Source organism: Oncorhynchus mykiss, chromosome 28 (genome assembly GCF_013265735.2).
Source record: "Oncorhynchus mykiss isolate Arlee chromosome 28, USDA_OmykA_1.1, whole genome shotgun sequence".
NCBI lineage: Eukaryota > Metazoa > Chordata > Actinopteri > Salmoniformes > Salmonidae > Oncorhynchus > Oncorhynchus mykiss.
The window spans coordinates 15,505,539-15,577,627 of record NC_048592.1 but is presented as its reverse complement, the minus strand read 5'-3'; the positions used below and the strand labels follow the sequence as shown (position 1 = coordinate 15,577,627).

Here is a 72,089-nt window from a genome sequence, read left to right as displayed (position 1 = left end):
GGTTTTGTCGTGCAAGTGGCTCTTTTCAAGGGATGGTTCCCAACTTCTTAATAACCTTTTGTGACTAGGGGGCAGTATTTTCATTTTTGGAAAAATAACGTACCCAAAGTAAACAGGATATTTTGTTAGGACAAGATGCTAGAATATGCATATAATTGACAGCTTAGGATTGAAAACACTCTAAAGTTTCCAAAACTGTAAAAATATTGTCTGTGAGTATAACAGAATTGATATTGCAGGCCTGAGAAAAATCCAATCCGGAAGTGCCTCTTGTTTTGAAAGCTCTGCGTTCCAATGCGTCCCTATTGAGCAGTGAATGGGCTATCAACCAGATTACTTTTTCTACGTATTCCCCAAGGTGTCTACAGCATTGTGACGTAGTTTTACGCATTTATGTTGAAGAATACACGTAAGCGGCTACATTGTGTAAGTGGTCACCTGATGACTCTCAGAGTGACTTTCGCGTAAAATACAGAGGTAGCCATTATTCCAATCGGTCCTACTGAAAAACCAATTGTCCCGGTGGATCTATTATTGAATATATATTTGAAAAACACCTTGAAGATTGATTATAAACAACGTTTGCCATTTTTCTGTCGATATTATGGAGCTAATTTGGAATATTTTTCGGAGTGTTCGTGGTCGTAATTTCCGGTCGATTTCTCAGCCAAACGTGAAGAACAAATGGAGCTATTTTGCCTACAAAAATAATATTTTTGGAAAAAATGAACATTGGCTATCTAACTGGGAGTCTCGTGAGTGAAAACATCCGAAACTCATCAAAGGTAAACAATTTAATTTGCTGCTAGCTGGACAAAATGCTATGCTAGGCTATCGATAAACTTACACAAATGCTTGTCTAGCTTTGGCTGTAAAGCATATTTTGAAAATCTGAGATGACAGGATGATTAACAAAAGGCTAAGCTGTGTCTCAGTATATTTCACTTGTGATTTTCATGAATAGGAATATTTTCTAGTAATATTTATGTCCGTTGCGTTATGCTAATTAGTGTCAGTCGATGATTACGCTCCCGCACCCGGGATGGGGAGTCACTAGATCCATGTGTTCAGGGGTGGTCTGCCAGTCACAGGGACGACAACCCTACCTGGGATGGGGGGTGGTTTTTGAGGGAGGGAAATTGGAGGACAACTGGAGGTCTACTTAGAGTCAGTTGTAGCTACAGTATGTTTACCAGGGCATCTATCGTGGAACAGCTACGTAGATAACGGACAGGCATTTATTCTGGAGGTACTGGTAGGTATGGATAAGCATCTCAAAATAAGGGTAAGTATATCAAAATATAACCCATCCTGGTGAATTGAGTATAGGTAGCTATAATTAAAATGGTTTGGCTGACAATAGCAAAAGAAGAACAGTTGTTACATGGCGAAGGAAGAAGGATTACCATATGTATTGCTTACAGGAGACCCATTCAATATATTCTGGGAAAAAACATTACTATGGTAAAATATATGTCATGTGCTAACGCCTTCACAAGGTGTTATGATCCTATTAAAAAGAGTATCTAGATCTTGAGGTGCAATCTGTTAAAATAGATTCTCAAGTAAGATGGACTGCATTTAATATAATAGACTACATGACCAAGAGTATGTGGACACCTGCTCTTCACACATCTCATTCCAATATCATGGGCATTAATATGGAGTTGGTCCCCTCTTTGCTGCTAAAACAGCCTCCACTCTTCTGGGAAGGCTTTCTAGTAGATGTTGGAACATTGTTGCGGGGACTTGCTTCCATTCATCCACAAGAGCATTAGTGATGTTGGGCAATTAGGCCTGGCTCACAGTCAGTGTTCCAATTCATCCCAAAGGTGTTTGATGGGGTTGAGGTAAGGGCTCTGTGCAGGCCAGTCAAGTTCTTCCACATCGATCTCGACAAACAATTTCTGTATGGATCTCACTTTGTGCACAGGTGCATTGTCATGCTGAAACAGGTCAGGGGCTTCCCTGAACTGTTGCCATAAAGTTGGAAGCTCAGAATCTTTTAGAATGTTATTGTATGCTGTAGTGTTAAGATTTCCCTTCAGTGGAACTAAGGGGCCCAGCCCGAAACATGAAAAACAGCCCAGACCATTATTCCTCCTCCACCAAACTTGTAGTTGGCACTATGCAAGTACCAGTCTCCTGGCATCCGCCAAAATGAGATTCGTCCTTTGGACTGCCAGATGGTTAAGCGGGATTCATCATTCCAATAAACACATTTCCACTGCTTCAGAGTCCAATGGCGGCACGCTTTACACAACTAAAGACGACGCTTGGAAATCCATTTCATGACGCTCTCCACAAACAGTTCTTGTACTTACGTTGCTTCCAGAGGCAGTTTGGAACTCGGTAGTGAGTTTTGCAAACAAGGACAGTGCACTATCAAAAAGATTCCCGGCAGCTCCGGAATCAATCAGAGCTAATGGGAGTGAGAGGCTAGGGTATTCAGGGAATTTAATGGGAAAACACACTGCTTGAGTTGACAGAAAAGGACGGGAGATCTTGCATCCCACCTTGGTTGGAGCAGGAGAATTCCCTGGCTTGTCACCTCCTCACCTCTTAGTGGATAGAGAACAGGTCGGGGAGAAATGACCACTTTCTCCACAATAGGAGCAGAGGCCCAGATTCCTCCCTCTCCTACACTCTGCCTTGGGCAAACGTGCAGAGCCCATCTCCATCGGCTCTGGCCACTGGGCATGTGTAGCCATGGACTCCGGATTCTGCACAGGTCTTCGACGGGACCGCAGGAGGTTGTCCAAACAACTAGCCATGATGATGAGCTGGTTGAGTCACAGGTTGTCATCACAGCAGGCAAACTCCATCTGTACCTCCTCCAACAGTCCGCAGCGGAACACGGTGACCAGAGCCGACACGTTCCATCCGGTGGAGGCCACGATGGTCCGGAACTCCAGAGCGAACTCCGAGGCAGTCCTAGATCCCTGGCGTAGTCGGAGTAGGTGCTCACCCTCCTCTCGGCCCTCCACAGGATTATCAAACACCGAGCGGAAGAGGAGGGTGAAGCCCTCATAGGACTCAATCGCACATTTCCCAGACCTCGGCACCCCAGTCCAGGGCCCTTCCGTCGGTTGCCACCGAGATGACGGTGCTGCTTGAGACTCCCGCCTATCCGGCGCTGCCGGAGTCTCCCGTCTATTCGGGGCCCGCTGTTAGGGTCCCCAGTACGAGGTCGCGGCGAGGGTCACCCCTCCCAAGGCGCCACTTAAGTGGGCCAAGACTATGGTGGAGTGGGGTCCACGTCCCGCGCCAGAGCTGCCACCGCGAACAGACGCCCACCCAGGTTCCCCTATAGGTTCAGGTTTTGCTGCCGGAGTCCGCACCTTTGGGGGGGGGGGGGGGGGGGGGGGGGGGGGGGTACTGTCACTTTCTGACCTTAGTTCCTTTATTATGTATTTTATTATGTATTATGTCTCTGTGTTAGTTTGGTCAGGGCGTGAGTTGGGGTGGGTAGTCTATGTTCTTTTTTCTTTCTATGTTGTATTTCTGTGCTTGGCCTGGTATGGTTCTCAATCAGAGGCAGCTGTCAATCGTTGTCTCTGATTGAGAATCATACTTTTTAAAGAAAAACCCTTGAAAGAATAAGTATGTCGAAACTTTTGACTGGTACTGTACATATTATCTCAACTAACCTGCGCTGTACCCCCGCACATTGACTCGGTACCGGTACACCCTGTATATAGCCTCGTTATTGTTATGTTATTGTGTTATTTTTTTACTTTATTTTATTTCGTAAATATTTTCTTAACCCTTATTTTCTTAAAATGGCAAGTTGGTTAAGCGATTTAATTAAGCATTTCACAGTAAGGTCTGTTGTATTCTGCGCATGTGACAAATAACATTTAATTTGATTTTAGCTTATACTATACTAATTAAAACAAATGATTTGAATAACTGTGCCAAAAGTGCACAGAGGAAAAAAAGAGGAAAGCACGAGGAAATCCGTGGGCTCTCGCATTTTGCAACACACGGTTTGAAATTATACAAACAATTCATTCAATTTTCTATCAATCTGCAATGTTGAAGCTGATCTCATAATCAACATAAAAATGAATTCTAACCCTGTGAGTTAGTGTGTAGACAACGACTGCATGGCTACTACTATTACATCTCAGAGATAAGCGCTCTTAGGACCATTCGAGCACGATTTGCAGTCCTGCGTTCCAACACATCGCTGTATTGGAGGGGAGAGAAAGGCCTGTGGCTATCCAGGGAACAATGGACAGGTAACTCTTCCCTCTGCAGATGCAATTTGTTGGAGGATAATTAATATAAGCCTTGAGGGTATGACAAATGTGAATGTTTCCCCCTTTTTTCATTTTCTGTGACAAATTGAAAATGTATTTTCACAGAGGTAACCGACAGGGCCTTTGACTTAATCCAAGCAATGGAATCCATTTAAGGTTACGTGGGGGGGGGGGGGGGGGGGGGGGGATATGCAATGAGCATCTATTGTAATTAATGCTGGATCAGGGAGGCACATCAATCAAAACAATTTAAATTGAGGTGAATGGGGGTGGAGGATGACCGCATGAAATTACGTTGGTCCTAAAATTCATTATTAATGAAATCTGACATGCCAATGACATACAGTTCCACTTTAGGGGCTGTTCTGTCAGCCAATCATGTAGAGTCCCTAATAATAATAAAGTTTGTTTCAAAAGTTGTGTTGAGCTTGTATTGAACACTTTAGTTGTTGACCTATTTAACCCTCTAGAATGTTGTCCAATGCCCACAAATACAAATACATTTGGAATACAATTATGTACAGATACAGTATATCCAATTAAATGGTGATGGATCCGTACATACTGTACATTGGAAGGTTATGCGACCTCTAAAGACCCTTAGGGTTGGGTGAGTCACATGGCCAAGGAATAATTTGACATGTGTACCATAATATATCACAGGGAATGCTCACACAGAATACAGGCAACTATTTTACACAGAGACATTTTCCTCTTCAGCATATACTGATCCTACTCACACAAGCTACAAAAGTAGAGAGGATATTGATCCATGGAATGCCATCACACGAATCCACAAAATAAATGATGCATTTCATGTAGGTTACTCATCCCACTAAACTAAAGGGAACTATTATCATATTTAGACGAGTCTAGTCCAATGCAATTTATAAGTTAAGTTGAGGAAGTTTTAGATTTTGAATGGAAATAATCGACATAATCGACATAATCTAACATTTTAGATAAGTGTAATGTGCAGTCAGGTAATGTTGTCATGTATGAATAATTTTCTGAACACCATACATACAAAATAAATATGTGTATCGGTGTGCGTAAAAGCCCCGGGCTCCAATTGGCTCCAGAATTCTACAAATTTCCACCTGACGTCAGTCATTAACAGAAGCGTCATGCTGTTGAATTCATTCGGTAGTGTTTTGACAAAGCCAGTGTAGTAGGCTTCAGAACACGTGGTCAGATTTCTATCAGAAGCCCAATTGACACACAGACGATTCTCTCACAGATGCACCATGCCACCTTTCGCCAGGATCCTCAGCGTTCATTTTGGAGACCGGGGGAGCTGATTGTTTTGTGTGTATATTTCCGACACACATCTCATTGAATAACCATGACTGGACATGACCAATGTGGATTGGAGGGCATCGTCAGGTAACTTCCTGGGGCTTTCTAGAAATTGACAAGCAACATACCTGGAACCCAGCAGCACGCTCTGACAAGGTAAGAAACTGAATTAGCCTTGACTTTTTTTCATTTTGAATGCACTATTAGGCTTTTGGAATGGGATTCAATATGTAGCCTACTATCAACACTTAAAAAAAAGCTTTGCCTGCAAGAGTTGGTATCAAATATGTATCATAATTTGAATTTTTTACAGTTCTCATTTTACATAACAATAGAACACTGTTTATTGCTGTTATTTAGGCACCACTGGTGATGCTTTTTGGGAATTATTGTTGGACATAAAAGACTGTAAAGTCAGCAGCAAATCAGTTCCAGGTGATTTTAATTTTCCAAAAGTATTCCCACGTATAATAGAGAGATGCTGTATGTATAATATACAGTATCTCTCAATTATATGTATAATATACAGTATCTCTCAATTATATGTATAATATACAGTATCTCTCAATTATATGTGTAATATACAGTATCTCTCAATTATATGTATAATATACAGTATCTCTCAATTATATGTATAATATACATTATCTCTCAATTATATGTGTAATATACAGTATCTCTCAATTATATGTATAATATACAGTATCTCTCAATTATATGTATAATATACAGTATCTCTCAATTATATGTATAATATACAGTATCTCTCAATTATATGTATAATATACAGTATCTCTCAATTATATGTGTAATATACAGTATCTCTCAATTATGTGTATAATATACAGTATCTCTCAATTATGTGTGTAATATACAGTATCTCTCAAGTATATGTATTATATACAGTATCGCTCAATTATATGTATAATATACAGTATCTCTCAATTATATGTATAATATACATTATCTCTCAATTATATGTATAATATACAGTATCTCTCAATTATATGTATAATATACAGTATCTCTCAATTATATGTATAATATACAGTATCTCTCAATTATATGTATAATATACAGTATCGCTCAATTATATGTATAATATACAGTATCTCTCAATTATATGTATAATATACATTATCTCTCAATTATATGTATAATATACAGTATCTCTCAATTATATGTATAATATACAGTATCTCTCAATTATATGTGTAATATACAGTATCTCTCAATTATGCGTGGGAATACAGATTTCCAAAATGAAAATCACTTGGAGCTGATTTGCTGCTGTTTTTACAATACTTTATGTCCACCAATAATGTGATTGTATACTAATGTAAGCAAGGTTTGAAATGATTATGTTTTAGTCATATTTGATATATGTTTGGGCTTCTTGCGGTCATTTTGCAGTCTACAAATTATTTGTAATTATTTGACCATCCGCTCCAGAAAAAATCGTCCCGCGGCTGAATCTAGTTGATGATCCCTGGGTTAGGGGTTAAGGTTAAGGGAAAGGGTTAGCCAACATGCTAAGTAGTTGCAAAGTACCTAAAAAGTAGTAAGTAGGTCCCAAATTGCTAAAGTTATAAAGTTGTCTGTGAGGAGCAAAGAAAGCGCAACCATTCTCGTTATACACCCACCCATCCACCCTGACCAACCATCCTCAATTCAATTTTGCCTTCAGTTAGCTTCTGTCTTATGTAACCATGCCAAATGCAACATATACTAATATGAGTGTCCCTGATTTGTTACGTCTAAACCAGGCATGGAATCTACAAAACATGTACAACATTTTTCACAACCACAGAGCTTTGTTTTGTCAGGATATCCAATAATAAAAAATGCTGAGAACTCACACATGATACAAAATCACTCCATAATCCATCTCAATTCCACTGAACTGAAAAAAATCTAGACGGCATAGTCTAGGCTAGAATTCATGTTACTCACCAAAGGTGTTGAATTGGTGTGACAGAAAACTCAGCTGCAAAACATCAACTGAAGATACATAAAATCAGAGTTAGCGCATACCTGGTAATTAATTACCGTTCAGAGTTGATGACGTGTTCTGCTTTCGAACGGAGCTCACGGCAAATCCATTACCGAATTTGGCCAACCGTAAGAAAAGTTGTTTCAATTTAACATTCCTCCAGTCAGCATGGAGTTGAATTTAGTTTGCTAACCCCCAGGGTGACTTTTGATTAAAGCAGTGGTGTTCTACAGTGTAGGTCATTGTCTTGTCATCCACACAGGTAAGTGGTAACCCTGCACTTCACTAGCCTACTTCTGTCAAACGAGTCAATCGAACTCTCATTTAACAGCTGTGGTGGTTGTTTAAAGCAGAGCTCGCAACACAGTGTTCAAAGTCAATAGAAGTGGTTTTGGAAGATATTGATCCTCTTGTCTAATCATCGTCTTGTCTTGGACTAATGACAATACGAGTTCTAACAAGATGATACATTGACATTTTCATTGTGATTTCAGATCTGGTTGGAGATGTTAGTTATGCCATTGCTCAATATCCGGTCTTTCTAGGCAACCCAAAGCAATTGACCCCTGTGACCCCTGTGTCTGGTGACATCATTTGTCTGGTATCAGATGTCTAACAGATATTTACTTGATCCCCTGAATGAAAATGAATGATTAAGATGGATCACCTGTAAAGGATAGTTTAGATACAGCCTTTATTGTTTTAACAGCTTAGTTATTATGTAATTCGTTAAGGCTGCTAGTTTCATTGCAGATTTCATGTCCTATTTCTGCAATACTTTTCATGTGAAAATTGAAAAAAAAGCATCTCATATAATGATTGATGTTTCATCTTAGGGAGAATAACATTGAACCAACAACAGGCTGAGAGTTGATGGATAAGTCACAGGAGGCTGCTGAGGGGAGGATAGCTCATAATAATGACTGGAACAGAGTGAGTTAAATGGTATCCAACACATGGAAACTATGTGTTTGATGGTTTTAATGCCATTCCACTCATTGCTCTCGAGCCATTACCACGATCCCGTCCTCCCCAATTAAGGTGCCACCAACCTTCTGCGCTGTGAGTCCACATCCTTCCCCCCCATGTCTCCATCTGTTTCTTTCTCTCGCTCATACACACAGACACACACCATCTTCTTTAGAGTAACCTACAGTAAATGATGCATGCATAAAGATTGCAGTCTTGCAATGCCAATATCCATGCAGAAATCCATTTCATACTACCACCAATGGTCCCAGCGCCATGCATTGGTTTAAATGTGTGACCACATACACTCAAACAGACTCACACTGAGCTAACATTACCCTGCAGTGCTAAGCACCACATAAATCATTGCTGTGAGCAGCCGAAAGGATCCTATACTACCATAAGGTATAATCCCATTAATGTATCTCTGATATCCCACCACACACACACACAAACACACACATAAACACACACACACACACGCACGCACGCACTCACAGACATACACACAAAAAAATCAAGCGTACTGTCAGCTCCCATCCCTCTATGCCTTGGAGCAAAAAATAGTTCTTACTCATCTTTCTGTTAACAATGCAACTTAAAACCACCCTGGTGATGGGTTGTGTGGACTGAGGGGCTTGGATGTTATCTGATTTACTGACAAGCAACACAGGAAAAAAGGTAAACCTCCAAGTACACCAAGGTGAAAACAGAACAGACATGTGAGAGGTATTCAACCTTTCATGGAGGATGAATGGAAGTTGATAGACTTCTTTATTTGTTGAAACCAACATGTCGTCAACTGAATGCATTTGCAATGTTCACTTAAATGAGAGAGAGAGAGAGAGAGAGACAGAGAGACAGAGAGAGAGAAAGAGAAAGAGAAAAAGAGAGAGAGAGAGAGAGGCGATAAACATTGATCATGTTTAGTGTAACTGTATCTCTTTCTATTCTCTTCCATTTCAGATGAGGGCGATTGCCAACGTTGAGGACATTGCATTCCATTCAAACATACCTGTGGCGGCGGACATAACAGTAGCCATAGTGTATGCTGTGTTTGGTAAGTGAGCTCTCTCTTCAAAAAAGGGTTCACTTACACCCCCCCCCCCCCAATTTACAGAATAATATGTACACATGTTTTGTGCAGTATCGGTATCAAGCAGGAGTAGGCAGGGTTGCCATGTCCATCACTTTCTAACCACATAGAGCAACTTTTAAAACGATGTCACGGGTGAAAATGTATTGGTTTTTGTTGGCTACTTCTAAGTTGCACCCCACCAGCCATGTAATTTCTCTTTAAAAAAACAAAAATCGATTTCACTGTAACCTGCTGGTGACTATCAGGCACTGAGACAAGCTGTTGCTGAGTCAGGGGTGCCGTATGGGGTGGGAAAGTTAAATACAATTCTAAGGGCCTGTGACTGATAGGGGCCCTAAAAAATGATTAGAACATTAGGTTAAAAAATTCAACATTAAATTATTAACCTATCATCATTAATGTAATATTTTACTTGCAATGTACTAATAAAACCAACGGTTATCTTATCTTGTTTTTGGTAAAAGGTTAACCTCTCGTTTTCGAGAAGACCCTCTACATGGGAAGGGATGTGGCCACTATGCAGAGTCTCCCTCTCATGACTTTAGTAGGCCGTGGGTAGACAGAGGCCTTGTTCTTCCACCAGCTCAGAAGATCCTCCAAATAGGATCGCACCTCCATTATGGCATCTGCTGAGGGATTCCTTCATGCTGCATCCCCAGTTGCTCTCTCGTCAAACAGCATCCAAACAGAAGACGTTTGAGGCTGGTGCTTCTGCTCCATCTGATCCCTCATCTTCCTGTTGCCCTGGTGTATCATTTCTGAGGCTGTCACATAGCTGAAAAGAGAGAACAGTAACTTATTAGTTCAGGTTCATGTTTTGTCTACTGATACTGCATTCTCATCTACTGCTCATATACATATATAATACTGGATTAAATAATGATGTAGCAATAACTGCTTATGGTACCTCTCTCCACTGATCTCCACAGTGACCTGCTCAAAGGGTTCCAGGACTCTGCACACCTCCTCCAACACCTGCCATTCCTCTTGGGTCAGAGCATCAACAGGTGCATTGACAATGGTCAGGGTAGAGATGATGGCATCCTTTGACTCAAGAAACAGCTTCAACATATAAAATGTTGAATTTCACCTTGAAGTGCAGTCTTGTTTAAGCCTCAGCTCAGGCATCCCCATCTGGCGTTGTGTAGACGTTCGTTTTTCAGCACCTGCTGTGCTCCTGTTGAAGTATTCCACAGATGCTTTCACTTTGTCCACAGTGGGCTTCATCACCTTCAGAGCATCTCTTACAACCAGGTTGATTGTGTGGGCAAGACCTGGATGATGGAAATTCTGAAAATGTTCATGGCTTTGGTTATGTTAGTTGCATTGTCGCTAACACAACAGACCACTTTTCCATCTACTTGCCATTCTCTGGCCACTCTCAACAGTTCCTCTGCCAAGTTCTCTGAGGTGTGTCTGTCACTGAACTCAAAGCAGTCCAGAAGACAGCTAGACATCGAAAAATCTTCAATGAAGTGACATGTAACCGACATGTAAGAAGTGGTTACCCTTGATAACCGACCATTTCGAATCCCTCCGTACCTTCTCCACTATGCAATCTGGTTTCCGAGCTGGTCATGGGTGCACCTCAGCCATGCTCAAGGTCCTAAACGATATCACAACCGCCATCGATAAAATACAGCACTGTGCAGCCGTCTTCATCGACCTGGCCAAGGCTTTCGAATCTGTCAATCACTGCATTCTTATCGGCAGACTCAATAGCCTGGGCTTCTCAAATGACTGCCTCGCCTGGTTCACCAACGACTTCTCAGATAGAGTTCAGTGTGTCAAATCGGAGAGCCTGTTGTCTGGACCTCTGGCATTCTCTATGGCGGAGCCACAGGGTTCAATTCTCGGGCGACTCTTTTCTCTGTATATATCAATGATGTCTCTCTTGCTGCTGGTGATTCTCTGATCCACCTCTACGCAGACGACACAATTCTGTATACATCTGGCGCTTCTTTGGACACTGTGCTAACAAATCTCCAAACGAGCTTCAATACCATACAACACTCCTTCTGCTGCCTCCAACTGCTTTTAAATGCTAGTAAAACTAAGTGCATGCTCTTCGACCGATTGCTGCCCACACCCTCCCGCCCGACTAGCATCACTACTCTGGACGGTTCTGACCTAGAATATGTGGATAACTACAAATACCTAGGTGTCTGGTTAGACTGTAAACTCTCCTTCCAGACTCACAATAAGCATCTCCAATCCAAATTTAAATCTAGAATCGGCTTCCTTTTTCGCAACAAAGCCTTCTTTACTCATGCCACCAAACATACTCTAGTAAAACTGACTATCCTACCGATCCTTGACTTTGCCGATGTCATTTACAAAATATCCCCCAACACTCTACTCAGCAAACTGGATGTAGTCTATCACAGTGCCATCCGTTTTAACACCAAAGCCCCATATACCACCCACCACTGTGACCTCTACGCTGTCGTTGGCTGGCGCTCACTACATATCCGTCGCCAAACCCACTGGCTCCAGGTCATCTATAAGTCTTTGCTAGGTAAAGCCCCGCCTTATCTCAGCTCACTGGTCACCATAGCAACACTCACCCGTAGCACAAACTCCAGCAGATATATTGCACCGGTCATCCCCAAAGCCATTACTTCCTTTGGCCATCTTTCCTTCCAGTTCTCTGCTGCCAATGACTGGAACGAATTGCAAAAATCTCTGAAGCTGGAGTCTTATATCTCCCTCTCTAACTTCAAGCATCAGCTGTCAGAGCAGTTTACCAATCACTGTACCTGTACACAGCCAATCTGTAAATAGCACACCCATACTACCCCATATTATTACTTACCTTCTTGCTCTTTTGCACCCCAGTATCTCTACTTGCACATCATCATCTGCACATTTATCACTCCAGTATTAATGCTAAATTGCAATTATTTTAGACTCTATGGCCTATTTATTGCCTACCTCCCTACTCTTATACATTTGCACACACTGTACATAGATTTGTCTATTTTTCTTTTCTTTTGTGTTATTGACTGTATGGTTGTTTATTTGTAACTCTGTTGTTGTTTTTGTCGCACTGCTATGCTTTATCTTGGCCAGGTCGCAGTTGTAAATGAGAACTTGTTCTCAACTAGCTTACCTGGTTAAATAAAGGTGAAATAAAATAAATAAATTAAAAATGTCCAGCAGTCATTGGTAAGGCAAACTGGTGGAGCATCATGCCTCAGCTTCCTAAAGAAAAATATGGCTTCCAAAAATGAAAAGAGAGAAAAGAAAGGGCGACAGAATGTCACCCAATTTATCACAAAGGAAAGTGGGTCTCGTCCATGAGTGGTGGAAATTAACCTGTTAGCTTAGTCCATATTGAAATAGGCCTAATTTTGCTCTCCTAACATTAGCTATCTTCACAGAAAATTCTGAGTTTTCATTTCGCTCCTCTTTTGGCCATCATTTAATCAATGCGGGCAAACTTTTAGCAAGCTATTCATACTAAATCAGTTGTCCCTGCCCTTGCCTGGTGCCAGGCCCAACAGATGCAGCTTCAGGCTCAGCAGCCCTGTCTCCTCATCCCCATACCCCTGAACCAGCCCCGTCTCCCCATCCCCATACCCCTGAACCAGCCCTGTCTCCCCATCCCCATACCCCTGAACCAGCCCTGTCTCCCCATCCCCATCCCCATCCCCCTGAACCAGCCCTGTCTCCCCATACCCCTGAACCAGCCCTGTCTCCTCATCCCCATACCCAGGAACCAGCCCTGTCTCCCCATCCCCATACCCCTGAACCAGCCCTACTCCCAACTGAAGAAGGAGGTGAGCAGCATTGTATTGAATGACATGTCATTTAGCCTAATTGCAGGTACTGCAATGCAGACAGGAATGTGATTCCTCAGTCAGGAAAAATCTCACTTGACACAGAGGCAGCCAATATCAGAGCCTTAAAGGAAGAGATGCAGGCTCTTAGAGATGGATGGGAGTCCGTCCTGTCTGAGGTAACACTGATTGCTACGCATATTTAGCAAGGAACACGGCCCCCACAGGAAAAGGAAGAGATTCCATGATGAGACCTCTCAACAGACAGCTCAGGACAGTGCAGCAACGGTGTTTCGGAACACAGTGTTTTTTTTTTTTACTGCTAACAAGTGACTTGGACACTAGGTTTGAATCCACTGCAAAAATGTTAGAAGAATTTTCTGCTGTTCTGAAAGTTGGGCAGATTAGTGAGGATTAAGTCCCTTCTGTTTGCCAGCCACTGATCATGAAGTATTCCAGAGATCTTACACCTGAGATTCAAAATGAAGTGAGACACCTGCACACTGTATATGCTGCCACTTTCCCCCCTAACTTGTCCACTCTTGGTCTCCTGAATGCAATTTGTAAGATGCAGCTGCAAAGCATTTTTGGAGAAGTGTGCATTGCTTTATGTATATTTTGCACACTGCCTGTGACTGTTGCTGGTGGCGAGAGCTTTCAGTGAGCTAAAATGGATAAAAAACTATTTGAGGTCCAATATGTCCCAGGACAGGCTTTGCAGTCTTGCCATGCTGTCCATTGAATGTCGGTTAGCTAGAAATCTGGACTTTGCTAGCAAGAAGGCTTGGTGCTGGGCTCTTGGTGAGTAAGGCTGAGCAAGGGCCAGTGATAACTGTGGCTGTGGATATTGGATCACAACACACATGATGCCCACAGGCTGAGAACAGACTGAGAACATACTGAGAACAAGATATATCTCAAGTAATGGCTGGATTGCCATAAAATGTGTTGTGCACAATCAAGACCCCAAGTGGAAGAAACCTATTGATTTGGTGACCTCTTGACCTTTCCTCTAGCGCCACCATCAGGCCTTTTCATTTTGTTGTCCACTTTCCATTTCCACTTTTACAGCTGCTTATTGTCTAGTCGTTATGTATACAGTGCCTTGCGAAAGTGTTCGGCCCCCTTGAACTTTGCGACCTTTTGCCACATTTCAGGCTTCAAACATAAAGATATAAAACTGTATTTTTTTGTGCCGAATACTTTCGCAAGGCACTGTATATAGTGAAAACAATAGTGGTCCCAAAACGGAACCTTGAGGACCACCGAAATTTACAGTTGATTTGTCAGAGGACAAACCATTCACAGAGACAAACTGATATCTTTCCGACAGATAAGATCTAAACCAGGCCAGAACTTGTCCGTGTAGACCAATTTGGGTTTCCAATCTCTCCAAAACAATGTGGTGATCGATGGTATCAAAAGCAGCACTAAGGTCTAGGAGCACGAGGACAGATGCAGAGCCTCGGTCCGATGCCATTAAAATGTCATTTACCACCTTCACAAGTGCCGTCTCAGTGCTATGATGGGGTCTAAAACCAGACTGAAGCATTTCATATACATTGTTTGTCTTCAGGAAGGCAGTGAGTTGCTGCGCAACAGCCTTTTCTAAAATTTTTGAGAGGAATGGAAGATTCGATATAGGCCGATAGTTTTTTATATTTTCTGGGTCAAGGTTTGGCTTTTTCAAGAGAGGCTTTATTACTGCCACTTTTAGTGAGTTTGGTACACATCCGGTGGATAGAGAGCCGTTTATTATGTTCAACATAGGAGGGCCAAGCACAGGAAGCAGCTCTTTCAGTAGTTTAGTTGGAATAGGGTCCAGTATGCAGCTTGAAGGTTTAGAGGCCACGATTATTTTCATCATTGTGTCAAGAGATATAGTACTAAAACACTCTCTCTTGATCCTAGGTCCTGGCAGAGTTGTGCAGACTCAGGACAACTGAGCTTTGAAGGAATACGCAGATTTAAAGAGGAGTCCGTAATTTGCTTTCTAATAATCATAATCTTTTCCTCAAAGAAGTTCATGAATTTATCACTGCTAAATTGAAAGTCATCCTCTCTTGGGGAATGCTGCTTTTTAGTTAGCTTTGCGACAGTATCAAAAAGGAATTTCGGATTGTTCTTATTTTCCTCAATTAAGTTAGAAAAATAGGATGATCGAGCAGCAGTAAGGGCTCTTCGGTACTGCACGGTACTGTCTTTTGTCCTCTGGCGTCCTTGGGTAGACAGAGGGAATCTGGAAGGACATCAAGGAATATTTATGTTGTCTGTGAATTTATAGCATGACTTTTGATGTTCCTTGGTTGGGGTCTGAGCAGATTATTTGTTGCAATTGCAAACGTAATAAAATGGTGGTCCGATAGTCCAGGATTATGAGGAAAAACATTAAGATCCACAACATTTATTCCATGGGACAAAACTAGGTCCAGCGTATGACTGTGACAGTGAGTGGGTCCAGAGACATGTTGGACAAAACCCACTGAGTCGATGATGGCTCCGAAAGCCTTTTGGAGTGGGTCTGTGGACTTTTCCATGTGAATATTAAAGTCACCAAAGATTAGAATATTATCTGCTATGACTACAAGGTCCGATAGGAATTCAGGGAACTCAGTGAGGAACGCTGTATATGGCCCAGGAGGCCTGTAAACAGTAGCTATAAAAAGCGATTGAGGAGGCTGCATAGATTTCATGACTAGAAGCTCAAAAGACGAAAACGTAATTTTTTTTTTTGTAAATTGAAATTTGCTATCGTAAATGTTAGCAACACCTCCGCCTTTGCGGGATGCACGGGGGATATGGTCACTAGTGTAGCCAGGAGGTGAGGCCTCATTTAAACACAGTAAATTCATCAGGCTTAAGCCATGTTTCAGTCAGGCCAATCACATCAAGATTATGATCAGTGATTAGTTCATTGACTATAATTGCCTTTGAAGTAAGGGATCTAACATTAAGTAGCCCTATTTTGAGATGTGAGGTATCATGATCTCTTTCAATAATGACAGGAATGGAGGTGGTCTTTATCCTAGTGAGATTGCTAAGGCGAACACCGCCATGTTTAGTTTTGCCCAACCTAGTTCGAGGCACAGACACGGTCTCAATGGTGATAGCTGAGCTGACTACACTGACTGTGCTAGTGGCAGACTCCACTATGCTGGCAGGCTGGCTAACAGCCTGCTGCCTGGCCTGCACCCTATTTCATTGTGGAGCTAGAGGAGTTAGAGCCCTGTCTATGTTGGTAGATAAGATGAGAGCACCCCTCCAGCTAGGATGGAGTCCGTCACTCCTCAGCAGGTCAGGCTTGGTCCTGTTTGTGGGTGAGTCCCAGAAAGAGGGCCAATTATCTACAAATTCTATCTTTTGGGAGGGGCAGAAAACAGTTTTCAACCAGCGATTGAGTTGTGAGACTCTGCTGTAGAGCTCATCACTCCCCCTAACTGGGAGGGGGCCAGAGACAATTACTCGATGCCGACACATCTTTCTAGCTGATTTACACGCAGAAGCTATGTTGCGCTTGGTGATCTCTGACTGTTTCATCCTAACATCGTTGGTGCCGACGTGGATAACAATATCTCTATATTCTCTACACTCGCCAGTTTTAGCTTTAGCCAGCACCATCTTCAGATTAGCCTTAACGTCGGTAGCCCTGCCCCCTGGTAAACAGTGTATGATCGCTGGATGATTCGTTTTAAGTCTAATACTGCGGGTAATGGAGTCGCCAATGACTAGAGTTTTCAATTTGTCAGAGCTAATGGTGGGAAGCTTCGGTGTCTCAGACCCCGTAACGGGAGGAGTAGAGACCCGAGAAGACTCGGCCTCTGACTCCGACCCGCGGTTGAAAGTTTCTGTCGGCTGAATGAGCGACACCGGTTGAGCGTTCCTACAGCATTTCCTTCCAGAAACCGTGAGAAAGTTGTCCGGCTGCGGGGACTGTGCCAGGGGATTTATACTACTATCTGTACTTACTGGTGGCACAGACGCTGTTTCAACCTTTCCTACACTGAAATTACCCTTGCCTAACAATTGCGTCTGAAGCTGGGCTTGTAGCACAGCTATCCTCGCCGTAAGGCGAGTACAGCGACTGCAATTAGAAGGCATCATGTTAATGTTACTACTTAGCTTCGGCTGTTGGAGGTCCTGACGAATCGTGTCCAGATAAAGCGTCCGGAGTGAAAAAGTTGAGGGAAAAAAAAAAAAAAAAAAATATATATATATATATATATATATATATATATATATATGTATATATATATATATATATATATATAAATATAAACGGTAATTAAAAAGTAAAAACCGTAAAGTTGTCAGGTAGCAAAATAGGTTGGCAACAAAACGCACAGCAACTCGAAAACAAGTCTGCAAGTTGTAAGCACTCTGCTTTGGGTCATGCTTAAGAACAGCCCTCTGCGGTAGTATATTAGCCATATACCACACCCCCTGGTGCCTTATTGCTTAACCATAGCAGTCAAATTAGTTAAATCGACATCCATTGATGGAAATTGATCTGACAAGTTTACGGGCGAATTATCTTTTGTCTTGAGACATATTCAAATTCCTTTATTATGTCATAACTTACAAGAATAGTTATTTTGATGAAAACTGAATTTTGCTTCTAACGTCGTAACAAGTTACAAGGATATTCCTTCTTAATTTTAGGGCTCAAACCCTTTTTTCTCCACTTCCTGCTTGAATGACATGAATGACATTGAATGACAAAGTAAACTGCCTGTAACTCAGGCCATGAAGTCAGGATATGCAAATAATTGGTACCATTGGAAAGAAAACACTTTGAAGTTTGTAGAAATTTAAAAATAATGATGGAGAATATAACACAATAGATATGTTAGGAGAAAATCCAAAGAAAAACCAACCTGAATTTTTTTTTTTTGAGAGAGACCATTCTATTAGAAATGACTCGATAACGTTATGGAAAAAGCGTGGCAATTCCTCTCTTGCTACAGAAAAAAGTGGACTAGTTTTCAGGCATTTTGGGCTTGTTTTGGGTGGTCATTGTCTTTGAAATTTTAGTTAGTCCTGGCAACCCTGGGTGGAGGAGGCGTCTTGCGGTGGGTGTACTGTGAGCAAGTGACACGGGGAACAAAGATTTTTATAACTAAACCAAGATAGACCACAGCTTGTCGTTTCCAGTGGGAGAAAATTAATCCTAGTGGGCAGGACAATAAAGGAGGTGAGCAAAGCCAAGCACGGGCTAGCAAGAGCCTATTTGAGTGTTCTAGCATGTATTCGCATATTTCTGTTTGGGACACACACGCTCTGTGAAGTGATAACTCAAATCACCCTTGCACTCCTTCTAAACAACGCAATGTTTTAAAACCTTCTTTGTACTTCTATACTGAACAAAAATATAAAGGTAACATGTAAGGTGTTGATCCCAGAGATGTTCCATACGCATAGAATTCTCTCAAATTCTGTGCACAAATTTGTTTACATCCCTGTTAGTGAGCATTTCTCCTCTGCCAACATAATCCATCTACCTGACAGATGTGGCATATCAAGAAGCTGATTAACAGCATAAAAGGCCACTCTAAAATTGAGTTTTGTCACACACCACAATACCACAGATGTCTCAAGTTTTGAGGGAGCGTGCAATTAGAATGCTGACTGCAGGAGTGTCCACCAGAACTGTTGCAAGAGAATGTAATGTTAATATCTCTACCATAAGCTGCCTCCTACGTTGTTTTAGAGAATTTGACAGTACGTCCAACCGGCCTCATAACCGTAGATCATGTAAAACCACGCCAGCCCAGGACCTCAACATCTGTTTTCTTCCCCTGCGTGATCGTCTGAGACATGCCACCCTGCCAGCTGATGGGTGGGTTTGCACAACTGAATAATTTCTGCACAAACTGTCAGACACCGTCTCAGGGAAGCTCATCTGCGTTTTCGTCATCCACACCAGGGTCTTGACCTGACTGCAGTTCAGCATCGTAACCAATTTCATTGGGAAAATGCTCACCTTCGATGGCCACTGTCATGTTGGAGAAGTGTGCTCTTTATGGCTGAATCCCGGTTTCAACTGTACTGGGCAGATGGCAGACAACGTGTTTGGCGTCGCGTGGGGAGCGGTTTGCTGTTGTCAACATTGGGAACAGAGTGCCCCATGGGGTTATGGTATGGGCATGCATGAGCTATGGACAACAAACGCAATTTCCAGCAACTTGGCACAGCCTTTGAAGAGCAGTGGGACAACATTCCACAGGCCACAATCAACAGCCTGATCAATGAATTAAATATATTATTTGCAAAGGAGATGTCGCGCTGCATGAGGCAAATGGTGGTCACACCAGTTTTCTGATCCACACCACTACATTTAAAAAAAAGAAGAAAGAAGGTATCTGTGACCAACAGATGCACATCAGTATTCCCAGTCATGTGAAATCCATAGATTAGGGCCTAATGAATTTTCCTTATACGAACAGCAACATCTTTGAAATTGTTGCATGTTGAATTTATATTTTTGTTCCGTTTAGATTTATGGAGTGTCCTTGTTCATTAGTTACATCAATGTGTAATTACACTCCCTTGATAGGAAAAGTCTGGGGAAATAATATACCATATTCATTGACTCTGAACACTGCCCTTAATATTCCTTTGGGACACAGCCCCATTGGGACGTCATTTATTTCAAACGTGTTCTTTAACTATACTGATTACAGGCATAGACATAGAATTACTAGAACGGACATACCCAACAGAACACGGCCATTCGACAGTACAGCCGTGCCCGTTCTAGTGTTCATATTTCTGCATATTTATATACCCCTCCAGTTGTTGTCCTGAGGCGTGTCTGTCTCTGTGGTAATTATCACAGCAGAGTACTGAGTGGTGTCTCTGTCTCTCTCTCTTTGGTCTGCAGGTGTGTGCTCTCTGTTTGGCAACAGCACACTGCTCTACGTCTCCTACAGGAAGAAGCGCCTGCTCAAACCAGCTGAGATTTTCATTATCAACCTGGCCATCAGCGACATGGGTCTGACCCTGTCCCTCTACCCCATGGCCATCACCTCCAGCATCTACCACAAGTACTGTACACCCATGTTTACACCACAGAGCCAAGCCTAGCAAATATCTACCACAGGAACTGTACAAACCATCAAACAATAGTGAAATAAGGGAGTACCCAGGTCTGGCACTGTATACTATTTTACAGTGCCAAGCCAAGCTGTACTGTGCTGTCTGACCTGGTTACTCATCCACTGGATCCTCCTGGAAAGGATAATGTGAAAAGGACATTTCCAGGCCAGCACAGTGCAGTTCCCAAGCCACAGTAGCAGCCCATTGGAGAGGAGAGGAAATGCTTCACCTCACATGTGACTGGCTCCTATACTTCACAGACACACTGTAAAGGAATCCTGTAGTTTTGTTACGGTAACTTACTGGCAGACAATTGCCTGTACATTACTGTAAATAAAGGTACATTAAGTTAATGTAAAAACCAAAAGGATTTTACTTTTTTTTTTACAGTGCAGGAAACTGTAGTGTTTTGACTAAAGGTTTTGATGTCTAACGCTGGCCTTATGCCACGACACTGTGTAAATGCAGATTAGTAAAGGTGTTGGGTTTGGATTAAAAACTATCCTCTCCAATTGTCATGGTACAATTACCTTTCTAGTTTGGTTGTGTGGTGACAGGTCCTGCTTTACTGTACATTGAATGGTCAGTGTGTTCTCACTCTCTCTCTCTTTCGGTATTTCTCCCCCCCTTCTCTATTTATCCCTCTAATTCCCTCTCTCCCTCTACGGCCTTTCTGACCCCTCCCGCTCTCGCTTGTTCCCTCTTTCTGTTCCTCCCCCTCTCCCTCAGGTGGCTGTTTGGGAAAACGGTGTGTTTGATCTACGCGTTCTGCAGCGTGTTGTTTGGGATCTGCAGTCTGACCACTCTCACCCTGTTGAGCATGGTGTGTTTTGTGAAAGTATGTTATCCTCTCTACGGTAAGTCATCAAAAAGCCTGGCCCTAGTCTTGCCCATGGAATTGACAGAGGATTAGTAAAAGTCGACACTAAGTAGTTGACTGTTGATTTATTGATGGGGCGAAAATCTAAAGTTCAAAGGAACTAGATAATCAAAAGAAGTAGATAATTCCTCAGTGACCGAACAAACATCAGCCACTGCTTTGATGGCTGAGAAGTCCACTTGCAACTGACTAACCAACACTCAATTAGTATGGCTTGTGATGTTGGCAAAAATTGTGCCATCCAGCTGAGGCACGCTCTAACAAATTAGTTATTAATGTATTCTCTCATTGCTGTTCTTTCTAAATATGGTCTAGTACATAATGGATTAGTTATCCATGTATTTAGTATGTGCGCCAAAACATACCCAGGTCTGGAAATTGAGAAAATTACTCTGGGAGCATTCAAAACAGTTCTGAAAAATGTGTACCTGTCAAAATATTCCCCTATGACATTTTCAGTTTTAGAAATCCCCACCTGTGCTTATCAGAATCTCTAATGATGACCATGCTATCCTATTAAGCTGACTATCTCCCCCATCCATCCATCCATCCATCCATCTCCCTATCCATCCATCTATCCATCATCTCTCCATCAATCCATCCATCTATCCATCCTTCTCCCATCCATCATCCATCTCTCATCTCCCCATCCATCCATCCTTCTCCCCACCATTGATCGATCGATCCATCCATCCATCGTTCTATCCATCCATCCTTCGGTCCATCCATCTATCTCCTTATCCATCTCCCCATGAATCCATCTCCCCATGCATCCCCCATCCATCTCTCTACCCATCCATTCGTCCATTCAGGTAACCGATTCAACCCGGGGCATGGCCGTCTGCTGATAGTCTGTGCATGGGTCTGGGCCCTGGTGTTCGCCTTCTCCCCTCTGGCCCACTGGGGTGAGTATGGTCCAGAGCCATATGGCACAGCCTGCTGCATCGACTGGCGCCTGTCCAACCTGCACCCCGTGGCCCGCTCCTACACAATGGCGCTCTTTATCTTGTGCTACATCGTGCCCTGCTGCATCATCACGGTATCCTACACGGGCATCCTGATGACGGTTCGAGCCTCTCGTAAGGCCATGGAACATCACGAGGCCCGGCCGGCCAAGATGAGCAACATCCAGGCTGTTATTGTGAAGGTGAGCACTAACAGAGTCTAACAGGGGTACTGTACCGTAAAGCATGTACTGACAACTGATTTTAAAAAGGGATAAATATACAGTAGTAGTCAAAAGTTTGGACACACCTACTCATTCAAGAGTTTTTCTTTATATTTACTATATTGTAGAATAACAGTGAAGACATCGAAACAATGAAATAACACATATGGAATCATGTAGTAACCAAAAAAGTGTTAAACAAATCAAATCAAAATATATTTTAGATTTTAGATTCTTCAAAGTAGCCACCCTTTGCCTTGATGACAGCTTTGCACACTTTGCACACTCAACCAGCTTCATGAGGAATGCTTTTCCAACTTGTTGGCTGCTTTTCCTTCATTCTGCGGTCCGACTCATCCCAAACCATCTCAATTGAGTGACTTTCCGATTGTTCCTCAAATACAGTGTATAAAATACAATTTTGTAGTTCTGAGTCTCTACTTTTATTCAATGTCACAAACACATTTCACATTTTGCTACATAAGACCGAATCCAGGTGGTGAGTCAAAAGTGTACTTTTAACAAGGCACTTCTGTATTACAGGTGACTACCTCATAAGGCCGGTTGAGAGAATGCCTAAAGCTGTCATCAAGGCAAAAAGAGTGGTTCCTATGAAGAATCTCAAATATAAAATATATTTAGATTTGTTTAATACTTTTTTTGGTTACTACATGATTCCATGTATTTATTTCATATTTTGATGTCTTCACTATTATTCAACAATGTACTGTAGAAATGAGTCATTTCTGTGTACTGTAGAAATGAGTCATTTCTGTGTACTGTAGAAATGAGTCATTTCTGTGTACTGTAGAAATGAGTCATTTCTGTGTACTGTAGAAATGAGTAAAAAGCCAGAACACACATAGGTAAAACGGCGTTTTGAAAATTCGTCATTGGCTTTGATACGCTGATTGGTTAGAGATGATCCAATCACTGATGACTTTGTTTTGTACAACACCTGTCATTTTGACATCACCACAAATGGCTTCAACGATGGCAGTCTCAGCCTGAAGTGTATAGCGAACATAGATCAGCGGGAAGAATTCAGTTTTAGTCGTCAGGCAAGATCAGTGCAGGATATAGATTAGGATTAGTAAATACCTGTCTCCATTTCTTTGCTTTATGTAGTCCTCCCCTTTTGCTCTCTCTTCCGGTCTCTTTCCTCCTTTCTTGTTCCCTCTCTCTTTCACTCTCTCTCCTTTATTTCTGTACCTGTATATTCACAACCATAGGGGCTTTATTAAAGTACTCATCCTCTCCCAGTCATGTACAGTACAGTATGTGCGTGAACGCAACGCAACGCACACACACACCTCTCCCTCCTACCAGCCCCGCTCCAGGGGTGATGGTCCCACCCTCACACCGGAGATTGATGCAAATCTTATTATCAGGAAACCCACTCTGGTTGGGGACTCTTCTCTGAGGCGTGATTCCAACGTCATCCTCCATATTGAAAAGGGAGGGCCTAGGAGTCAGAAGTAAACAAATTTAGAGGAACGAAGCGACGGGTGAAATATATATATATATATATATATATATATCTTTTATATCAAAAGCCTCGCTTCAGAGACAGGTGACTTTCTAAAGCTCAGCTGCATCTCTCTCTCGCTCTTCATCCGTCTCTCTCCCTGAGATTGGAAGTGACCTCAGTAAATCCCCTAGTGATGGGAGGTTCTCATCAGAGGGATTTGGCTAGTTATACAGGAATACATTATGATGGATGTGGAGTCGGGTGCCTGCTGCACCCCCAGCTTAGTGGGCATCATCAGCCACAGCCTTCCTTGCTATACGTTTGGCTCAGGATCCATACGAGAACGCTTCACCAATACCTTCTTACGCTCTTCATCCAATCAGTGGCAGTCAGATAGGTCCTAATATCCCTCGCTCTAACCGTGTTGTTAAAATAATCTCAATTCCTATTTCAATCATTCAATCCTCGGGAGTCAGTCAGTTGTGAATGGAGTGCCTAGTGCACTAAAACGCCATCTGCCAATAGATCTTGTTAAACTGTTAAATAACATTTGCTCTCTCTCTCTCTCTCACTCTTTCCTTCCCCCCTTTTCTGTCCTATTGTTTATCTTTCTCCTCCAGCTGAGTGTTGCTGTCTGTATCGGTTTCTTCACAGCGTGGAGCCCTTATGCTGTGGTGTCGATGTGGGCAGCGTTTGGACACATGGAGAACATCCCACCATTGGCGTTCGCCATACTCGCAATGTTTTCCAAGTCCTCCACCATATACAACCCCATCATCTACCTGCTGCTCAGGCCCAACTTCCGCAGGGTGATGTACCGGGCCCTGCTGAGCTTTCGCAGGGCCTGTCTGAAGGGCTGCCTGTGCTCCTGCTCCCAAGGCGCTGTGGGGAAGTGCCGCTCCGGCTCTGTGGTCCAGGTTAGCCTCCGGTCGCTCCGCAGACCACCAGGACACGACCAGTCCTGTTCCACCACCTCATCTGCCAACCAAGCCCTCGCCGGGTACAGAGGTTGTAGCAGCACCTGCGAAAAGTGCAGCGATGCCTTCGAGTGCTTCAGACACTACCCCAGAGATTGCCATGGTGGCACCAACCCCCCCAGCTCCTCAGTCAACACTAACGCACCTCAGGATCAGCTCTCAACAGAGCCCCAGCTGCAGCCACTGACACAGAAACCAACACGGAAGCAGGGGCAGAAGCATAAAAAACAGGAGGCCTGTCACAAGAAGTCCCTGCGAGCCACCATGAGCAGCAAAAGGACCTCGGAGATCGACAACCTTCAGATCAACTTGGAGATGGTGCCGGGACACGCAAAATGTGCCTGGCCCTAGAATGTGATATATGCGTCCTCTGGTTTTATACTTTTTACATCTCTGATATATATATTTCAGTTGATATTTAAAATGACTTTATTTATTTATCTGTCAAGATAGACAGTAACTTTGTTGAAATGCGCTTAGTAAAAACCTAGGTTGTCCTTCAGGGATTCATGTGGGCTGGAGGAGAACACAGTGGAACAAAAAGGAACCCCATCATCCTCGGAAGGATCGGGACAGATACCAAGGTACAATACTGTTTGCGGCAATAAACAGTTTGACACATGGACGATGGAAAGCGAAACCCACTTTGACATCAGTTCCGCTTCCTCTACAATCCCATTTCCATCCAGTGTTTACAGTTGTCTACATATACAGTAGGTGCTGGATTGTTTTATGCTGGTTCAGTACAGCATGGTTTAACTCAACATGAAACTGTTGACTTTATGTACAAAGGAGATCGATGAGAGAGACAGCGATAGAATCAACCAAAGTCATAATCAAAACAGCTGAAGATACTGATATTCACTCAACAATAAGCACTCCAGTATACTGTGTACACAGTGGGGCAAAAAAGTATTTAGTCAGCCACCAATTGTGCAAGTTCTCCCACTTAAAAAGATGAGAGAGGCCTTTAATGTTCATCATAGGTACACTTCAACTATGACAGACAAAATGAGAAAGAAAATCCAGAAAATCACATTTTAGGATTTTTTATGAATTTATTTGCAAATTATGGTGGAAAATAAGTATTTGGTCACCTACAAACAAGCAAGATTTCTGGCTCTCACAGACCTGTAACTTCTTCTTTAAGAGGCTCATCTGTCCTCCACTCGTTACCTGTATTAATGGCACCTGTTTGAACTTGTTATCAGTATTAAAGATACCTGTCCACAACCTCAAACAGTCACACTCCAAACTACACTATGGCCAAGACCAAAGAGCTGTCAAAGGACACCAGAAACAAAATTGTAGACCTGCACCAGGCTGGGAAGACTGAATCTGCAATAGGTAAGCAGCTTGGTTTGAAGAAATCAACTGTGGGAGCAATTATTAGGAAATGGAAGACATACAAGACCACTGATAATCTCCCTCGATCTGGGGCTCCACGCAAGATCTCACCCCGTGGGGTCAAAATGATCACAAGAACGGTGAGCAAAAATCCCAGAACCACACGGGGGGACCTGCGGGACCTTTTCTGGATTTTTCTAATTTTGTCTGTCATAGTTGAAGTGTACCTATGATGAAAATTACAGGCCTCTCTCATCTTTTTAAGTGGGAGAACTTGCACAATTGGTGGCTGACTAAATACTTTTTTGCCCCACTGTATAAGCGCAACAGGGAGAGGAGAAAGGGCGAGCAAGGCAAATAACCAAGTATAAATTGAGCGACTGTAGAATTCAGAGAGTGAGAGAGAAGAAAGGGTTAAAAAAACAAACAAGACAAAACAGATGTGTTGTGTGGTATTGACACATTGTGAACCGTGTTGTGTGTGAAAACTGTGTAAAACATGCAGTCATCGGCATGGAATGTCCTCCGTTGCAAGGTTCAAAAAATGATTTGACCAAATTTACAAACGGTTGATTCCTTCCAATCATGTTACTAGCCATTAAATCTCCCCCCTGTTTTCCACAGCTGAACTAACAGTACTGTAGCCCTTTGCCATGCACCTTCTCTCTCTGGGTCGCTGTATTGAAATCTGTTGATTTAATCGTTAATTTAAATGCCAACTGCCTATATGAGAAACGAATGAGCAAAGATTTTTTTGTAGTCTTGGTTAAAGTATATATTGGTACTTAATTAGATTGAATTATGGGGAGTCAATTGGAACAAAGTTCATTTAAACATCCACAAATCTGATATAATGTAATTATTGCGTGGAAAACAGACGCTAATCAGCATTCGCTGATTTATTCATTAATCATACATGCAGAGATACATTTTCTCCTGTTTGCGAAGCGGATTAACAGGCTCCAGCCTTGATAAGAATGTTAGTATCACGATGTGGGAAGGTTTACAAAAAACATGAATCAATGCCTTTCAAAAATGTCGAGCTTATCTCTTCTTCGTCCCTGATCTTTTTTAAAACATGCAATTAAAAAACTGTTTTTCGCAGCAGCCCATCGGCCGTGTGGTAGTCAGATAGAGATGGACCTCTGGGATCGGATCTAGGGGTCGGATCTGGGGTCGGATGGGTCCACACTCCGAGGAGAAGCTTCCTAAATACAGTAGCTGATATTCTAATCAAATGCATATAGGTTCTAACCAGGTTCCTGTTGTTGCCTGCTGCCTGGCCAAATGAAATCTGGGCACTAGTCAAATGAAATTGAATTGGTCATGTACACATATCCTGCAGATGTTATCGTGGGTGTAGAGAAATGCTTATGTTCCTAGCTCCAACAGTGCAGTAATACCTAACAATACACACAAATCCCAAAAATAAAAAGGAATTAAGAAATATTAGAACGACCAATGTCAGAGTATGGAATATATGGCTCATATATATACAGTTGAAGTCAGAGGTTTACATACACCTTAGCATTTAGCATTTAGCAATACATTTAAACACAGTTTTTCACAATTCCTGACATTTAATCCTAGTAAAAATTCCCTGTCTTAGGTCAGTTAGGATCAACACTTTATTTTAAGAATGTGAAATGTCAGAATAATAGTAGAGAGAATGATTTATTTCAGCTTTTATTTCTTTCATCACATTCCCAGTGGGTTAGAAGTTTACATACACTCAATTAGTATTTGGATGCAGTGCCTTAAACAATTTAAACTTGGGTGAAACGTTTCGGGTAGCCTTCCACAAGCTTCCCACAATAAGTTGGGTGAATTTTGATCCATTCCTGCTGACAGAGCTGGTGTAACTGAGTCAGGTTTGTAGGATCCTTGCTCGCACACGCTTTTTCAGTTCTGCCCACAAATGTTCTATAGGATTGAGGTCAGGGATTTGTGATGGCTACTCCAATACCTTGACTTTGTTGTCCTTAAGCCATTTTTCCACAACTTTGGAAGTATGCTTAGGGTCATTGTCCATTTGGAAGACCCATTTGCGACCAAGCTTTAACTTCCTGACTGATGTCTTGATGTTGCTTCAATATATCCACATAATTTTACCTCCTCATGATGCCATCCCAAGTCTGGTTCATCCTTGGGAGCAATTTCCAAACGCCTGAAGGTACCACATTCACAAACAAACAAAACAAACAAAACATACAAACAATAGTACGCAAGTATAAACACCATGGGACCAAGGAGCCGTCATACCGCTCGGGAAGGAGATGTGTTCTGTCTCCTAGAGATGAACGTACCTTGGTGAGAAAAGTGCAAATCAATCCCAGAACAACAACAACATGTGCAGTTGCAAACTGCACATGGGGACAAAGATCGTACTTTTTGGAGAAATGTCCTCTGGTCTGATGAAACAAAAATAGACCTGTCTGGCCATAATGTCCATCGTTATGTTTGGGGGAGGCTTGCAAGCCGAAGAACACCATCCTAACCATGAAGCACGGGGGTGGCAGCATCGTGTTGTGGGGATGCTTTGTTGCAGGAGGGACTGGTGCACTTCATAAAATAGATGGCATCATGAGGAAGTAAAATTATGTGGATATATTGAAGCAACATCTCAAGAAATCAGTCAGGAAGTTAAAGCTTGGTCGCAAATGGGTCTTCCAAATGGACAATGACCCCAATGGCTTAAGGACAACAAAGTCAAGGTATTGGAGTGGCCATCACAAAGCCCTGACCTCAATCCCATAGAAAATGTGTGGGCAGAACTGAAGAAGCGTGTGCAAGCAAGGAGGCCTACAAACCTTACTCAGTTACACAAACTCTGTCAGGAGGAAGGGGCAAAAATCCACCCTACTTATTGTGGGAAGCTTGTGGAAGGCTACCCGAAACATTTGACCCAAGTTAAACAATTTAAAGGCAATGCTACCAAATACTAATTGAGTGTATGTAAACTTCTGACCCACTGTGATGAAATAAATAAAAGCTGAAATAAATCACTCTCTACTATTATTCTGACATTTCACAGTCTTAAAGTAAAGTGGTGATCCTAACTGACCTAAATCAGGGAATATTTACTAGGAATAAATGTCAGGAATTGTGAAAAACTGTGTTTAAATGTATTTGGCTAAGGTGTATGTAAACTTCTGACTTCAACTGTAGACCAGTGTTCAATGAATATGTACATAGGGCAGCAGTCTCTAAGGTGCAGCGTTGAGTACCGGGTGGTAGCCGGCTAGTAACAGTAACCAAAGTTCAGGGCAGGGTACTGGGCAGAGGCCAACTAGTGGTGACTTTCTAACAGTGATGGCCTAGAGATCAACACTATTTTTTTTGTCTCTTTGATGCACCTGTACTGTATCTGCCTTTTTAGATAGTAGTGGGGTGAACAGGCTGTGGCTCGGGTGGCTGAGGTCCTTGACCGGGGCGGCAGGGTAGCCTAGTGGTTAGAGCGTTGGACTAGTAACCGGAAGGTTGTGATTTCAAACCCCCGAGCTGACAATCTGTCGTTCTGCCCCTGAACAGGCAGTTAACCCACTGTTCCCAGGCCGTCATTGAAAATAAGAATTTGTTCTTAACTGACTTGCCTGGTTAAATAAAGGTAAAATAAAATACCGGCCTTCCGGTAACACCGGGTGCAGTTGCCGTACCAGGCAGTGATACAGCCCGATTGGATGCTCACAAAGGTGCAGGTTTGTGAGAGTCTTAGGGGCCAAGCCACATTTCTTCAGCCTCCTGACGTTGAAGAGGCACTGTGGTCCAGTCGATGGGAGTTTGCTCCCTCTCTCTCCTGAAGTCATCCTTTGTTTTGTTGACGTTGAGGGAGACGTTATATTCCTGGCACCACTCCGCCAGGGCTTTTTGCTGTCTCGTTGTTCTTGGTTGTTATTGGTTATCAGTTGTCATTTGCAAACTTGTATTTATTTTACACCCTTTTCTCCCCAATTTCGTTGTATCCAATTGGTAGTTACAGTCTTGTCTCATCGCTGCAACTTCTGTACGGACTCGGGAGAGGCGAAGTTGGAGAGCCATACAAAACACGACCCAACCAAGCCGCACTGCTTCTTGACACCATGCCCACTTAACCTGGAAGCCAGCCACACCAATGTGTCGGAGGAAACACCATACAGTGCCTTGCGAAAGTATTCGGCCCCCTTGAACTTTGCGACCTTTTGCCACATTTCAGGCTTCAAACATAAAGATATAAAACTGTATTTTTTTTGTGAAGAATCAACAACAAGTGGGACACAATCATGAAGTGGAACGACATTTATTGGATATTTCAAACTTTTTTAACAAATCAAAAACTGAAAAATTGAGCGTGCAAAATTATTCAGCCCCTTTACTTTCAGTGCAGCAAACTCTCTCCAGAAGTTCTGAATGATCCAATGTTGACCTAAATGACTAATGATGATAAATACAATCCACCTGTGTGTAATCAAATCTCTGTATAAATGCATATGCACTGTGATAGTCTCAGAGGTCCGTTAAAAGCGCAGAGAGCATCATGAAGAACAAGGAACACACCAGGCAGGTCCGAGATACTGTTGTGAAGAAGTTTAAAGCCGGATTTGGATACAAAAATATTTCCCAAGCTTTAAACATCCCAAGGAGCACTGTGCAAGCGATAATATTGAAATGGAAAGAGTATCAGACCACTGCAAATCTACCAAGACCTGGCCGTCCCTCTAAACTTTCAGCTCATACAAGGAGAAGACTGATCAGAGATGCAGCCCAGAGGCCCATGATCACTCTGGATGAACTGCAGAGATCTACAGCTGAGGTGGGAGACTCTGTCCATAGGACAACAATCAGTCGTATATTGCACAAATCTGGCCTTAATGGAAGAGTGGCAAGAAGAAAGCCATTTCTTAAAGATATCCATAAAAAGTGTTGTTTAAAGTTTGCCACAAGCCACCTGGGAGACACACCAAACATGTGGAAGAAGGTGCTCTGGTCAGATGAAACCAAAATTGAACTTTTGGCAACAATGCAAAACGTTATGTTTGGCGTAAAAGCAACACAGCTGAACACACCATCCCCACTGTCAAACATGGTGGTGGCAGCATCATGGTTTGGGCCTGCTTTTCTTCAGCAGGGACAAGGAAGATGGTTAAAAATTGATGGGAAGATGGATGGAGCCAAATACAGGACCATTCTGGAAGAAAACCTGATGGAGTCTGCAAAAGACCTGAGACTGGGACGGAGATTTGTCTTCCAACAAGACAATGATCCAAAACATAAAGCAAAATCTACAATGGAATGGTTCAAAAATAAACATATCCAGGTGTTAGAATGGCCAAGTCAAAGTCCAGACCTGAATCCAATCGAGAATCTGTGGAAAGAACTGAAAACTGCTGTTCACAAATGCTCTCCATCCAACCTCACTGAGCTCAAGCTGTTTTGCAAGGAGGAATGGGAAAAAATGTCAGTCTCTCGATGTGCAAAACTGATAAAGACATACCCCAAGCGACTTACAGCTGTAATCGCAGCAAAAGGTGGCGCTACAAAGTATTAACTTAAGGGGGCTGAATAATTTTGCACGCCCAATTTTTCAGTTTTTGATTTGTTAAAAAGGTTTGAAATATCCAATAAATGTCGTTCCACTTCATGATTGTGTCCCACTTGTTGATTCTTCACAAAAAAAATACAGTTTTATTTCTTTATGTTTGAAGCCTGAAATGTGGCAAAAGGTCGCAAAGTTCAAGGGGGCCGAATATTTTCGCAAGGCACTGTACACCTGGCGACCGTGTCAGGAATTGTTGCCTACCTTCCCCACCTGGGGTCGGCCTGTCAGGAAGTCCAGGACCCAGTTGCATCGGCGGGGTTCAGACCCAGGGCCCCGGGTTTAGTGATGAGCAAGGAGGGCACTATGGTGTTGAAGGCTGAGCTGTAGTCAACGAACAGCATTCTTACATAGGTATTCCTCTTGTCCAGTTGGGATAAGGCAGTGTGCAGTGTGATGGTGATTACGTCATCTGTGGATGTTGGGGCGGTATGCAAATTGCTGTAGGTCCAGGGTGTCAGGTAAGGTGGAGGTGATATGATCCTTAGCCTCTCAAAGCACTTCATGATGACAAGTGAGTACCCAAGTCCTGCTGTTTCTGTCTGGGTACACTAGTATATCATCTGGGGCCGGGCCAGGAGTTTGTCCTGGTCAGGAAAAACCATAGAATTGGAATTAAGAAGACTAATAATTAATTTAATAGGATCTCCTCTATGGGAACAACACTATTGGCCCCATGTAATGTTTCTTGGTGCTTCAACGGAGAATGGTATATCCACATTCAGAAGATTTGTATGGACTAGAGTCAATCCGATTGCCCCTTTTCGGCTATGCACCTAGCATGACTTAGTGAGTCATTGACTACAAACAATTAGATCACTTCTCAACAATTATGACAAAAATTCACTTCTCTTGAAACAGACTTTATTTAAAAACACAGTGAAGTGACAACACCAGCTCTTTTTGAGATGCCTCTCTCACCCACATATGAGCACACACACACACACACACACACACATTTAAGCGTGCAGAAACACACATGCACGCACACACACACTACTAACTGCTACTGCCAAGCGTCAAAATAACATACAAGCACACACCAAAGCACATTCATTGACGTACAATCAGGGTCATGTCCAAGAGCAGACATTTGGGCGGAAAATAGACCTGCAGTGCATGACTGCTGTTTTGTATCACAAAACACTACAATAGTTCATTTAAACTAGCCTAGAGACAAGAGGTTTCAATATCAGCGGACCTTTAATCTGTCAAATAGGTAATTGCCTCAAACAAATTCATATGCATTCGTGTTTCATTTTCCGTACACTGGGGTAACTAATTGTCATGCATGGAGGAGGAAATTCCTGCCTGGCAGCTGTATGGGATAAATAGTGTAAGGTTGGAGCCCTTCGATGAGGCTGGTTCCCCATGATTATGAGACAAACCTGACAAGGAATACATACATTCTGCTGCCCTCTAGTGGAGAGCAGGTGAGCAACGACATCTATGCTGGTCAAGTCACATGTTTGTTGTCCACAGGAAACATGCATCTCTGTTCTGTTCTTGGAAAGCTACTGTACATGGTGTGCTTTTGAACTACTGCTGACCTAAATAATCAAGGTCTCGAATGTTGATGATCGAATGATTGGTTGAATCAGGGTGTGTCGGTGCAGCACAGCCATAGAATTAGAATGAGTTCATTATATTTCTAAATGCGCTGACTGCACACCACGTAGCTGGCCTAGACCAAGGTTCACTATACTAGAAGGATTATCATTTCTTTTTAAATGTTCACCTCCGTTTTTCTTTGGTGCTGATAAAAAATATTAAAATCAACTAAAATAAAATATAGAATAAAAACAAATTTCTGATTGTGAGTGTACTGGATTTTTAGAACGTACTGTGACACATAAAATGAGTCTGAGTTCACAGCAGATGTTTCCAGTCCAAAGGCTTGTTTTACCCAAGTGATTCACTTTTTGAAAGACTGACAGGTGGTGGAAGTAAAGAAGATGACACCGTCAATTCAATTGGAAGTTTACGAGGGTGTCGAGACAGGTTTGGAATGTGTTCTTATGGATGTAAGGACTGACCATCCACAATATCAAAACTATAGTTTTGACCATGTCTGGAGGCTATATAGTGTTTGCTTACATTTACTTTGTTTACAAACATTGGAGTAAAACAAGCCAATGTTCGGAGTGGTAAATTACGACGCAAGCTAGACTTTTATAAAGCTAGCCAGCTTCAGTTAGCTCCACATTCCATCTCAGCCTTCTTCTGTACTACGATGGTGGATATTGCTTGTCTGCCTGCTGCTTAACTCTAGCAGGCTTTAACTGCGTGTGCATGTCACACATGTCTAGTCAAAGGCCGAACTCTTCACTGAGACAATGCTGAAACATTCATCCAATGCGAATCAGCGCCACATTTTTTTGTTGTTGTGTGGAAATCTAAATGAAATAAAAGTTCTTTAGCAGATGCAGCAGGCTATGGTGTGAAATAGGCTTTTAGAAGTGCAGTCTTTATTTGATTTATTATCGTTAATGCCGTCTTTCGTGTGCTTATCCAGGGGTAACAAAAAAAAAAGAGTATAAATTCCATGACTGAAACTTACGTCGAACTCGGATCGATTGTCTAACCTCTCCTTTCATGTAAGAAAGGCATGACCTTCATGCTTTTATGGAAAGGGGATAATTTGATACATTTAGTAAACTGCGAGTTTAACCAATTCCAGTCTCCTTGCTTAGGGGGTCCGGAGTCCTCCCTGGGATCATTTTTATGTAGAAGGAATGAAAAGCTCAGTTCTGGTAACTTTTTAAAAGGACATTTTACTCCAAAATGTACAAAAATAAAATTATGCTGCAACATCTAAAATATAATTTTCACCTTTAGAAACGGGCCAAATAACATATTGGTAAAAATTATTTTAACATAATGGACCATGCACATAGCCTATACATGGTCTATTTTATTAGATGTGCTATTAGCCAATAAGCATAATCACCTGTAGCCTACTGTAACTGACACAGCATAGGGGCTATAAAATTATGTACATATGATGAAGCATGTGGTTTCTCCATCTGCATACCACATTGGACACAAAATCCTGATTGTTATTATAAATCATTATTTATTATTAATATGAATATATACAGTGTATTCGGAAAGTATTCAGACCCCTTCCCCTTTTCCACATTTTGTTACGTTACAGCCTTGTTCTAAACTGTATCGAATACATTTTCTCCTCATTATACCCCATAACGACAAAGCAAAAATAGTTCAAAAAAATATATTTTTGAAAATGTAATCAAAATAAAAAACAGGAAATACCTTAATACCTTAAGTATTCAGACCCTTTGCTATGATACTCGAAATTGAGCTCGGGTGCATCCTGTTTCCAATTATCATCCTTGAGATGTTTCTGCAACTTGATTGGAGTCCACCTGTGGTAAAATCAATTGGAAAGGCACATACCTGTCTATATAAGGTCCCACCGTTGACGGTTCATGTCAGAGCAAAAACCAAGCCATGAGGTCAAAGGAATTGTCCGTACAGCGAGACAAGATTGTGTCGAGGCACAGATCTGGGGAAGGCTACCAAAATATGTCTGCAGCATTGAAGGTCCCCAAGAACACAGTGGCCTCTATCATTCTTAAATTAAAGAAGTTTGGAACCACCAAGACTCTTCCTAGAGCTGGCCGCCCGGCCAAATTGAGAAATCGTGGAAGAAGGGTCTTGGTCAGGGAGGTGAACAAGAACCCAATTGTGGAGATGGGAGAACCTACCAGAAGGACAACCATCCAGCATTCCACCAATCAGGCATTTATGGTAAGGTGGCCAGACGGAAGCCACTCCTCAATTAAAAAGCACACGACAGCCCGCTTGGAATTTGCCAAAAGGCACCTAAAGGTCTTAGACCATGAGAAACAAGATTCTCTAGTCTGATGTAACCAATATTGAACTATTTGGCCTGAATGCCAAGTGTCACGTCTGGAGGAAACTTGGCACCATCCTTACTGTGAAGTATGGTGGTGGCAGCATCATGCTGTGGGGATGTTTTTCAGTGGCAGGGACTGGGAGACTAGTAAGCGTCGTGTGAAAGATGAACGGAGCAAAAGAGATCCTTGATGAAAACCTGCTCCAGAGCGCTCAGGACCTCAGACTGGGGCGAAGGTTCACCTTCCAACAGGACAACGACCCTAAGCACAAAGCCAAGACAATGGCTTCGGGACAAGTCTCTGAATGTCCTTGAGTGGCCGAGCCAGAGCCCGGACTTGAACCCGATCAAACATCTCTGGAGAGACCTGAAAATAGCTGTGCAGGGACGCTACCCATCCAACCTGACAGAGCTTGAGAGGATCTGCAGAGAAGAATGGGAGAAATTCCCCAAATAGAGGTGTGCCAAGCTTGTAGTGTCATACCCGACAAGACTCAAGGCTATAATCGCTGGTGAAGGTGATTCAACAAAATACTCAGTAAAGGGTCTGAATACTAATGTAAATGTTTTTCTTTTTTTGAATTTTTACCCCTTTTTCTCCCCAATTTCATGGTATCCAATTTTTGTAGTAGCTACTATCTTGTCTCATCGCTACAACTCCCGTACGGGCTCGAGGTTGAAAGTCATGCGTCCTCCGATACACAATCCAACCAGCCGCATTGCTTCTTACATATTTGTACCTTGTCAGCTCGGGGGTTTGAACTTGCAACCTTCCGGTTACTAGTCCAACGCTCTAACCACTAGGCTACGTAACAAAATGTTGACAAAGTCAAGGGGTCTGAATACTTTCCGAATGCACTGTATGTCTATGGTTGCGGCTGTTGCAAATGTGAAAATACAATCAAAAGTTTGCAAAGCGAATGGTTTGCTATCCGAGGTTGCTATCATTTTTTATTTTACCTTTATTTATCTGGGCAAGTCAGTTAAGAACAAATTCTTATTTCAAATGACGGCCTAGGAACAGTGACGGCCTAGGAACCTTGTCAGCTCAGGGGTTTGAACTTGCAACCTTCCGGTTACTAGTCCAACGCTCTAACCACTAGGCTACCCTGCCGCCCCATTACAACTAGGCTACCCTGCCGCCCTATTACAACTGTATGTGTAATATGAAGATTTTTTTTTTTTTTTTACACACAAAAACACATAATACAAACATTTAAATCAGTCGGCTTCCTCAAATGGAGGGGATGATGACAAGCTTTGCATGGAGGGTATCTGATTGAATTATTCCTCAACTTTTGGCTCAGAAACTTCATTCAGGATAAAAATGTGTTGCCGATTATCCCGAGGATTTGACCAAGGTTGCCTCGCCAACTCCTCAAACCTGATTTGTAGTATAGGGCTCTGATGTGGCACAACAGTTGAACTAAACTCATGAGGCATTTATAAGTTCATTCTTCAATAATCAAATGGGTATATATTGTTAACTTAAGCCCCAAAATGGATAAAGCAACTGCAGATTTCCCAAAGATTGGAATGGTGTATTTGGGCTGCTACACTCATATCCATATCATATGGCAAGAAATTACAGCCAGACTACCGTACAGTAAGTAAGTAGTTCAAAGTCAATACTAACAACTCAACTGACAATCATTACACGTTAGACTGGTTGGTAGGAATGTAAGGGTGAGGGTGGGGGGCTGGAGTCAATAGTAACCCCTCTGGTATAGGGGTAGGCGCAATTGAATACAGTTGATACAGGCTACCGTACCTACAGAGAACTGTTGGTCCCGCTGGAGTGCAGAAGCCTCTTCAACAGGTCGACTTTAACACAGTTCTCCAGGGCTCTGCAGAGCCGGCCCACGGTGCAGCCCACACAGCCCTCCTTCATCCTCCAGCGCTCCAGCATCTGGTGCACCTTTTCAGGCAGCCCGTCACGTTGGTAGTCATGGTCGATGGTCTCCACCTCCACCTCGCTCAGGCCCAGACGACGGGCGCAGCGCTTCCAGTCCTTCCCGATATTATCTCTCAGGAGATCCAGGTGCTCCTCCGTCACTGCCTGGTCCTCTGAACAGGGAAAGGACCCAACATAACATATTGTATAACGTGAAAGTTAAAGCCCTTTTCTGTGATATTAACAAGGGTTTTTGATAATTTACTGTCAATTAATGATACATACCCATTGACTGTTGAATAATATTATTTATGAATATTATTTATGAATTCCCCATGGTCTTAGTTTAACTATCCAACCAAATTATAACCCCAAATATATACTGAACAAAAATATAAACGGAACATGAAACAATTTCAAAGATTTTACTGAGTTACAGTTCATATGAGGAAATCAATCAATTTAAATAAATTCATTCGGCACTAATCTATGGATTTCACAACTGGGAATACAGGTATGCATCTGTTAGTCACAGATACCTTATAAAAAATGGGCCTCTAATGGGCAACAGGATCTCATCACTGTATTTTTTGCGCATTCAAATTGCCATCGATAAAATGTAATCGTGTTCGTTGTCCGTAGCTTAAGCCTGCCCATACTATAACCCCACCGCCACCATGGGGCACTCTATTCACAATGTTGACATTAGCAAACCACTCGACCACACGACACCATGCACCTGGTCTGCGGTTGTGAGGCCGGTTGGACATACGGTCAAATTCTCTAAAACAACGTTGGAGGCGGCTTATGGTTGAGAAATAAACATTACATTCTCTGGGAATAGTTCTGCTGGACATTCCTGCAGTCAACATGCCAATTGCACACTTCCTCAAAACTTGAGACATCTGTGGCATTGTGTTGTGTGACAAAACTGCACATTTTATTGTGGCCAGCACAAGATGCACCTGTGTAATGATCATGCTGTTTAATCAGCTTCTTGATATGCCACACCTGTCAGGTGGATGGATTATTTTGGCAAAGGAGAAATGCTCACTAACAGGGATGTAAGCAAATTTGTGCACAACATTTGATAGAAATAAGCTTTTTGTGCATATGGAACATTTCTGGGATCTTTTATTTCAGCTCATGAAACATGGGACTCAGACTTTACATGTTGCGTTAATAATGTTGTTCAGTGTAAATTTGTAAACAAACAATGCATAGATTAATGGTTTCATGGTACATTTTGTGGTTCCCTTCCTGAAGCAGATAGCATAGAACCCCTCTATTGTGGCCAAATGCAAAATCTGTGACTAGTAGAAAACATGACATAGACAAATAGGAAGCTGATGTCTATTTTCAGGAAGTAGGCTCTTCTTTGCAGGATGTCGTCTACTCTTACCGTACATCTGCAGGTTTTCTTTGAGCAGAGAGAGTGAGTTGGGCCCGTTGGAGAGAGAGCTGGCTGAGCTGCTGTATGACTCATGACCCCTGATGCTGAGTGTGTTGTTGCTGCCTATCTGGATCCCACTGGCGTTCTGGATAAATAGGCCTGCTGCAACACACACGCACATGTACACACAAATGCAACGTTTGTCATAAATGCCTTCCTGATTGAATTGCTAGATAGCTGTCATGTTGACTGTGGAATCTACATCAGCTGTAGACTAGCTGTAGTAATGGTGATACTGGTATCAAGCACTGTAATCTTTGTGCATCATCCTTACCTGGGTCTTGTGAAAGTCCAACCTTGGCACCTGAGTTCAGGCGCAGCCCTGCAGTGAGGTCTGGGGCAGCTGACTCTGGCACTGGGTAGGCTGGCCAGGACTGGAGGCGGTCATACTGGGCGTAGGGATATTGCTGCTGGGGGGAGTACTTGCCCTGGCTCAGAGATGGGCTGCTGGTGGACTCAGGGATGTGGCTTGACTGCTGGTGTCTTGGTGTGGTGGTACCGGAGGGGGCCGCAGCCTCGTACAGGTCAGAGAGATGGAGGAGAGGGTCCACCTCCACGCTGCTGGGCTGGACGGCCTGGGTTTTGGTCCAAGACTGGACAGAGGACACTGGGGGCTGAGGGGGCCTGAGGTCTGGGAGGCCTCTGGTGGAAGTGAGGTCCTGTGAGGAGAGGCGCTGTGGGGTGGCAGGGAGAGGGTAGGGGCTGAATTCCGGCTGATCCATCCGGCAGTAGCTGCCGAATTTGTGGTACTCGTACTCCTGGGCTAATTTGACCTCCAGGTTTGACCTCGAACTGCTGACCAGTTTGAGCTCCATACCAGAGGGGGTGCTGATGGGACCATGGGCTCGGGCATCTGGCTGGATTAGGGAGGGCTCACAGGGAAGGAAGAGGTTCAGGTCCTCAATGCTGGCCTCCACTGGACCAGCTTCTATACGGACAGCCCCAGCACTGTCTGAGCTCAGCAAGGGAGCTGGCCGGTCTATAGTGAGAAGAGGTAGAGGGTTCATTTTTAAAAGATGAATTCGAAATTGAGCTCCATGTGCATTACCTCTTAACGTCATATAAATGGTTTATTGGTGAGAAAACTAAATACGGGCAAAGATCTCAAGTTCGGGTCTTAGTTAGGGCTGTTCCGGTGACCGCATTACCGCCACAGTGGCGGTCAAGAGTCATGAGTGCAGTCGAATTCCATCCATCTTTTTTTTCTTCACATTTTCAAACAGTTCATTTAAATTTTCCAATGGGGCAATACATTTGGGTGAGGTTTTTTTCTCGCCTGAGTAGCCTTGTTTCACTGCCAAAAATAAAATTAAACCATCTTGTGAAATAACAACACAATGTCAAATACAGATAGCCTAGTCAAATAATTAACATCAATCACATTAACCGTTACTCTCTCACCGGAATTTCACTAACGGTCCGTATGTAGCCAAACGTAGCTGCTGCTCATTCTGTTTGCTCAAAAATTGATAAATTGTTTAAAAAAGTAAGGCCCGCGTCCATAGAGACACATACCAGCTCTACTGGTAGTACTACTACTACCAGCAGTACTACACCTGCACCTGATGATGACACAAGTTGTTCTGCTTCCATGAGCACATCCAATGCTAGCATCAGCAATTCTACATTTGTTGTTAGCCCAGCAAGCATGGACACTGACAGTTGTGAATCTGATGCAGCCGAAGAGCTACTGCCCCCTTACCCAGGAAAGCACCGAACAACAGACAGGGACGTTTAGAAACATTACATGCCAATTTGAAGAATAAGCCACAGGAGTTTTTTGGAGCGAGAATTAAGATGACTTTTGGGTAGTTAGACATGTTTAAAAGCAACAGATACCATTAATAAGAAGGGGCTAGAAAAGTATTATATGGTGAGCTACGGAGTGGCTAGGACAGGCAAGCCCCATACTATTGTGGAGGACTTAATTATTCCTTCTGCCGCGGATATGTCTGGGCCAATGCTGGGGGGAAAGGCCAAAAAAACTATATAGACAATACCTTCAACAAACAAAACTGTTTCACGATGCATCAGTGACATGGAAGGAGATGTTTTGAAACAATTACTGCTTCGCACACAAGCTAGTGAATTCTATGCGTTACAGCTGGGTGAGTCAACAGACGTGGCGGGCCTGGCACAGCTCCTGGTATATGTCCGTTACGTTTATGGGGGGTCAATTAAAAAAGTCCTCTTCTGCAAACCACTGGAAACACAGGACAACAGGAGAGGATATTTTTAAAGTACTGGACAGCTTTGTGACATCAAATGGACTTTGGTGGTCAAGGTGTGTTGGTATCTGTACTGATTCCGCAAAAGCCATAACAGGGAGACATAGTGGAGTGGTATCGCGTGTGCAAGCAGTTCCCCCCCCCCCCCCCCCGACGCCACTTGGGTACACTGCAGCATCCACCGAGAGGCTCTTGCTGCCAAGGGAATGCCTGACAGCTTGAAAGACGTTTTGGACACTACAGTGAAAATGGTTAACTTTGTTAAAGCAAGGTCCCTGAACTCTTGTGTATTTTCTGCACTATGCAACAATATGGGCAGCGACCATGTAACGCTTTTACAACATACAGAAGTGCATTGGTTATCAAGGGGCAAAGTATTGACACGTTTTTAAAAAATTGAGAAACGAGCTTAAAGTTCTCTTTACTGACCATAATTTTAACTTGTCTGACCGCTTGCATGATGACGAGTTTCTCACACGACTGGCCTTTCTGGGTAATGTTTTTTCTCACCTGAATGATCTGAATCTAGGATTACAGGGACTCTCCTCAACTATATTCAATGTGCTGGACAAAATTGAGGCTATGATTAAGAAGTTGGAGCGCTTCTCTGTCTGCATTAACAAGGACAACACACAGGTCTTTCCATCATTGTATGATTTTTTGTGTGCAAATGAACTCAAGTTTACGGACAATGTCAAATGTGATATAGCGAAGCACCTGAGTGAGTTGGGTGCGGAATAACACAGGTACTTTCCCAAAACGGATGACACAAACAACTGGATTCATTATCCTTTTCATGCCCTGCCTCCAGTCCATTTACCGATATTTGTACAAGAGAGACTCATCAAAATTGCAACAAGCGGTTCTGTGAAAATTACATTTTATCAGAAGCCACTGCCAGATATCTGGATTGGCCTGCGCTAAGAGTATCCTGCCTTGGCAAATCGCTAAGACACCGATGCCCTTTGCAACCACGTACCTATGTGAGGGTGGATTCTCACCCCTCACTAGCATGAAAACTAAATACAGTCACAGACTGTGTGTGTCTTAAATCATTTTCCAGACTCTCTCCAATACAACCCACCATAACAGAGTTATGTGCAAGCACACCCTTCTCATTAACCTGTGGTGAGTTATTCACAATTTTCGATGACCAAATGAAGTTTTATATGTAAGGTAGCTAAATCAAAAGCAAAATGATTGATTATTATTATTTGTGCCCTGGTCCTGGTCCTATAAGAGCACTTTGTCACTTCCCACGAGCCGGGTTGTGACAAAAACTCCCTCATTCTTATGTTTAATAAATGTATTGTATAGTGTGTGTGTGGCAGGCTTACAATGATGGCAAAAAACAACATTTGAGAGTGCGCTGACCCTGGTGCTAGAGGGGATACGCAGCTGGAGATTGAATGTTTTAAGGGGTACGGGACCACTGCTCTAAACAATCTGACATCAATGCAAATGTAATCCAAACACTTCATGAGAGCCCATGAGCTCATGTTGAGCAACATTTCTACAGGCTCTGCAATATGCTTGAGAAAAAGGAGTGATGGCCTCTATTAAAAAGAGGAGGATCCCATCAGCTTTCTATAGGCTAGACCTACTATTTATTTCTCTCAACATTGCTAATATTAAGCACATTGCATCTCTTCACAACTGGAGTATAGCCTACCTGGCTGGCTTGAAAATGAACCATGGGAAAAGCGTCTTCCAATCGCTATTTAAGTGCATAGATTACATGCATTTTTTCTGCTGCATGTTTCGAGACAGGTGCATGATAATGGTCCATTCTAAATCAAAACATATTCCATTCTAAATCAAAACAAATTTCACATATATTATTTAGAATATGTAAAGACAAGATTAAAATCAAGAATAGTGTGACAATATAAGTGTGACATCATTCATCACACTTGTGAATGATGCCCAGCTTAAGGCAAGAAATCATAGTCGCACACCTCATGTAGCCTAGCCCATATGCCTATATGTTTTGATGATACTTGCATCAAAACTAAAAAGTGGCCAAATAACTTCTTAAAATTAAGCACATTAATCCACTTTACAACTGGTGTAAAGCCTAACTGGCATACATGCGCACCGTGAGAGTTTCAAGTTTGGGGAAGATAATTTCACCATAAAAATTCACCTTTTATAATTAAAGCATAATCGCATTTGTGCTAATGGAACATTTGCGCTTATAGCCTACTGCCGTGTGCGCATTGCTACACTTATAATATGATGAAATAGCATAATAGTTTATTAATATTTTAAGCTAAACATACAGTTTTTTTGACGCTATTGGTTGTATTAATTTGGGATCTATCGCATCCCACAACTGTCCCAGACTATGTTTGGAATATTTATTACTCACACAGAATAGAATAGGTAAACTTTTGTACTATGGGGGATAGTAAATAGACATAAACTAATGCTTTTGCTGTTCGTTAAGACTTCTCATCTTGGTGGCTGATGAAATGTACTGTAAATGTGGACAGTTCTTCCAAAATCTTCAATATGTGCCTAGGAATTGGATAAGGATCCATGCAGTTGGGTCCCCGATGTGTCTGTCTTTGCTTGTAGCCTGTGAGAAAGACCCGATCACATGACGGAGAGCCAAGTGAGTGAGAGATGCTTCGGCACACAGCCAGGAGAAGGGAATTATAATTATTATATTCAGCCCAAGGGCACAATGGCCACTGGCCGCAAAAGGATGTTTTTAGGGGCTTTTACAGCCACACAAAGGGGATGCAGCCGGGAAATTCAAGGTATTATCAAATAAATGTCAAATTGTGAATGAGAGACTGATGAAGTATGTACAGACTGCACAAAAATCAAAGCAGAGCTCATGCCTTTCATGCAACTTTTTCAAATCATCATTAGTCACATCATGCAGCCTTAGACTGTATGAAAATATATAACCCAACATTTGTATCACAACTAAAGTTACATAAATAACTCTAAATGAAGCAGATAGGAGGACCTGTTTCTTTGTTAACCGCTCACCACAGAATAGTCATGTGTTCACTCCCTCAAATCGTTTGGAGAAAATATCCTTTCTATTTTATTCAGCTTTGTTCAATAATGCCACAGACTTCTAAGCAAATATTGTCTGCTAAATTAACTAGTGTAGCCCACAGCCATATGGCATAGTCAGATCAGGACCTAACATAAGGACAACTCAGTATGCTATTCTGTTCTTCTGAAAGAGACTACATTTTCTTCATATCATGTTTCTTTAGACCTGTCTAAAATAAATAATGGATTTATTGTGACGGTGTAGGCTATATTTCATGGATTTGACTTTTTAAAATGTAGATGTTCCAAAAGGTCTGCATCAGTGGCTTGTAGGCTATGCGTTTTATGTTAATTAACGGTCATTTACTGTTAGACCGGCAGTTATTTGCTTGACAATCACCAGCTGACAAAATGTCACGACCGCCACAGCCCTAGTCTTAGTGTATCCTGTCTCGTAAGATGTAAAAAATAAAATAAATTAAAAAATAATTTTCTGTCATGCCAAATAGTTCAGTGGACTTTTACCAAACCTTTGGATCAGTGGGCTTAGGCTGAGTATATTAAATATTAAACTTGACACAAGTCTACACTATGCTGAGACTGTAGACAGTGTGCGGTGTAGGTGTAAGACATAAGGCTGTGAGTGGTCTAGAGGTATACAGCCAGGGCATCAACTACTCTTCCTGAGGACGAACCACACCAAAGCGGCCACATTACATATAAAACAAAAGATAAAACAGTGAACTATGTTTGTACTAAATGAGCTTAAGAGAAAACAGTACATCATATAACATCCCTACACCACCACATATTCACATCACAAAATATTCAATACCACCATACAACAATATCACTATGTGTGCGTGCGTATGCATGTGTCTGTACCTTTGTGCGTCTCTTCACAGTCCCCTTTGTTCCATAAGGTGTATTTTTACCTGCTTTTTAAATCAGATTCTACTGCTTGCATCAGTTACCTGATGTGGAATAGAGTTCCATGTAGTCATGGCTCTATGAAGTACTGTGTGTCTCCCATAGTCTGTTCTGGACTTGGGGACTGTGAAGAGACTTCTGGTGGCTTGTGGGGTATGTATGCATGGCTGTCTGAACTCTTTGTTAAGTGTTGCAGTTATTTCAATCGCTGTAGTATCTGACGTGTATAGTGTTGAGTCATCTGCATACATATACACACTGGCCTTACTCAAAACCAGTGGCATGTCATTAGTAAAGATTGAAAAAAACAAGGGGCCTAAAAAGCTTCCCTGGGGAATTCCTGATTCTACCTGGATTATGTTTGAGAGGCTTCCATTAAAGATCACCCTCTGTGTTCTGTTAGACAAGTAACTATTTATCCACATTATAGCAGGGGGTGTAAAGCTATAACACTTACGTTTTCCCAGCAGCAGACTATGATTGATAATGTCAAAAGCTGCACTTAAGTCTAACAAGTATAAAGAGGAAGCGAGCAGTCTGGAGTTGTAAGGCGGAAAGCTATAAAGGGTCAGGGCCTTGAAGCCCGCTTCTTGTGGTGCTCAGACCACTCACCTGCTGTAAGGCTCTCAGGAGGCATCGATAAAGATTTCATCTTCTCCACCAGCTCCTCAGGCCCCTCGTACAAGTCCTACATGCCAATGAAACAGATCACAAGACGCATAACATAGTTTAAAATGTGTTATGGACCTTTTATGATAGATGAGGTAATATTGTGGTAATATAATGAGGTAATCACACACTCAGAGGTGATAGTGTTTTCAAGAGTTAACAACAACTTTGTGAATCGCCACAAACAATGCACCCATCAATATCTTTCACTAAGTTACTGTATTTGTTTCGACAATGTTTTGTGAAACACTTGGTTAATTAAATTATGTACTCATGACAATGCTATCACCTTGTTCACGCAATCAACTTACTCTGAGACCAAGTGAGTCCCTTTCTACATCTGGCTCCAACTTCTCCCTGTAGACGGGCAGGAAGAAGTTGTAGCCCTCTTGTCAAGAAAAAGAGAGAAAAAGCAATTAGAGCAGTCATATTACTAACATAGCCACATAAGAGTGTGTATTAGACTCGTGAATACCAAGGGATCACTTGAATTGACTTGAATGACCCTGAACAGGCAGTTAACCCAATGTTCCTAGGCCATCATTGAAAATAAGAATTTGTTCTTAACTGACTTTCCTAGTTAAATTAAGGTAAAACATTTTTAAAAAATTAAATTGATGCTTGTTGAAGTACTCATTTATCCATTAGGTCCAATGTTGATTGTGATGATGACACAGCACATTGGTTAAATATTGCACTTGTTTTGAACTCATGTTGGAATGTACAAGTTGCAAATGCTCTGTAATACATCTTTTAATACCATGTCTGTACACGTGTGTGTATGTACACACACACACACACACACACACGTTCAAAAGTTTGAGGTCACTTAGAAATGTCCTTGTTTTTGAAAGAAGAGCTAATTGTTTGTCCATTAAAATAACATCAAGTTGATCATAAATACAGTGTAAACATTTGTAATGTTGTAAATGAATATTGTAGCTGGAATCAGCAGTGAAGAGGCGACTCCGGATTGCTGGCGTTCTAGGCAGAGTTGCAAAGAACAAGCCATATCTCAGACTGGCCAATAAAAATAAACGATTAAGATGCGCAAAAGAACACAGATACTGGACAGAGGAACATCCAGGAGACACCTCTTCACTGCTGATGTTGAAACTGGTGTTTTGCGGGTACTATTTAATGAAGCTGCCAGTTGAGGACTTGTGAGGAGTCTATTTCTCAAACTAGACACTAAAGTATTTGTCCTCTTGTTCAGTTGTGCACCGGGGCCTCCCACTCCTCTTTCTATTCTGGTTAGAGAAAGTTTGCGCTATTCTATGAAGGGAGTAATACACAGTGTTGTACGAGATCTTCAGTTTCTTTGGAAATGTCTTGCATGGAATAGCCTTCATTTCTCAGAACAAGAATAGGCTGACGAGGTTCAGAAGAAAGTTCTTTGTTACTGGCCATTTTGAGCCTGTAATCGAACCCACAAATGCTGATGCTCCAGATACTCAACTTGTGTAAAGAAGGCCAGTTGTATTGCTTCTTTAATTAGAACAACAGTTTTCAGCTGTGCTAATGTAGCCGATGTGAAATTGCTAGCTAGTTAGAGGTGGTGCGCGCTAGTGGTGTTTCAATCGGTGATGTCACTTGCTCTGAGACCTTGAAGTAGTGGTTCTCCTTGCTCTGCAAGGGCCGCGGCTTTTGTGGAGCGATGGGTAACGATGCTTCGAGGGTGACTGTTGACGTGTGCAGAGCGTCCCTGGTTCACGCCCAGGTCAGTGCGAGGGGACGGACGTAAAGTCTATACTGTTACACTAACATAATTGCAAAAGGGTTTTCTAATGATCAATTAGCCTTTAAAAAGTCTAAACTTGGATTAGCTAACACAACGTGCCTTTGGAACACAGGAGTGATGGTTGCTGATAATGGGCCTCTGTACGCCTATGTAGATATTCCATAAAAAAATCTGCCGTTTCCAGCTACAATAGTCATTTACAAGATTACCAATGTCTACACTGTATTTCTGATCAATTTGATGTTCCTTTAATGGACAATTTTTTAAATTTTCTTTCAAAAACAAGGCCATTTCTAAGTGACCCCAAACTTTTGAACGGTGGTGTACATCCAGTTAGTCACAGGTGTATGGGGACCCCTGAAGGGTCTGGTTCCTCTCAAGGTTTCTTCTTCACCCCCCTAAATAGTTATATCAAGCTCCTGTTGCCCTGAACTTGCTATTTAGGTCTGGGTTTTGTGAATTGTGCCGTGATATTACTTTGTAAAAAGTGCTATACAAATACAATTTGATTGATTACCATTGTGCGTATACTGTAATACATGATTTGAAATTCCTGTACCTCAATCTCACCACACATATGCACACACACCTCTGAATGTTGGCCGTCGTTGTGGATCCTGATGCCAGCAACTCTTCATTAGCTCTATGATCTCTACAGGAGTATCACCAGGGATGAGGTCTTCATTCGGACGATCGCCTTTACGGACACACTGGCAGATATGGTCCTCACTCCGAGCATCTGAAAATACAGTCGTCCAAAATGATTTCAGTGCATCTGTACAGGCATTTGAAAACTGAAAACATTCATACAATTTTTACCATAAAATACAGTGGTCTCCAAAAGTATTGAGCCAGCGACACAGTTTTTGTTGTTTTGGCTCTGTACTCCAGCACTTTGGATTTGAAATGATAAAATGACTATGGCGTGAAAGTGCAAATTGTCAGCTTTAATTTGAGGGTATTTTCATCCATATCAGGTGAAATTACTGCACTTTTTGAACATATTCCCCCATTTTAGGGGTCCAAAATTGGGACAAATTAAGTTGTGTATTAATGTAGTAAAAAGTTAAGTATTTTGTCCCATATTCATAGCACACAATGAAAACATCAAGCTTGTGACTCTACAAATTTGTTGGATGCCCATGTACTGTTAGTTTTGGTTGTTTCATATTATTTTGTGCCCAATAGAAATGTATGGTAAATAATGTATTGTGTAATTACTTATTGTAAATAAGAATATAATGTTTCTAGAGTGAGAAAGTTACCGATGCACAAATATCAACCGCCCCAAAAACATTCTAACCTCCCGTTATTGTAATGGTAGAGGTTAGCATGTCTTGGGGGTATGATATTTGTGTGTCTCCAACTTTCTCACTCATAATTATTCACGGTCCATTCAGGATAATACATTATTTACCATTCATTCCTATTTAGAACAAAATAATCTGAAACACAACCAAAACAAACTGAAAATGCATCCAGCAAAGTTGTAGTCACAAACTTTGTGTAGTCATTGTGTGCTATGAATATGGGACCAAATACTTAACTCTCTACCACTTTAACACACATAAGTGAATTTGTCTCAATACTTTTGGTCCCCTAAAATGGGGGACTATGTACAAGAAGAGCTGTAATTTCTAAACGGTTCGCCCATGAGCGATTAGCCAACATTTCAGTTATTTTTCCATTTTTAAACTAACTGACTGAAGTCGGTTCAATTATTTGAATTCCATTTCATTCAGTTTTTTCCTGTGAGTTCAATGCAGTTTCTCTAGAGATAAATCAGATTAAGTCTGAACTGTGAGATGTAGTAGGGAGATGTAGTTTCCAACAGACCAATATTCTTGTTTGATGCATACAATGTGGTAATTAACTACAATGACCATAATCCATTGCGCATCTACTTGTCCGGTCTGTTTCTTTTACGCCTGCTACAGAAGAGAGAAGAATGCACGATCGTGAGGTGATATAGAGAGCAGCTGTTGCTTCTCAAGGTATCTCTGCTTGAAAACACATGATCTAAGTGATTGATAGTTAGTATTCAGCAGTCACAAAATAATGCCTCAATTTCACAACATAAACCAAACATACACAAATCTAAGGAAAGGAATGGCATTTAGAATATATCAATATATGGACGAGCAATGTCAGAGGAGCATAGACTAACATACTGTTGAATAGTATAAAATGCAGAATATACATATGAGATGAGTAATGCAAGATATGTAAACAATATTAAAGTGACATTATTAAAGTGACTAGTGTTCCATTTATTAAAGTGGGCAATGATTTCAAGTCTGTGTGTATAGGCAGCAGCCTCTCTGTGCTAGTGATGGCTATTTAACAGAACGATGGCCTTGAGATAGAAGCTGTTTTTCAGTTTCTTGGTCCCCGTTTTGATGCACCTGTACTGACCTTGCTTTCTGGATGATAGCGGCGTGTACAGGCAGTGGCTCGAATGGTTGTTGTCCTTGATGATCTTCTTGACATCGGGTGCTGTAGGTGTCCTGGAGGGCAGGTAGTTTTCCCTCCGGTGATGCGTTGCGCAGACCGCACCACCCTCTGGAGAGCCCTGCGGTTGCGGGCGGTGCAGTTGCCGTACCAGGCAGTGATACACAGTAATGGGTGAACAATGAGTACAGGAGGGGGCTGAGCACACACCCTTGTGGGGCCCCAGTGTTGAGGATCAGCAAAGTGGAGGTGCTGTTTCCTACCTTTACCATCTGGAGGTGGCCCGTCAGGAAGTCCAGGACACAATTGTACAGGGTGAGGTTCAGACCCAGGGCCTCAAGCTTAATGACAAGCTTGGAGGGTACTATGGTGTTGAATGCTGAGCTATAGTCAACGAACAGCATTCTTACATAGGTATTCCTCTTGTCCAGATGGGATAGGGCAGTGTGATGGCGATAGCATCGTCTATGGCCCTATTGGGGTGTTAAGAAAATTGAAGCGGGTCTAGGGTGTCAGGTAAGGTGGGGGTGATACGATCCTGGAATAGTCTCTCAAAGCACTTCATGATGACAAAAGTGAGTGCAATGGGGCGATAGTCATTTAGTTCAGTTAACTTTATATTATTGGGTAGGCTAGGGATGGAGTCTGGGCTGGCAGCCTTGCGAGGGTTAACACGTTTAAATGTCTTACTCATGTCGGCCACGAAGAAGGAGAGCCCACAGTCCTTGGTAGCTGGTCGCGTTGGTGGCACTGTGTTATCCTCAAAGCGGTCAAAGAAGGTGTTTAGCTTATCCGGAAGCAAGATGTCGGTGTGACCTGGCTGGTTTTCCTTTTGTAGTCTGTGATTGTCTAGACCCTGCCAACATATGTTTCGTGTCTAAGCCGTTGAATTGCAACTCCACCTTGTCTCTAATACTGAAGTTTTTTCTGTTTGATTACATTGTGGAGGGAATGACTACTCCGTTTGTATTCTGTCATATTCCCAGTCACCTTGCCATGGTTAAATGCGGTGGTTCGCGCTTTCAGTTATCTGCTAATGCAGCCATCTATACATGTTTTCTGGTTAGGGTAGGTTTGAATAGTCACAGTGGGTACAACATCTCCTGACACTTCCTGATAAACTCAGTCACCGTCCCAGTGTATTAGTCAAAATTATTATCGGAAGCTACCCGGAACATATCCCAGTCCGCGTGATCAAAACAATCTTAAAGTGCGGATTCCGATTGATCAGATCAGCGTTGCATAGTCCTTAGCACGGGTACTTCTTGTTTGAGTTTCTGCCTATAGGAAGGGAGGAGCAAAATGGAGTCGTGGTCAGATTTGCCGAAAGGAGGGAGAGGGAGGGCCTTGTATGCATCCCGGAAGTTGGAGTAACAGTGGTTGAGTGTTTTAGCAGCGTGAGTACTGCAGTCGATATGCTGATAGAATTTAGGCAGCCTTTTCCTCAAAATTGCTTTGTTAAAATCCAAAGCTTGCAGCCTCAGGATATACAGTGGGGAGAACCAGTATTTGATACACTGCCGATTTTGCAGGTTTTCCTATTTACAAAGAATGTAGAGGTCTGTAATTTTTATCATAGGTACACTTCAACTGTGAGAGACGGAATCTGAAACAAAAATCCAGAAAATCACATTGTATGATTTCTAAGTAAATCATTTGCATTTTATTGCATGACAAGTATTTGATCACCTACCAACCAGTAAGAATTTCGGCTCTCACAGACCTGTTAGTTTATCTTTAAGAATCCCTCCTGTTCTCCACTCATTACCTGTATTAACTGCACCTGTTTGAACTCATTACCTGTACAAAAGACACCTGTCCACACACTCAATCAAACAGACTCCAACCTCTCCACAATGGCCAAGACCAGACAGCTGTGTAAGGACACCAGGGATAAAATTGTAGACCTGCACAAGGCTGGGATGGACTACAGGACAGTTAATGCAGGCGAATGTGGACATTGAGCCTAGGGGAGAGTTGCGAGTAGTATGTACCAAATCTCCATTGCTCACCCACAGCTCGGTTCAACCTGTGCCTGCACTCTGGATGGTCCGGGCTAAAGTGGTCATCCAGCCTGGAGGAGTGGTGCCAAGGCTGCGCACCAGAGCTCCCCCACAGACCGGTCCATCCGGTGCCTCCTCCACGCACCAGGCCTCCTGTAGGTCTCGCCAGCCTGGTGGGTCCTGTGGCAGCCCCACACAGTCTCTCCGTCTCCTCCCTCCAGGTTCTCTCTCCAGGCCAGAGCCGCCCGTCTGTCCTGAGCTGCCAGAGCCGCCCGTCAGTCAGGAGCCGCCGGAGCCGCCCGTCAGTCAGGAGCCGCCGGAGTCGCCCGTCACTCCGGCGCTGCCGGAGTCGCCCTTCACTACGGCGCTGCCGGAGTCGCCCTTCACTACGGCGCTGCCGGAGTCGCCCTTCACTACGGCGCGGCCGGAGTCTCCCATCTATTCGGGCCCGCTGCAAGGGTCCCCAGTCTGAGGATGGCAGCGAGGGTCGCCGCTCCAAAGGCGCCACTTAAGCGGGCAAAGACTATGGTGGAGTGGGGTCCACGTCACCGAGGACAGACGCCCACCCAGACCCTCCCCTATAGGTTCAGGTTTTGCGGCCGGAGTCCGCACCTTTGGGGGGGGGGGGGGTACTGTCACGTTCTGACCTTAGTTCCTTTTTTATGTCTTTGTGTTAGGTTGGTCAGGGCGTGAGTTGGGGTGGGTAGTCTATGTTATTTTTTCTAGGTTATATTTCTATGTGTTTGGCCTAGTATTTTTTTTAATCAGAGGCAGGTGTCGTTCGTTGTCGCTGAGAATCATACTTAGGTAGCCTGTTTTCCCTATTTTGGTTGTGGGTGTTAAATTTCTGTTTAGTGTTTGTTCACCTGGCAGAACTGTTTCGTTTTCTCTTTGTTGTTATTTTGTGTAGTGTTAAGTTTGTTCAATTAAAAAATGACGAACACTTACCACGCTGAATTTTGGTCCTCCTCTCCTTCCACCAACGAGAAGTGTTACAATATGGATGAAAATACCCTCAAATTAAAGCTGACAGTCTGCACTTTAACCTCATAGTTATTGTATCACTTCAAATCCAAAGTGCTGGAGGGAGAGCCGAAACAACAACAACAATTGTCACTGTCCCAACACTTTTGGAACTCACTGTATATGGCTGAAATCATATACAATTACTATAACCCCAACAGGCCTCTGTAGACTGAGTGAGCAACACTCACTTTCAAAGGGCTCCCTGGCAGTGAGGATGACCCAGATGACAATAGCGAAGCTATAGATGTCAGACTTCTCAGAGGAGCGTGTATGGATGCTGTCAAGGTGCTCAGGAGCCATGTAGCACAGAGTACCAGCTGCCCTGGCCCCCCCTCCTCCAGCCCCCATACGTCCTAGCCGGCTCTGCCTGCGAGACTCCTCCTTAGTCAGTCTGCTCCACGTCTGACAGGTGGCAAGGCCCAGGTCTGCAATCTGGAGCACATTTACAGACATGCATATTCATACATGTACATGCATTACGCACACGCATACATGGATTTCACACACACATCGATACTCATACACATACACTACCATTCAAAAGTTTGGAGTCACCTAGAAATGTCCTTGTTTCTTAAAGAAAAGCGTATTTTTTGTCCATTAAAAGAACATCAAATTTATCAGAAATACAATGTAGACATTCTTAACGTTGTTAATGGATTATCTACATACAGTTGAAGTCGGAAGTTTACTTACACCTTAGCCAAATACAATGGAACTCAGTGTTTCACAATTCCTGACATTTAATCCTAGTAGAAATTCCCTGTCTTAGGTCAGTTAGGATCACTACTTTATTTTAAGAATGTGAAATGTCAGAATATTAGTAGAGAGTATGATTTATTATAGCTTTTACTTCTTCCATCACATTCCCATTGGGTCAGAAGTTTACATACAGTTAATTAGTATTTGGTAGCATTGCCTTTAAATTGTTTCACTTGGGTCAAACGTCTCGGGTAGCCTTCCACAAGCTTCCCACAATAAATTGCGTGAATTTTGGCCCATTCCTCCTGACAGAGCTGGTGTAACTGAGTCAGGAATGTAGGCCTCCTTGCTCGCACATGTTTTTTAATTTCTGCCCACAAATTTTCTATAGGATTGAGGTCAGGGCTTTGTGACGGCCACTCTAATACCTTGACTTTGTTGTCTTTAAGCCATTTTGACACAACTTTGGAAGTATGCTTGGGGTCATTGCCCATTTGGAAGACCCATTTGCGACCAAGGTTCAACTTCTTGACTGATGTCTTGAGATGTTGCTTCACATCATTTTCTTCCCTCATGACGCCATCTATTTGTGAAGTGCACCAGTCCCTCCTGCAGCAAAGCACCCTTACAACATGATGCTGCCACCCCCGTGCTTCACGGTTGGGATGGTGTCCTTCGGGTTGCAAGCCTCCCCCAAACACATATGATGGACATTATGGCCAAACAGTTCTATTTTTGTTTCATCAGACCAGAGGACATTTCTCCAAAAAGTACAATCTTTGTCCCCACGTGAAGTTGCAAACCGTAGTCTGTTTTTTTATGGGGGTTTTGGAGCAGTGGCTTCCTTGCTGAGCGGCCTTTCAGGTTATGTCGATATAGGACTTGTTTTACTGTGGATATAGATACTTTTCTACCGGTTTCCTCTAGCATCTTCACAAGGTCCTTTGATGTTGTTCTGGGATTGATTTGTACTTCTCGCACCAAAGTATGTTCATCTCTAGGAGACAGAACGCGTCTCCTTCCTGAGCAGTATGACGGCTGTGTGGTCCCATGGTGTTTATACTTGCGTAGTATTGTTTGAGGTCTAAAAAATGGTCTTGGCTGATTTCTTATGAATTTCCCATGATGTCAAGCAAAGAGGCACTGAGTTTGAAGGTAGGCCTTGAAATACATCCACAGGTACACCTCCAATTGACTCAAATGATATCAATTAGCCTATCTGAAGCTTCTAAAGCCATGACATAAATTTCTGGAATTTTCCAAGTTATTTAAAGGCACAGTAAACTTAGTGTATGTAAACTTCTGACCCACTGGAAATGTGATACAGTGAATTATAAGTAAAATAATCTACCTGTAAACAATTGTTGGAAAAATGACTTGTGTTGTGTACAAAGTAGATGTCCTAACCGTTGTGTTAGCTAATCCAAGTTCATAATTTTAAAAGGCTAATGATAGTTAGAAAACCCTTTTGCAATTATGTTAGCACAGCTGAAAATTGTTGTTCTGATTAAAGAAGCAATAAAACGGGCCTTCTTTAGACTAGTTGAGTATCTGGAGCATCAGCATTTGTGGGTTCGATTACAGGGTTAGGGTTAGGATCAAAATGTCCAGAAACAAATAACTTTCTTCTGAAACTTGTCAGTCTATTCTTGTTCTGAGAAACAAAGGCTATTCCATGCAAGAAATGGCCAAGAAAATGAAGAACTAGTACGACGCTGTGTACTACTCCCTTCACAGAACAGCGCAAACTAAAAAGGGGAGTGGGAGGCCCCGGTGCACAACTGAGCAAGAGGACAAGTACGTTAGAGTGTCTAGTTTGTGAAACAGACACCTCACAAGTCCTCAATTGGCAGCTTATCTTCAAGAGTGAATGGAAGGAAAATCACATAAATGCAATCCTGATTTCTTGCTCAAAGCGGGCAGCGGTTCTTGTGCAAAGTATATGGTTATTGTAGGTGAGAGTAGTTTCTGAATGTAGCAATGTTAAGTGTCTCTGTCCCTCTCCCTCTCTTTTTTAACCAGCATCCATGTTGTTGTCATTCTGCTAAGGATACGTTTTCAGCGTATTACGTCTCCAGTCAATAACCGGTGCAGTGTGTGTATGTTTATTCTGTGTTCCCACTTAATTAGCAAATTAGCAAGACTGTTTATCGATGTGATAGGGAAAGACCTTTAGAGTTTAATTCGGGAGATAGTAACTCTTTAAAGAACCGCTCTCGTGGTGCCCCAGATCCTAATGAGTTAGTTACATGATTAATTTAAATCAGGTAACAATTAAACATAGTTAATTAGATAACAGTCTTCAAATTAATGCTAAAGTCTAGTCACGACATATATTATACAGTGTGTGCTGTACCTTAATATGAAAATCGTTGTCCACCAGTATGTTTTCTGGTTTGAGATCCTTGTGTATGACACAGTTCTTCATCAGGTACACCATCCCCTCCAGAATCTCCAATATGATTCTGCCCTTGATAGATATCGGCACAGAAACCTGGAGAAAAGACAGGAATATATAAAAGTTGTTATCCCAAAGAGAAAACAGCTCGTTGATATTACACAGACCAAAGTGTGATGCAGAGACCTCCCACCTCTGCAGCGAGGAAGGAGGCTACCCTGTGAGTTCAGGAACTAACCTATAGTGACACTGTAGACTAAGTTAGATATTGTTGTTAATGTAGTTGACATTGTTTTTGTTGTGATCTCCTCTCACCTGGTCCAGCATGGCCAGCAGGTTGCCTTTAGGGAGGAGCTCCATGACCAGAGAGTAGTCCCCATCCTCCAGGATCACCCCCAGCAGCCTGACCACCCGCTCATGGTTCAGTCTGGTCATCAGGCTGCCCTCTTCTAGCAGGGACTGCTTATTGCCCCTGGGGAAGACAGGGAGGAAGGCTTGGTCAAGACTACCAGTTTGAAAAATGTGTTAATTTGGAGATGTATTACTATGTAATAACTAAGCCAACTGTAGGCTACTTGAGCACTATACACACTACAGACACCCATTTTCTCTGTTTTTATCATCATTTGTGTCACAGGAATAGAGAAGTGTAGCTTACCCATTGGACTGGTTCTTTTTCTGTGTGAACTCATAAAATATTATCTAAAACAGTGGTTACCAAACTGTGGGTCACGCCCGTTCATTTTTAAAGGAACTCAGTCCGACTTTAAACTTACTCTTGAAAGTTGTAATAGTAGAATGCACAGGGTGCAATTTCGAAATTGGGTAGGGCATCATCAGTTCCTCTTGTCATGTTAGTCATTACATACCTTAAGAGAGCTATTTATAACTATCCCAACACAAATACACATTAGACATGGCAAAATGTATAGATTTGAAAGACAATTAGCTGTAAAACTGCAACATTTTCTTTGCACCACATAACAAAATGTGTAGAATTGCAGGAAATAAGCTTGAAACCTGCACAATTCTCTCCACCAACAAGAGGTGTGTGAACAGTTTGTGTCATGAACAATGCTGGGCGCATAGACATAGACGTGGCGCGCGGGATGTTCCCAAATGCAGGAAGGGGAATCCCTGATCTAAAAGTTATGTTAAACCATGCAAGTAAGCAGCATATCATTCAAACATATATATATTTATCTAACTAAAAATAAAATATTATGAAACAAACTTTACTTCATGGATCACATAGAAAAATATAAAGTTGCTTCTTGAAATTAGAAAACAATATGAAACTTTTGGAGCGTGACAGTCACAACACTGGTCATGGACACTGGGGAATCCCCACCATGGCCCTCTACTCACTCATTGCGCGGTGGCCCGGTGTAGACGCTCTTCAGAACCACCTGACCGAGGGTTTTGTGATAGCACAGGTACACGGTACCGAAGCCGCCGTAGTCCAGAGGCTCCTTTTTGATAAGGTCAGAGGATTTCATGTAGATAGAGTCCTGCACTGCAGCCATGGTGGCTGTCTACCTGGTCCGACCTCGGTATGTCCCTCTAGCATTGAGATTAGACCAGCGCATACATTGTAAATAATAAAGCGCAATATCTCATTATGTAAAAGTATCAATAGTTGATTTCAGAACGAAATGAGCAGTAGGCTAATGAGATTAAGCGGCGTTGGATCGAAATACAGAACTGAATCTGGAAGTGAAACGTTACGTTAGTCAGAAGTCCACGACTGTAACGTTAACTTCAACACATTTAACGACAATGTTGTCAATTTCTAAAGTACACAAAATGAAGCCCGCATACCGTTTAACATTCGATGTAAATAGGTTATGCCTATGTAGGCACTATGATTTTTTTTAAAGTTGGACAAAACTGTAAATTATAGAGAAATATCCTACTTTCACACTCCACGGATAGTTCCGGGATTTGTCAAACTCGCTTTTTCTTCTTCGACGGGGTTTAAGGGCGGTTGGCACTCAATGTTGTTGGTGCATTACCGCCACCAACTAGAAAGGATAGTGAACGAGAAAAAAAAATCCATTGCGGGGAAAAGGTGGAAAACGACATACAAAAATAGACACATCCATAAACAAAACACATCCCAACCCTTCAGTCATAACACATATTGTAAATTAAATTGACCGCTCTAACAATGGAAATACATGTCCTCGGAAATGGAAGGCAGGTGGGAGGTGAGATGTGTAACCATTCTAGCCATTGTGAGGGCAGATACACATGTGAACAACAGGCCATTGAGATAGATAGAGAATGTATTGTTGTATCTGTGCCATTTTAGAGTCTGTGACAGAATAGGCAGTGCCATTGAGGTTTCTCCATTTTAAAGTAGTCAATTTTCTTCATTGTCTGATTGCTCCCATTCATAGGAATCCCCACCCAGTTGACTACTTTAAAATGGTGGATGCCCTCAATGGCAAGGTCCATGCTAAAACGTGTTATAGCCATCATGAGGCCTCTATCTAATTCTATGACAACAGGCACAAGTCTATATTTATTTGACATTTTGCAGGATGAAATCCTTTGAGATGCACCATCTAGTTTTCAAGAGTGTTCAAATGAAAAAATGAAAAAATACATAGTAACAATAATACTGTCTAATAATAACAATGAAATAATAGTATTTTTTTTTAAGTACATTAACAGCATTAAAAAAGTTTTACAACTACTAATAGGCTTACAACGAATGAAACCTACTGCTACAACTAATAAAACGAAGTATCAATAATATATACATATTATACTATGTAAAGTAGTTTTTTCAAAGATGCCTAAATGCCACGTTCGTCCACTTATATCAGTGCATTCATGACAACTTAACCAATTTCTAAACTAATCGATCAAATAAGACTCATGTAGCAAATTAACAATTACATTTTTTGTTGACCAAATTCGAAACCCTCTCATTGCCCTCCGTTCAAAAATTCCTCACTTCGTGTGCTTATTTTTGTGGACAGATTTTGGGCAGAGTATACAGTACAGTACCTCTCACTTAGACTCTTCTTCCATGGTCACAGAACAATCCAAAACACATCCCTACACAGGCTTGGCTATAGAGTACCACAGTATGAGTCTTAACACTTATGTTTCTTTGTTTTTCTTAATAACGTCTTAATGCATTGTTGGATAAGCACTTGTAAGTAAGCATTTCACTGTAAGGTGTACCTGTTGTAATTCCTCACCTGTTGTATTCGGCACATGTGACAAATAAAATTTGATTTGATTTGAGTCATAATACCTATAAATTATAGCGTTCAAACACGGAAATGGTTCCAATCCCCCCCCCTTTTTTTCCCCCCATAGCGAATTTTAGAAACACTTCAAATAAGGGCTGTATTTTGTGTAGGCTTACCCTGGCGTGACTTTTTGATAACCACGTAAATCTTTCTCGGACAAGGTCACTTTTATCAATATAGTCAGTCGCCTTACCCCCCCAAAATGAAATACTAATTGCCTGCTAATGTAGCTATCATAAAGAACTAAAAATGCCTGTCTCAACACTGTAAAAAGTGATTAGTTGTATCAACTTAATTGAATTACTTCAACTGGTAACAAGCAAACTAGTTGAAGTTTTTCAGGTCAAATAAACACTTTAGATTAAATGTAATTATTAGGTCAATGACACTTGTATTATTTGATTACAATCACAATTTGCCTCCATAAAACTTAAATGTTCATTTTTTTCCAACTTGTTTATTTGATTTACTGAAAACTAAAATACTATGCAAAAACAACCTCAAATACAACAGATGATGCAATCTCTATTGCACTCCACACTGCCCTTTCCCACCTGGACAAAAGGAACACTTATGTGAGAATGCTATTCATTGACTACAGCTCAGCGTTCAACACCATAGTACCCTCAAAGCTCATCACTAAGCTAAGGATCCTGGGACTAAACACCTCCCTCTGCAACTGGATCCTGGACTTCCTGACGGGCCGCCCTCGGGTGGTGAGGGTAGGTAGCAACACATCTGCCACGCTGATCCTCAACACTGGAGCCCCCTTTTGGGTGCATATTCCAGTCCCCTCCTGTACTCCCTGTTCACCCATGACTGCCTGGCCAGGCACGACTCCAACAACATCATTAAGTTTGCAGACGACACAACAGTGGTAGGCCTGATCACCGACAACGACGAGACAGCCTATAGGGAGGAGGTCAGAGACCTGGCCGGGTGGTGCCAGAATAACAACCTATGCCTCAACGTAACCAAGACTAAGGAGATGATTGTGGACTACAGGAAAATGAGGACCGAGTACGCCCCCATTCTCATCGACGGGGCTGTAGTGGAGCAGGTTGAGTGCTTCAAGTTCCTCGGTGTCCACATCACCAACAAACTAGAATGGTCCGAACACACCAAGACAGTCGTGAAGAGGGCATGACAAAGCCTATTCCCCCTCAGGAAACTAAAAAGTTTTGGCATGGGTCTTGAGATCCTCAAAAGGTTCTACAGCTGCACCATCGAGAGCATGGTTGCATCACTGCCTGGTACGGCAATTGCTCGGCCTGCAAGGCACTACAGAGGGTTGTGCGTACAGCCCAGTACATCACTGGGGCTAAGCTGCCTGCCATCCAGGACCTCTACACCAGGCGGTGTCAGAGGAAGGCCCTAAAAATTGTCAAAGACCCCATCCACCCCAGTCACAGTTCTCTCTACTACCGCATGGCAAGCGGTACCGGAGTGCCAAGTCTAGGTCCAAGAGGCTTCTAAACAGCTTCTACCCCCAAGCTACTCTATGTTCATCATATATGCATAGTCACTTTAACCATGTCTACATGTACATACTACCTCAATCAGCCTGACTAACCGGTGCCTATATAACCGGTGCCTTGCTACTTTTATAGCCTAGCTACTGTATATAGCCTCGATACAGCATTTCATCGTCTTTTTACTGTTGTTTTTAATAATTTACTTACCCATTGTTCACCTAATACCTTTTTTGCACTATTGGTTAGAGCCTGTAAGTAAGCATTTATTCGGCACACGTGACAAACATATTTTATTTGATAATTAGGCTTCAAGAAAAACAAACTCTTGGATTGGAGTAATTTAACTGAGTTACTTCAACTGGTAACATCTAATTGAATAAAGTCCATGCAAAACAAAATATTAGGTTGTTCGAAAACATTAAAGTACAGTATGACAAAACCTTTCTTTCACAATGACACATTTATTGGACACAACTTGCATGTACAACACAATCTGCATGTACAAAGAAACCTCAACACAAAACTCTTCAGTGTAGTGGGTTACAAGAGCGGATTGTCAGGGAAATAGATGGGAAAGCAGAGTGGGGGGAGAGATAGAGATTAAAGGGAGAGAGAGGAGATGTGTTTTACAGAGGTAAAAGCTATAACCCATTCAAAAAAATCACCTTAAATCCTAAAATAAACAAAAATATTTGGACCAATCAGCACTGAGGTGCAATAGTGTTTGTTACAATGGGTTTTATAGTTTGCTAAACAGGTTTTGCAATTTGGAAGCTATAACTGAGTCATCAAGCGATCAAAAACATTTTGTTGAACTATTGTGCAAGCCCAAGAAAGACGACTCCTTCAATGTACACAAACCAACTTGTCCAAACTAGTTGGGAAGTGTCACAATGAATACTGATTGGAGACAGGCGCAGGAATACGAAATATATATATTTTTTAATTTCACTATCCCAAAATAGCGTACGTCATGAACATGATGGGGATGAAGCCCAAAACAAACACTTATATATAAACTCAGCAAAAAAATAAATGTCCCTTTTTCAGGACCCTGTCTTTCAAATACAATTCGTAAAAATTCAAATTACTTCACAGATCTTCATTGTAAAAGGTTTAAACACTGTTTCCCATGCTTCCATGAACATGCACCTGTGGAAAGGTCGTTAAGACACTAACAGCTTACAGACTGTAGGCAATTAAGGTCACAGTTATAAAAACTTAGGATGCCTTTCTACTGACTATGAAAAACATCAAAATAAAGATGCCCAGGGTCCCTGCTCATCTGTGTGAACGTGCCTTAGGCATGCTGCAAGGAGGCATGAGGACTGCAAATGTGGCCAGGGCAATACATTTCAATGTCTGTACTGTGAGACGCCTAAGACAGCGCTACAGGGAGACAGTACGGACAGCTGATCATCCTCGCAGTGGCAGACCACAAGGATCGGAACATCCGAACATCACACATGCGGGACAGGTACAGGATGGCAACAACACACCAGGAACGCACAATCCCTCCATCAGTGTTCAGACTGTCCGCAGTAGGCTGAGAGAGGCTAGACTGAGGGCTTGTAGGCCTGTTGTAAGGCAGGTCCTCACCAGAAATCACCGGCAACAGCGTCGCCTACGGGCACAAATCCACCGTTGCTGGACCAGAAAGGACTGGCAAAAAGTTATCTTCACTGATGAGTCGCGGTTTTGTCTCACCAGGGGTGATGGTCGGATTTGCGTTTATCGTTGAAAGAATGAGCGTTACACCGAGGCCTGTACTCTGGAGCGGGATCAATTTGGAGGTGGAGGGTCCGTCAAAGTCTGGGGCGGTGTGTCACAGCATCATTGGACTGAGCTTGTTGTCATTGCAGGAAATCTCAATGCTGTGCGTTACAGAGAAGACATCTTCCTCCCTCATGTGGTACCCTTCCTGCAGGCTCATCCTGACATGACCCTCCAGCATGACAATGCCAGCAGCCATACTGCTCATTCTGTGCGTCATTTCCTGCAAGACAGGAATGTCAGTGTTCTGCCATGGCCAGCGAAGAGCCCGGATCTCAATCTCATTGAGCACGTCTGGGACCTGTTGGATCGGAGGGCTAGGGCTAGGACCATTCCCCCCAGAAATGTCCAGGGAACTTGCAGGTGTCTTGGTGGAGGAGTGTGGTAACATCTCACAGCAAGCACTGGCAAATCTGGTACAGTCCATGAGGAGGAAATGCACTGCAGTACTTAATACAGCTGGTCGCCACACCAGATACTGACTGTTACTTTTGATTTTGACCCCCCTTTGTTCAGGGACACATAATTCCATTTCTGTTATTGACATGTCTGTGGAACTTGTTCAGTTTATGTCTCAGTTGTTGAATCTTGTTATGTTCATACAAATATTTGCACATGTTAAGTTTGCTGAAAATAAACGCAGTTGACAGTGAGAGGATATTTCTTTTTTTGCTGTGTTAATATATTTAAAAGTTTGTGAGGGTTTTAGATGCCAAGCCAAATTTATTCAGCCTCCTGAGGTTATTTTCCTGGCACCACACTCCCAGGGCCCTCACCTCCTCCCTGTAGGCTGTCTCATCATTGTTGGTAACCAGGCCTACTACTGTTGTGTATTCTGCAAACGGGATGATTGAGTTGGAGCTGTGCGTGGCCATGCAGTCATGGGTGAACAGGGAGCACAGGAGGGGGCTGAGCACACACCCTTGTGGGGCCCTATTGTTGAGGATCAGTGAAATGGAGGTGTTGTTTCCTACCTTCACCACCAGGAAGTCCAGATGGCACCAACAGATAGGGCAGCCGTGCTTCTAGTTCCTAGGCAACTTCGCAGTATTTTGTTTTTATCTGTTATTTCATAATTATTAGCTCAGATTTTTTGGGGTGTAATTACATACAGCCGGAATAACTTTTAGATATCAGAGCAGAGGTAACTCACCAGCATTACAACCAGGAATACGACTTTCCTGAATCGGATCCTTTGTTTGTACCACTCAGGGAAATTTAACTGAATCGAGAGGCTGATCTAAAATACTGGCAGCGGAGAAGAGGTATTCGGAGTGGACTTCTAATCCACCGCTTCCAAGTATATTACTCGCTAATGTTCAGTCTCTGGATAATAAAGTTGATGGGCAAGGATCTCCTTCCAGAGAGACATCAGGGATTGTAACATACTCTGTTTCACGGAAACATGGCTCTCTCAGGATATACTCTCTGAGTCCGTACAGCCAGTTGGGTTCTCAGTTCATCATGCAGACAGAAATAAATATCTCTCTGGGAAGAAGAAGGGCAGGGGTGTATGTTTCATGATTAACTACTCATGGTGTGATTGTGATAACATACAGGAACTCAAGTCCTTTTGTTCACCCAACCTAAAATACCTCACAATCAAATGCCGACCGTATTACCTCCCAAGAGAATTCTCTTCGGTTATAGTCACAGCCATGTATATTCCCTCTCAAGCCAGTTGGACGACGGCCCTCAAAATAACTTCACTGGACTTTATACAAACTGGAAACCACATATCCTGAGGCCGCATTTATTGTAGCTGGGGATTTTAACAAAGCAAATTTTAGGAAAACGCTACCGAAGTTCTGTCAACACATTGACTGTAGTACTCGTGCTGATGAAACACTCGACCACTGCTACTCCATCTTCCGGGATGCCTACAAGGCCCTCCCCTGCCCTCCCTTCGGCAAATCTGATCACGACTCCATTTTGCTCCTCCCTTCCTATAGGCAGAAACTCAAAAAGGAAGTACCAATGCTAAGGACTATTCAATACTGGACTGACCAATTGGAATCCACACTTCCAGATTGTTTTGATCACTCAGGCTTGGATATGTTCCGGGTAGCCTCTGAGTATAAGATTTACGAATACACTGATACGGTGGTGACTGAGTTTATCAGGAAGTGTATAAGAAATATTGTACCCACTGACTATTAAAACCTACCCTAACCAGAAACCGTGGATAGATGGTAGCATTCGTGCAAAACTGAAAGTGCAAACCATTTCCTTTAACTATGGCAAGGTGACTGGGAATATGGCCAAATAAAAGCAGTGTAGTTATTCCCTCCATAAGGCAATCAAACAGGCAAAATGTCAGTACAGAGTCGCAATTTAACAGCTCAGACACAAGACGTATGTAGGCAGGGTCTACAGACAATCACGGACTACAAAAGGAAAACCAGCCACGTCTTCCTTCCGGACAAGCTAAACACCTTCTTTGCCCGCTTTGAGGATAACACAATGACACGGCCCGCTACCAAGGACTGTGGGCTCTCCTTCTCCGTGGCCAACGTAAGAAAGACATTGAAGCATGTTAACCCTCCTAAGGCTGCCGGGCCAGATGGCATCCCTAGCCGCGTCCTCAGAGCATGTGCAGACCAGCTGGCTGGAGTGTTTACGGACATATTCAATCTCTCCCTATTCCAGTCTGCTGTCCCCACATGCTTCAAGATGTCCACCATTGTTCCTGTACCTTAGAAAGCAAAGGTAACAGAACTAAATGACTATCGCCCTGTATCTCTCACTTCTGTCATCATGAAGTGCTTTGAGAGACTAGTCAAGGATCATATCTTTTCTACCTTACCTTACCTGACACCCTAGACCCACTTCAATTTGCTCTCTGCCCCAATAGATCCACAGACGATGCCATCGCCATCGCACTGCACACTCCCCTGTCCCATCTGGACAAGAGGAATACCTATGTAAGAATGCTGTTCATTGACTACAGCTCAGCATTCAACACCCTCCAAGCTCATCGTTAAGCTCGAGACCCGAAGGGGAAGGGAAGCCACCTTCGGTAGGAGTCGTGACAGAGACCCTGGGTCTGAACCCCGCCCTGTGCAACTGGGACCGTGACTTGCTGACGAGATGCTTAATCGAGATTTTTTAGATAGCAGATCTTATATATAGGATATGTTTCTTCATTTATAACACTGTGTCGTGATTTCCATGTATGTTACAGAAATCAGCACATCAATTAGGCTACACATTGTGTGTGTGGGTGTGTGTGTCCATGTCCTGTTTTGGACAATAAACATAAAATTTACATGTTATCTGACAGAGTTGATAATATTGTGGTGCTTTTGTTCTGTAATAATATGTGTAATTGGGGGGGGGGGCGGGGTTACCTACTTTTCTTTATCAACTTTTTTTTACCGACCTCAAGACTCCATGTGTCTATTGAACTACATTGATTGGTTGGGGTATATTGGTGGCCCTGATAAGGGCCTACATTTCTTACTGTAAGGGATCTCGTCCTCCTCTTCCATTGTAAGTGTCCATAATTTAATGAAGCAAAATGAACACTGAACAAAAACAATAAACAACAAACGAACAGTCCCGTAAGGTGAATGACAAAACACTAAACAGGAAATAAACACCTACAAAACCCAGGTGGGTTTTAAATCCAAGTTTTATCTGGAACTGATATGCCTACCTCCTATTTAGCTATTGAAATTAGAATAAAATTACTGCATGCATTATGTTAATTGCTTAAAAGCTACAAGGGAAAAAATAATAGTCATGATAGTTATTTAGTCAAGATTGTGTAAATTCTGGTGGATTGTTGTAGGATATTGAAATAAAAGACAGAGGCCTGCATGTTATTTGTTAAATTCTAAAAACAAATTGAGTTAATCATAATAGAACTTCAAAACAGCATTCATTGGAACAGAAGACAAGGTGCAGCACAATAAACAGTACAATTAGCTAACACACATAAAAGATGACCATCAGAAGCCAACATCAAGCGATCCGATGTCATTAATTAAACAACCATTATTTAATTGTACTGCAGTTTTACTGTATTTTAAAATGGCAGTGCGTTTTTTGTAAATGTATCCTGTATTATTGTGCATGTTTATCTTACATGTTGGTAGCCTAGAACAAATGTTATGGAAGTGAGTGTGCCCTTTTTAATTGGGTGGACTGCAACTACGAAAAACACCGACATAGCCTGTAGCAAAAGCATTTATAGCATCAGAGATTTTCTAAATGACGGACCATCTCTAATAGCTATAGGACCATAGAGACTGTCATAAATGTTGTGTTTTTAATGAACTAGCAAATTCCATGACTTGGGGGTGAAATATATCACATTTCTTTGTTTGAAAAAAATGGGTATTTCAACAAACCCTGCTGAAAAATAACTTTAATAATTGTAATGATTCGAGTGTCTTACATGCAATGGGTGTATGGCCCACGAACAATATGCCCGTGTTTATATAGATTGATGTCTATTAATTGAACAGCATTTATATAACTGGTCAGTTGTTCAATCATATTTCAACCAGAAACCAGATATCAACCAAAAAGACGTCTTGATCTGTTTGTGATTGCTTATAAGACTTCCAGACCAGATTTCAACCATTTATTTTGGGTGGTTTATGTTAAAGTGTGAATGCAGCTGAACATTTTGGTTAAAGACAGACTCTTAGCCTGTGCAGTAGGCTAGGTTACACACAATGATGTCACAGTTAAGATAACTTTTTTTGTTCCAAAACAATTCACATGTTCATGGAATTACTTAGCTATGGATGTTCTTGCATATGTTGAGTCTTGACAGTGTTTGCAACATATGTAACAAATGTTGTTACAATCCGAATATCTGTGACTGATTTATATGCATTAATGTGCATCATCCACGTGTATATCTATTGATCAATAGCTGCCATGTTGTTTTAGGTACTAGTCTGGGAAATATTGCTTTGAGAGATGTGTCCTTAAATGACACATATCAATTGTCGTGCAGAGCCGTCATTCAGTGCCAGAGGAGTATCGTTTTAAGTATTTTTCACAAAATAAAAAATTGCGGAAAATCCATCATGGCGGACCAGAGGCAAATATGTTCCTTGTGAGGAGAGGGATTTATGTACTCTGTGTCCTAACCTTAGATCAAATGGGGTGAGGGGAGTTATAGTGCCCCTATCTGGCCAGTCAGTGTAAATGTTGTAAATGCCAGATCTCTATGACAGGTTTTTGTCTAAATCGGGACAGTGCTGTCTGAGCTATTGTGTCATCCACAGTCTCCTTCCCGATTTGATTGTGGGGGACAATAAAGATAGCCCAGTAAAAATAGACCACTACCACCACCTACTGGTGGAATACATTTTCTCACAATGAATCTACCAAAGAGAATATAACGTCTTACTACATAGGCCTATGCACAACCACACACCTCCTGACTATTGGGAGTTGCACATTATAGGGTGATTGTCATTCTAAAGATCTATCTTTTTCTAAGTATTACAGCATACTGCTTCAAGTCACCTCTCCAGCCTACAGTATAACAGAGAGTGTTGTGTGGCACTTCCTGTTGCTGCAACATCATATTGTTAGGGAGCTTAGAAGACCTGTTGGCGCTGACCGCAATGATATTTTGTGTGTGTGTGTGCGTGTGTGTGTGAGAAAGTGTGTGAGTGTGTGCGAGAGAGAGAGAGAGAGAGAGAGAGAGAGAGAGAGAGAGAGAGAGAGAGAGAGAGAGAGAGAGAGAGAACATGCATACACATACAGTGCATTCGGAAAGTATTCAGACCCTATACCTTTTTCCACATTTTGTTGCAATACAGCCTTGTTCTAAAAAGATTTCCCATCATCAATCTACACACAATACTCCATAATGACAAAGCAAAAACAGGTTTTTAGAAATGTTAGCAAATGTATTACAAATAAGAAACAGAAATACCGTACATAAGTATTCAGACCCTTTGCTATGAGACTTGAAATGATGGTCACTCTGACAGAGCTCCAGAGTTCCTCTGTGGAGATGGGAGAATTTTCCAGAAGTACAAACATCTCTGTAGCACTCTACCAATCAGGTCTTTATGGTAGAGTGGCTAGGCGGAAGCCACTCCTTAGTGAAAGGCACATGACAGCCCACTTGGAGTTTGCCAAAAGGAACTTAAAGGACTCTCAGACCATGAGAAACAAGATTCTCTGGTCTGATGAAACCAAGATTGAACTCTTTGGCCTGAATGCCAAGTGTCACGTCTGAAGGAAACCTGGCACCATCCCTAAAGCATTGTGGTGGCAGCATCATGCTGTGGGGATGTTTTTCAGCGGCAGGGACTGGGATACTAGTCAGAATCGAGGCAAAGAATAACGGAGCAAATACAGAGAGATCCTTGATGAAAAGCTGCTCCAGAGCACTCAGGACCTCAGACTTTCAGTATGTATTTATTTTCTGAAATTTGCTAAGATTAAAAAAATAAAAAATAAAATTATTTTTTTTGCTTTGTCATTGTGGGGTATTGTGTGTAGATTGTTGATGATTCTTATTTTTTAAATCCATTTTAGAATAAGGCTGTAATGTAACAAAATGTGGAAAAAGTCAAGGGGTCAGAATACTTTCCAAATGCATTGTAGAGGAAATATTGATTGTGTGCATGTGTCTGTCTGTGAGACAGTAGGCTAGCCTAATTCTTGAAACGTGTACCATCCAATATGGATGTGAAGATTGTCTTGATTGCTCAGAGAGAGAGAGGGTCATGGTCATCTGAAGTAGGCCACTTTACCACAGCCTGGCTGTTCCTGGAAGTCAATGGACATTGATATATAATGGGTCATGCTGCGCAAGCATACAGCGCAAGCATACAGTATATCAGCCATGGCATTGTGAAAGACAGACTGCACTAGATTGTTTTTTTATAAGGATCGTTACCAGAAGGTTTTGTTTTTGGACACCGTCTCAGTTTGACTTTTTTATGACTACTTTAACCTTTTCGACCTATCAAGTAATGACATACAGTATATCAACAACACTTATGACAGTGAAACACACAGGCAGCAAATGTCATATAATAATACAACATAAAAATAGCAAACCCTAAAATTACCAGAATTTTTTAAAATAATCTATTTCAGAGTACTTTACAGACAGTAAGAAATACCCGACAAGACACTTTCACTTACCGTCAAAATGACTCAACACAGCCAAATCACACTGAATTTTAAAAAAAACGCAGTCACAAAACAAGAGAGATTATGATCCATTGATAAAATAAGATTTTCTCTGAAACCAGGATGGGAAACCACCTGAATTGTAGCCCATCTGACTGTGTGGGTGACATGTGACTCGACTGAAACATGCGGAGTTAGACCTAGGCCTAGATCTGGAGTGTGATGTACGCTGTAAACGCCCCCGACCTCAGCTTCATTCTCTTTCTGTCCCCACACACTAAAGCCACAACAAAGTATTTCACATCATCATTTGCTATGGCTCTGGGTTCTCTTTCATGAGTCATGGTCATTACGGTAACCCTGACGTTCCACTGTTTTACTAGATCTTATCATCTGCCATATGTAACAGAGTTAATCAATTTGGTTTAAAGACGCACAATGCAGAAATCGCTCTGCCATTTCCTGGTTGCTAAAATTCTAATAGATCGCCTAATATCAGTTTATGTGACCAACAAGCAAGTATAGTGTAGAGAATCCTTGTACTTTCTAAACTGATGTGAAATATATTTTCCATAAACAAAAATCTTGTATTTTCAGCTGTTTGAAGCTGGTGTATAAAACAGAAAGTAAAAGACGCACAAATTAAACTTAAGAACAGGAAGCATAGAAATAGTGCACATAGAACAAATCTAACGCTTCTTAGACTTGCTTTCAATGAGAATGACAGATACAGTATATAACACACATTTCTATGTGAATTTGGTCGGGTTGCCCAAAAAGTTACATATTGCAGCTTTAATCAATACAATGCCTTCAGGAAGTGTTCTAGCCCCTTTACTTATTTCACATTTTGTTGGTCTGGTCTCTGTGGTTGAACCTTTGTTTGAAATGTGTGGGGTACAGATGTGAGGTAGTCAATCAAAAATCATGCAAAACACTATTATTGCACACAGTGGGTCCTTATTACTTATTATGTGACTTGTTAAGAGCATTTTTACTCCTGAACTTATTTAGGCTTGCCATAACACAAGGGTTGAATACTTCTTGACTCAAGACATTTCAGTTTTTATTAATTTTACATGATGGGGTATTGTGTGTAGGCTAGTGACACAACATCTCAATTTAATCCGTTTTAAATGTAGGCTGTAACACAACAAAATATGAAAAAAGTGTGAATACTTTCTGAAGGCACTTTAAGTGTATGGGTGTAGTCAATGCATCACTGTCTATCTAAATGTCTACTTTGTATAAGTCAGCATTTTAACCACTTCGGCCCACAGCAAAGCTCTTAATACGTTTGGTAAGCATTTGATTCAAAGCAAATAACCCTCAATATGTGTTTAAGCTTCTGGTCATGATGTAATTACAATTATCACACAATATATACACAGAGTACAAAACATTAGGAACACCTGCTCTTTCCATGACATAGACTGACCAGGTGAAAGTTATATTCCCTTATTGATGTCACTTGTTAAATCCACAATCAGTGTAGATGAAGGGGAAGAGACAGGTTAAAGAAGGATTTTTAAGACTTAAGACAATTGAGACATGGATTGTGTATATGTGCCATTCAGAGGGTGAATGGGCAAGACAAAATACTTAATGGCCTTTGAACGGGGTATGGTAGTAGGTACCAGGCGCACCGGTTTAAGTATGTCAAGAACTGCAACGCTGCTGGGTTTTTCATTCTCAACAGTTTTCCGTGTGTATCAATAATGGTCCACCACCTAAAGGACATCCAGCCAACTTGACACAATTGTGGGAAGCATTGGAGTCAACAGGGGCCAGAATCCCTGTGGAATGCTTTCTACACCTTGTAGAGTCCATGCCCCGACTAATTGAGGCTTTTCTGAAGGCAAAAACGGGTGCAACTCCATATTAGGAAGGTGTTCCTAATGTTTCGTACACTCCGTGTACATTAGTTGTCTCATATTAAGATAGAGAAAGATATTGGCAGCATCTCACTGCTTTCCACATCTCCAAAATAATAAGTCATTTAATTAAGAGTGATAAACACATACGTAGAGTTAGTGGCTTTTAACAAAAATGCATTTGTATGTTGTGAAATTGGAAAACTTTTGTTTTGACACTGTGTTGACACGTTCATTCATTGGTTGAGAGATCTTTGACTGTATAGGTA

General features: G+C 42.2%; 2 protein-coding genes across 4 annotated transcripts; one reads left to right on the top strand and one right to left on the bottom strand.

Moving 5' to 3' along the window:
- Positions 1-22,133: 22,133 nt before the first annotated feature.
- Positions 22,134-25,940, top strand: LOC110508170 (opsin-5-like). Its single transcript, XM_021588606.2, has 2 exons — positions 22,134-22,529; positions 24,642-25,940. The coding sequence occupies exons 1-2, from the start codon at positions 22,134-22,136 to the stop codon at positions 25,347-25,349; spliced, it is 1,104 nt and encodes a 367-aa protein (XP_021444281.2). The 3' UTR covers positions 25,350-25,940.
- An 11,022-nt stretch (positions 25,941-36,962) lies between these two features.
- LOC110508625 (receptor-interacting serine/threonine-protein kinase 1) lies at positions 36,963-58,298 on the bottom strand. Of its 3 annotated transcripts, XM_021589280.2 has the most exons (11): positions 58,227-58,290; positions 57,679-57,873; positions 56,626-56,782; positions 56,269-56,406; positions 53,399-53,642; positions 48,320-48,469; positions 46,301-46,377; positions 45,933-46,008; positions 39,422-40,126; positions 39,097-39,249; positions 36,963-37,867 (listed from the first exon to the last, which is right to left on the bottom strand). In XM_021589280.2, the coding sequence occupies exons 2-11, from the start codon at positions 57,834-57,836 to the stop codon at positions 37,572-37,574; spliced, it is 2,154 nt and encodes a 717-aa protein (XP_021444955.2). In that variant the 5' UTR covers positions 57,837-57,873; positions 58,227-58,290; the 3' UTR covers positions 36,963-37,571. The 3 variants fall into 3 exon arrangements, with proteins under 3 accessions (XP_021444955.2, XP_021444956.2, XP_021444953.2); XM_021589281.2 differs by having other exon boundaries at positions 39,097-39,246; positions 57,679-58,298; XM_021589278.2 differs by having other exon boundaries at positions 57,679-58,297.
- Between the last annotated feature and the right edge of the window lie 13,791 nt (positions 58,299-72,089).

Coding starts and splice junctions, on each gene's coding strand:
- LOC110508170 (XM_021588606.2), top strand. CDS start 22,134: ATGAATCCATCTCCCCATGCATCCCCCATCCATCTCTCTACCCATCCA. Junction 22,530..24,641: donor TCCAGGCTGTTATTGTGAAG/GTGAGCACTAAC, acceptor TTTCTCCTCCAG/CTGAGTGTTGCTGTCTGTAT.
- LOC110508625 (XM_021589278.2), bottom strand. CDS start 57,836: ATGGCTGCAGTGCAGGACTCTATCTACATGAAATCCTCTGACCTTATC. Junction 56,407..56,625: donor TGCTGGCCATGCTGGACCAG/GTGAGAGGAGAT, acceptor TCTTTTCTCCAG/GTTTCTGTGCCGATATCTAT. Junction 46,009..46,300: donor GGGACTCACTTGGTCTCAGA/GTAAGTTGATTG, acceptor ATTGGCATGTAG/GACTTGTACGAGGGGCCTGA.